Raw genomic sequence first — 72,089 nt, forward strand, 5'->3', positions numbered from 1 at the left:
ATTCAATCAATCAAACATGGACTCTTTCTTTCACACTCGCTGTGTAACCTCAATCAATCACTACTGACCCTTCAGCCAGCTTTTGTTCTGATTCATGATCTTTAACTATGGATACTGAACCTGCCTGCCCTCCCCTCTCTCCTCTCCCCTTTACAGTCTCGCCGCTTCGCTACGAGTCGAGCTGCTTGCTTTGTTTGCTTGGCCCCTTTCCCTTTCTTTTACTCTTCCTGCCTATAAGAAAGATGTATTCTCTATTGCCTGCCTTCTTTGACTGTTCATTCTCCCTATGTATTCTTTCTAATGGACTTGACTCGACTCTCCTCTCTCTCTTGTAAACTCATTAACCTTTTCCTTCAAAGAAAGACTCTTTGCTTGCCTTGCCTTGTTCTCGCATATTCTATTCATTCTTCTGAACTAACTCCGTAACCTTTCTTTAGAAAAGAGAGAGAGAGCAGCATTCTCCTTGCACTTCGTACGTAACCTAACCTATCCTAATAGTCCCTTTTACTTACTGTTGGAAAGCCTAAAGCCAGAATGAAACTGAACGAACTTCACTCTTGCTCCTGACCTACTTTACTCCTTTATCTTTCTTCTCTTTTACTGTTCTAGAAGGTAGAGGAAAGCCAAAACTCAGGATTCCTGAACTACTGAACGATTGACTATCCTATTCAAGTTTACAGTCTTTGTTTGTTTGAGGGGAGACTCTCTCTCAAGCTCCTACTGATTGAACTCCGTAAACTCAATCACCTATTTATTCTTTCTCCTTTCGCTACTTACTTACTTTGACTGATTGAATGAGGTAAAGCAATTCAATTGTCTTTTCTTTTCCTCTATGCTATGACCTTCCCTTATTGAAAATTGGGTAAATGGGGTTCTTACCATCCGTCCTGTCCTGGCCTGTCATTGCTGCGCTCCTCTTTCTTTATTCTTGAATGAGACTAAACTACTGAACGTATTGATTCTATTGCCTGCTAAACCTTAACTTAACCTCTATGCTATTATTTATTTATTACTTGATTACCTGACCTTGCCGAGCTAGCTTTGTTTTTCTTTGTTTTATTCCCTGATTGACCTGTAAAAGATCAATACTCAATTCATTCTCTTCCCTTTCAAAGATCACTACTCAAGATGGATTCGAGTTCACTTAAAGTAAATCCAAACATGAATGAGAGTGAACTTGAAGTAAATCCTCAAGAAGAATCAATTCGAGTTCACTGTCAGTCAATTGGAAAGATGAATGAGACTTAACTTAAAGTAAATCCTCACAATTCTTTCATTCTTTCTTTCTCTTTCTCTTCTTTTAACTCTTGAACAAGGTAATTGTAAGTTAATTCTCAACTGCTTATTCGTTCGACTGAACCTCTCCAACTAGGCTTGGCTGATCTTACCTCCGGAACTTATTGATTCAAAGACTAGGTAGTAAAGCATATTCAATTAATTCGTTCTTTTCTCGAGTTCGTTATTCAATCCTGAACTGTAAACAAAGCAAAGGCCGAAGATTGATTCTCCTTCTTTCCCAAGGTAAAAGCCAAAGAGAAAGCCGAAAACCTGAAACCCTTATTCCTTCTTTCACTCGGTAGTAAAGCAATTCAATTGTCTTTTCCTTCTTTAACTCTCTTTGACTCTCTTCCTCAGTACTTACTCATTCAACTTTTCCGATCGATATTACCTTCCCTTTACCTATTTATTCACTGTAACCAAAGACTGTTGATGAATGATAGTTTGTTTACGAACTGAACTCCTCTTCTTGAACGGTAACTAAGCCGAAAGATTAATGATCTTGATTGTGAACTCGGTAAAGCTATTCCATTTCCTTCACTGAACTTCTCCCGGATTGAACTGTAAAAAAAGAAGAAGAAAGATTAGAACAAGACATGTGGTCGGCCGGTCTCTCTCTCATCTCTTCTTTCCTGAGCTTTCTTTAACTCCTTCCCCTTCAAAGACTCTTTCAAAAGGTCAAGCGCTATTTGATGAGAACCTTTTCTGATATTCCCTTTCAAAGACTGTAAACAAAGTCGAACCTCAACAAGATTAAAATTATCCTTCACCTTCCGATTCATTCGACTGAAGTAAGTAAGTCCTCAACCTCAACCCTGGAGGATTCTTATTGAAGAAGGTAAAGAAGCTGGGTGATAGGAACCTTCCCTTTTGACTCTATTTCGGAAGTTATTAACTGTAAACAGAAAGAGAAGAAAACTTAACCCTTTGCTTTGACTGAACCTTCCTTCACCTGACGGGAATGGAAGAAGATATTCCTTGTCTAGTCGAGTCAATGAATTCAATCCTAAACCTATGCTTTTATTGTGTTTGAAAGAACTATGAATTAGCAGCTTTGAAATAACCCGGAACTGGAACCTCTATGACCTGACCTTAACCTATTAAGGAATTTAGTAGCCCTTTCATATGACCTCCGGCTAATTCATATAAATACCTTAGAAAGTTCAGCAATTGATCTGGTATATCGTAAAAGAGGTTCATATCTATGAGGAAACCAATAGATATTGGCACCTGATGAGTATTATGTAATAGATTGTAACAATAGGGCCTGATATCTCAATACATTGTGGCTGATTTGCTATTCATTGAATATATTGGACCACGGGGCATATCTGTAAAGGATTGAGTAGCGAATGCATCTATCATCATTAATACATAAATCAAGATACCAATTAGTAGTGATTGAATTCCTTCTATGGTTCCACATGAGAAACCAGTACGAATATAACCTACATGTCCAATTGAACTATGAGCTAGAGGTCTTTTGACTTTCGTTTGGGACATGGCGGCCAGTGCTCCTAAGATCATAGAAGCAATGCTGCAGAAAAAGAAGATTTGTTGCAATGTAGCTCCATAGGAACCATAAATAGAAAGACGTGAAATATTAGGAAAAATAGAGATTTTAGGCGCAATAGAAAGGAATGTTGTACCCGGGGTGGGTGAACCCTCATAGATATCAGATGCCCACATATATAGAGTCAAAAGAGATATGGAGTCCGAAGGGCAGGGGGTTTTTCTTCGGGGCTTGAGAGATGGAATAGATAGGGCCCCACAAGTTGAGAATTCGCCTCTATGGAATTCACACGAAAGGGAACGAGGAATGATCAACGAAAAAAGTGTTCTCTGAACCGAACGTGAAATTTGTTTTCCATTAGATGGCTCTTTTCGTAACTCCACTCTCGACTTGGATTATATATCCAAAAAGGTCCGGTCTCGGCTATTTCACATTCTGCCACCTAGCAGAGGCATGGTTATCTGAAGTGGATTCTCTCTTTTCTAGTGGATGTCGAACCTGCTGCCCCATTAACTAAGAAGGGGGCAGGCGCAGCAGCTACATGGACCCCTTCCTTTTGTTGCCAGCGCTTTCCAGGGCCAAGCCAGAATTCTTGATGAGAAAGGGCAGGCAAAGCCCGAAGACTGCTATCCTACCTAATAGGCCAGCGGGCAGAACGAGGAGAGGGCCCGACAATCATACCACCACTTTCGAAAAAGAGTGTTCCCTTTAGATAAGACGCACTGTAGGCCATCCTCTGCCTTCTTCGTTTTTTATGAAAAAGAAATCCAATATCGATCTCTGAAAGCGTTTTCCTTCCCCTCCCTTCGTCGAGCCTTTAATGGTTGGGGGAAGCATTTCCTTATCTGAACTTGGCGGGCATTCTTTTACAAGCCTGATTCAAAGAAAGAGCGATGTGAACATAGGCGATGATTTTCAGGTCCTAGGCCATGCGTTCAATACAAAGGAAAACGGTAGGGATGACAAAAGGAGGTTTCAAAAGAAACAAAGAGGAATAGAATAGACATCCCTTTTTCTATCTATGTATTCTTTATCATCTCCCTATTTCTTTGTTTTGATATCGTTATATCTCTCTCTCTAAATCAAATTGAGAAAGAATGGATCCTATCCCCTATATCGGACACTAAATCCTATCTATTGATCGAAAGATTTTCGTCAAGTACCGGACTTTGCCTTTTCTTTTTTTTAGGAATTCCTCATATCCAAAGCGGCTTACCACAAGCACCCCACCTCATATGACTAGTTGGGGGGGCTGGTTGTTCGCCTTTTGAATCAAACAAAGTCAAAAGTCAGTAGTAGGGGGCTGAATAGCTACTTTCTTTCATTCTTAAGGAAAGCGAAGAATCCACTTTTAGTCAATAGGAAGGAGCCCTACTTCATGAGTTGCCGGGCGTAGCGCACCGCAGGTTAATCTCTCATTTTTTTAGCTGAACTTTACTAAACTAATAAGGGCTCGCTGCTTGATAGTGACTTCTTTAGTTTGGTAGGATGACGAAAGACTACTTCAATGACGTAAACTGCCGGAAACTCGAGAGGGTCACCTTTGGAAGCGTTCGTCGGTAACCTGTCACAACATAATAAAAAGGAATGAGTTTAGCTTACTGAATCCAATCCATAAACCCGAAAACGAAACTTTGTTCCCTTTGGTCAAGTAGGTCAAAAAAGAGGTATACGAATGACTTTTGCTTTGCCTTAGACTCGATTGGAACAAAGCTCAGAAAGAAGGGGAGGCGGAATGGAGAAAGGAAAGGGACAAGGGCGGTCTTGCTTGGCGTGAAGGTGGTTTGGGGGTAGGGTACTAAAGGTCTTCGGACTTCCAGGCGGTTTTTCTTTTGGGCAACTGTTCACCGTTGGATCTCGCCAATACAGCCCCCCATAATTTTCGTTACCGAGATATCTTTTTTTTCATTGTTCCCAGGGATTTTTTTGGGTAATCTGCTCCCATGCTGCAAACAGTCAAATTTGAACTCAACCCTGTCGCTCTTCTTTCTTTCCTCACGGGCAGGAAGCACACCAGCTAGGTGCCTTGAGTGATTCTACTGTGTTTTTTGCACTTGACTGGGTGGACAGTTGACCGGAAGAGAACTTAGATTCGCCAATCCATCAGGCGGGCTAGTGCTTATCTTATGTGACAACACTACAGAGCGAGTTGCTCTTCTAGGCGGGCTGCTGTGTGACAAGACTACAGAGAAAGTGGCGCTTTCGTGTAACATGCTATGGTCTCAACACCCTTACGAGGTAGTGATGAGTTTCACGCGCTCTAAGCCCGGCCCGTGCGCGGTTAGGAAGATTGGCCACAATCTGAGCGGTACCACCCACCCTACCCTACCACCTATAGGCGGCCGTCCGTCCTACTGCCACCCGAAAAGGAACTACAGTGATCTTGAATAGGAATCCTACAGCGATAGATAGAATCCCCATAAAAATACCACTAAACCGAGCACCAGTGATTTCGTATCCGGTCAAAATCTTGGCTAATTGATCGAAGTGGGTAGCTCCAATAGACCCATAGATCATGGAACAAATAGGGTGGGTAGGCCCAAACACCACACTACACGTATAGACACGAACCCCTCTCGTTACATTATGTGCGACTCTCACCGCATATGTCTCGCACAAAAACTCATAAATCCATACCGATTTCTTCCACCTCTCCAATCCTCGATCAAACTTGCGTTCCCCAGGCGCTATGAAATGGGGGTCTTGACTTCACCTATTGTATGTATTGGCTTGGCTTCGTGCAGAACCAAGGAGGCATTCTGGCGGGCGCGTGCGTGTAGGAAGGGAAGGCCGACCATTACATAAGCTAAAGACAATGACTACAAACAAAACCGAAAGCCACTTGCTTCTATTCTGGTTGGGATTGTCTATCGATGGAAATTTATAGATCGTAGTAATTTTCCAACCTCTCTAAACTAAAATACGATACAATTTCACTTCACGCCATGAAAAAAAGAAAAAGCGAAGCTCGCTGGGCCTTCCTACGATGACGAATGCCTCTTTTCTCTTCTCTTCAGTCTACAACAAACAAGTGGGAGAGGCAGGATTCGAACCTACGTAGAAAAACTTCAACAGATTTACAGTTTGTTGTCTTTTGACTGCTCGGCCACTCTCCCCTTCTCGGGCCCCCTCAATGGGTTCTAAGAAGGAAGACCGCGCTCTGAATCAATACATAAGCTTTTTGATTTGAGGGACTAATTACTATTTATTAGCTTTGTTTGCATTCCGGGAGAATCGAGTCATTTAGTCAGTTCATAACAATCTCTGTAAAGCAAGGGGCAAAGCTTCGACAGTTCCCTCTTCCTCGCTTCTGGCTAAGCTGCGAGTGAATGAGCAAGTAAATGTTATCTTGTTTAAATCAATCTTAGTAAACAGACTACATCCATGCAATTCATCAAGCATATCATCTAATCTGGGAATTGGATGCCTATACTTTATAGTTATCTTGTTTATAGCCCTACAATCAACACACATACACCAAGAACCATCTTTCTTAGGTACAAGAATAACTGGAACAGAACAAGGACTCAAACTTTCACGTACATACCCTTTAGCAATGAGTTCACTTACTTGCCTTTGTATCTCTTCAGCCTCTTTTGGATTAGTCCTATAAGCTGGTCGGTTTGGAATGGGCGCGCCAGGAATGAAGTCAATCTTGTGTTCAATCCCTCTAAGTGGTGGCAAACTACTAGGCTTCTCCTTGGAAAATAAATCTTCAAACTCTTGGAAAAGCATAACAAAATCACTAGGCAAAGAAGGGTTAAGCATGTTAGTAAAGTAACAAGATCCCTTGCACATAAGTACAAGAATAGTCTGGTTAGAGAGCAAAACATTCCTAGCCTCACTTGATCTAACATACAAGCTTACTGATTTGACTTTTCTCTCTTTTTTTTCTCTAGGCTGAGTGTTACTCTCTTGCTTTTCCCACAAGCTCTTTTTTTTCACTTGATTCTTTTTCAATCTCTGCTTTTGCATCAGCCTCTTGTCTTTTCTTTTCAAGTTTGCAATGATCAATAAATACATCTTTTGGAGACAATGGAATAAGAGTAGTTTTTCTACCGTTGTGAGTAAAAGAGTATCGATTTGCATACCCATCATACATTACCCGACGATCAAATTGCCAAGGCCTCCCCAGTAGTAAATCTCCAACGTGCATGGATACAACATCACATAAAACATCATCAACATATTTTCCAATAGTAAAAGAAACAAGAGTTTGTTGAGTTACCCGTACTTCCCAACAATCATTCAACCATTGAAGCTTGTAGGGTCTTGGATGTGGTTGTGTCTTTAAATTAAGTCTTTTGACCAGAATGGAACTCACAACATTGGTGCAACTACCGCTAATTACAACACTACAAGGTACAGATTGAACAAGACACCGAGTTTGAAACAAGTTCTCCCTTTGGTCTAGGCCGTCCTCCTTAATGTGGGTGTTTACAGCTCGTCAAGTAACCAAAGATATATGTGTAGGGTCCTCTTCACTAAACTCATCACTCTCATCAGTTTCCTCATTTATGTCTTCATGTGCCTCGTCATCCGTAACAATTTCTCCCTCCTTGATGGTCATAATTCTTGCATTTGGGCAATCTCTACTATAGTGTCCTACCCCTTGACATCTCCAACACTTTAAATCTCTATTTCGAACATTAGACTTTTCTACTTTTTCTTTCCCTGTTCTAGAACTCTCCCCTTTCTCAAATTTAGCTTGAGGCTTGTCATTAATCTCTTGATTTCTATGCTTATAATCAATGTTCTTACTATCCCTTTTCCATGTAGAAGTAGAATTGGGAAAAGTTTTAGAAGAATACTGTTGAGACCTTCGTTGGAGTTGCCTCTCGATCTTAATTGCAATGTGCAACAACTCCTCAATATTTGAATAAGGCTGTAAATCAGTCTTGTCCACAATCTCTGTGTTTAACCCATTAAGAAACCGCGCCATGAGAGCCTCCATGTCCTCATCGAGTTCAAGTCGATCCATCAATGTATCCATCTCCTTGTAATAATCCTCCACAGATTTGCATCTTTGTTTCAATGCTTGAAGCTTTTGCGTCATGTCCCGGTGAAAATATTGTGGAACAAAACGCTTCCTCATGGACTCTTTGAACTCGACCCATGAATCAATTGGTGCTTCAAAATTTCTTCTCCTACTTGACATCAATTTATCCCACAAAATTTGAGCATATTGTTTGAATTGAGCAATGCATAACAGTACCTTCTTTTCATCACTAAAATTATGACAGTTGAACACCGACTCCACCGTTTTCTCCCATTGAAGGTACTCCTCTGGATCGGTTTTGCCATAAAACTTGGGAAGTTTTAATTTGATGCTCCCCACGTTACGATCAATTCTATCATCATAAGGAACTCATTGTTGTAAATTATGATACCTTCTTCCATGGTCTCTCCCTCGCATCAAGCCATGACCAACCACATGTGGATTATCCTCGTGGTGATCAGAATTGTCGCCCTCATATGTATCGGTTGAGGGCGTAGGTAGTGGAATCCTCTGTCGAGCTTGATTTTGAATCTCCAATCTGCCTATTCGATCAGTCAACTATTCTATTCCTCGAATTAGTCTTTCCATGGTTCGTTGTTGGGCTTCTCTCAATCGTGCATCAGTAATGTCAGTATTGTTGTCTAGATTTTCCATTCTACAAAAGAAAGGTAAAAGAAAAAAAAAGGACCTCACAAGCGCTCCCTCACGTGTATTCACTCGTAAATGTAGTTCACTCGTGTTTACACTCGACACTCGAATCAATGTGTCACTCCCTTACAAACTCACCCTCACAATTGAGCACACACAAATCACACTCCAAAAAACAAATTGGGATGTGAGACAAGCTATGTTATAGAGCTAAGTGTAATTCAAAGTGAATAGACAGCACACTCAACACATACACAAGGGTATTGAAGGGGCAATCCGAATAATGACAAAGAAACAAATTAAAGAAAGAAAATGATTAAGGACTAATTTAGACGTAGTAACATATGAGAGTTACATATAATAATCAAGAGGAAAAAAAGAAAGACATTTAACATCAATATGCTTTCTTTCTTTCAATGGTTTTTTTTTTCCTTCTGATTGGCAAAATCTAATCAATTTACCAACAAGAAAATTGATTTAGAAGATCTTAAAGAAGAACAAAGTGTTGATAAGATCCAGATCTAACACTTTATAAAGAACATAAGTTTTTTTTTATTTTGTTATATATTTTTGTGATAGAACATGAACATTCTACACAAACTGAGAAAAAATATTATTAAGAGAATGAAAAGAGATAAGCGCAATGAAACATATATCCGATCTTGAGCCTGAAGCTTTGATACCAAATGATATGGAAAATCAACCCAAGGGAAAGTATCAAGATCAAGAGTAAAGAAAACTCGTTTCTAAACTCGTGATTCGAATCACTCCACAAGAGGTTTGATCAATACCACTTGAATGACTCTACATGCACGTTCTAAACACAAGAATTTGCAAAGAAAGTTTAGCTCTCAACAAAGCTAAAATAGAAATTCTATTCTTAATTCCAAAAATCTGATGTCTAATCAAAGAAAAGAAGGCTTTATATAGCCCTTACAATCTTAACCTATGTGATATATAACTCCCAAAATAAATGGGCTAGTAAATGAAAAATACCCATAACTTCCATATTAAAATGGCTAGTTAATGGTGGAATATAGTAACCTATGTGAGTTACAATATAGCCTTAACTCCTATATTTAAAACTAGCTTAAATATGACAAACAAATATTTAAACTATAATTAAATAATGCAATTAATAAAATGTGGTTATTGACTCATCCTTGGACTAGTTTCATACATTCAGCGGAGTTCATGAAATGCAACTTCAAGTACATTTAATTCATCTCTTTCTTTAAACTCAACTTTGCACAACATATAAGAGAGGTCTCCAGCGTCTTCTAGAATTTCCTTTAATAAGCTCACCATAGCTTGAATATAACTGTATAAGGTTTGTTGTAGCTTCTTAGCTCACGTCCTTGTAATAGAACCTTGAGGTATGGAAATTCCTTGGTCGTGGATCATATCAATAGACCTCACAACACTCTCTCACGAGCACACACTCAAGGAATTTTGGGCCACTCTTTTTACACTCAGTTACACAAATGAAGCTCTCATTCTCACCTCTCAAAATTTGAAATAGAGCAAAGATTGAATTTTGAATTCTGGGTCGATTAAAAAACTAAAAAGATAAAAATAAATAAAAATCAAATTGAGAAAACAAAATGCAAAGGAAACACATATCCGATCTTGAGCCTAAAGCTCTAATACCAAATGATAAGATAAGGAACCACTACAAGGGGAGTAAGATTCGGATTACCTTGTTGATCGAATATCTCATGGCAAGAACATTGTTTGAGATTCGAATCACTCCACAAGCAAGATCGATCATGTCTAGCTTTAATGATTCTTGTTGATCAAATATCTCAAACACTTGTTTGAGATTTCAAACACTCCACAAGCAAGATTCATCATGTCGGGCTTGAATGATTCTACATGCAACCTAAACTACATTGAATTGCAAATAAACTTAGCCATTTGCTACAGAAAGCACAAATGCTTCCTTAACTGTATATTGTCCAAGTCGCTTACAAATACAACATGCATGGCTTTAAATAGCCTCGAGATGAAACTACTAGGCATTCCAAGAGTTGCAACATTCATACTTAATGGTCATAATTAACCATTATGTAATTGTAACCTAAAGTAAATAAAAAGTTCTAAATACTCTAAATTGTAACCCACGCAAAATTTATAACTATCAAACTTCACTCTTCTTCAATGTGGCATGAATTGAAACATCTTTTGATAATTTTGACAACCTTTCCTTCACATCTTCATTGAAGTATATTGTATGATTGATGTTTTTTGTTTCATATCATTCTCCACTACTTCAAGAGGATTCGTCCTCGAATCTATTTGTGAAACTTTGCTGCAAAAAATAAGTTGTGGAAATACGATGGACCTCACAACACTCTCTCACGAGTACACACTCAAGGAATTTTGGGCCACTTTTTTTACACTCAGTTACACAAAAGAACCTCTCATTATCACCTCTCAAAATTTGAAATAGAGCAAAGATTGAATTTTGAATTCATGGTCGATTAAAAAACTAAAAAGATAAAAATAAATAAAAATCAAATTGAGAAAAAAAAATGCAAAGGAAACATATATCCGATCTTGAGCCTGAAGCTCTGATACCAAATGATAAGATAAGGAACCACTACAAGGGGAGTAAGATTCGGATTACCTTGTTGATCGAATATCTCAAGGCAAGAACATTGTTTGAGATTCGAATCATTCCACAAGCAAGATCGATCATGTCTAGCTTCAATGATTCTTGTTGATCAAATATCTCAAACACTTGTTTGAGATTTCAAACACTCCACAAGCAAGATTCATCATGTCGGGCTTGAATGATTCTACATGCAACCTAAACTACATTGAATTGCAAATAAACTTAGCCATTTGCTACAGAAAGCACAAATGCTTCCTTAACTGTATATTGTCCAAGTCGCTTACAAATACAACATGCATGGCTTTAAATAGCCTCGAGATGAAACTACTAGGCATTCCAAGAGTTGCAACATTCATACTTAATGGTCATAATTAACCATTATGTAATTGTAACCTAAAGTAAATAAAAAGTTCTAAATACTCTAAATTGTAACCCACGCAAAATTTATAACTATCAAACTTCACTCTTCTTCAATGTGGCATGAATTGAAACATCTTTTGATAATTTTGACAACCTTTCCTTCACATCTTCATTGAAGTATATTGTATGATTGATGTTTTTTGTTTCATATCATTCTCCACTACTTCAAGAGGATTCGTCCTCGAATCTATTTGTGAAACTTTGCTGCAAAAAATAAGTTGTGGAAATACGATGGACCTCACAACACTCTCTCACGAGTACACACTCAAGGAATTTTGGGCCACTTTTTTTACACTCAGTTACACAAAAGAACCTCTCATTATCACCTCTCAAAATTTGAAATAGAGCAAAGATTGAATTTTGAATTCATGGTCGATTAAAAAACTAAAAAGATAAAAATAAATAAAAATCAAATTGAGAAAAAAAAATGCAAAGGAAACATATATCCGATCTTGAGCCTGAAGCTCTGATACCAAATGATAAGATAAGGAACCACTACAAGGGGAGTAAGATTCGGATTACCTTGTTGATCGAATATCTCAAGGCAAGAACATTGTTTGAGATTCGAATCATTCCACAAGCAAGATCGATCATGTCTAGCTTCAATGATTCTTGTTGATCAAATATCTCAAACACTTGTTTGAGATTTCAAACACTCCACAAGCAAGATTCATCATGTCGGGCTTGAATGATTCTACATGCAACCTAAACTACATTGAATTGCAAATAAACTTAGCCATTTGCTACAGAAAGCACAAATGTTTCCTTAACTGTATATTGTCCAAGTCGCTTACAAATACAACATGCATGGCTTTAAATAGCCTCGAGATGAAACTACTAGGCATTCCAAGAGTTGCAACATTCATACTTAATGGTCATAATTAACCATTATGTAATTGTAACCTAAAGTAAATAAAAAGTTCTAAATACTCTAAATTGTAACCCACGCAAAATTTATAACTATCAAACTTCACTCTTCTTCAATGTGGCATGAATTGAAACATCTTTTGATAATTTTGACAACCTTTCCTTCACATCTTCATTGAAGTATATTGTATGATTGATGTTTTTTGTTTCATATCATTCTCCACTACTTCAAGAGGATTCGTCCTCGAATCTATTTGTGAAACTTTGCTGCAAAAAATAAGTTGTGGAAATACGATGGACCTCACAACACTCTCTCACGAGTACACACTCAAGGAATTTTGGGCCACTTTTTTTACACTCAGTTACACAAAAGAACCTCTCATTATCACCTCTCAAAATTTGAAATAGAGCAAAGATTGAATTTTGAATTCATGGTCGATTAAAAAACTAAAAAGATAAAAATAAATAAAAATCAAATTGAGAAAAAAAAATGCAAAGGAAACATATATCCGATCTTGAGCCTGAAGCTCTGATACCAAATGATAAGATAAGGAACCACTACAAGGGGAGTAAGATTCGGATTACCTTGTTGATCGAATATCTCAAGGCAAGAACATTGTTTGAGATTCGAATCATTCCACAAGCAAGATCGATCATGTCTAGCTTCAATGATTCTTGTTGATCAAATATCTCAAACACTTGTTTGAGATTTCAAACACTCCACAAGCAAGATTCATCATGTCGGGCTTGAATGATTCTACATGCAACCTAAACTACATTGAATTGCAAATAAACTTAGCCATTTGCTACAGAAAGCACAAATGTTTCCTTAACTGTATATTGTCCAAGTCGCTTACAAATACAACATGCATGGCTTTAAATAGCCTCGAGATGAAACTACTAGGCATTCCAAGAGTTGCAACATTCATACTTAATGGTCATAATTAACCATTATGTAATTGTAACCTAAAGTAAATAAAGAGTCCTAAAAACTCTAAATTGTAACTCACGCAAAATTTATAACAATCAAACTTCACTCTTCTTCAATGTGGCATGAATTGAAACATCTTTTGATAATTTTGACAACCTTTCCTTCACATCTTCATTGAATTATATTGTATGATTGATGTTTTTTGTTTCATATCCTTCTCCACTCCTTCAAGAGTATTCGTCCTCGAATCTATTTGTGAAACTTTGCTGCAAAAAATAAGTTATGAAAATACGATGGACCACACAACACTCTCTCACGAGTACACACTCAAGGAGTTTGGGGCCACTCTTTTTACACTCAGTTACACAAATGAAGCTCTCATTCTCACCTCTCAAAATTTGAAATAGAGCAAAGATTGAATTTTGAATTCTAAGTCGATTAAAAAACTAAAAGGATAAAAATAAATAAAAATCAAATTGAGAAAATAAAATGCAAAGGAAACACATATCCGATCTTGAGCCTGAAGCTCTGATACCAAATGATAAGATAAGGTACCACTACAAGGGGAGTAAGATTCGGATTACGTTGTTGATCGAATATCTCAAGACAAGAACATTTGATATGAATCAAAAAACATCAATCATACAATATACATCAATGACGATGTGAAGAAAAAGTTGTCAAAATTATCAAAAGATGTTTCAATGCATGCCACATTGAAGAAGAGTGAAGTTTGATTGTTCTAAATTTTGGGTGGGTTACAATTTAGAGTTTTTAGGATTTTTTATTTACTTTAGGTTACAATTACATAATGGTTAATTATGACCATTAAGTATGAATGTTACAATTCTTGGAATGCCTAGTAGTTTCATTTTGAGGCTATATAAAGCCATGTATGTTGTATTTGTCAGGGACTTGAAAAATATAGTAAAAGAAGCATTTGTGCTCTTCTTTAGCCACTGGCTAAGTTTCTTTGCAATTCTATGTAGTTTAGGTTGCATGTAGAATCATTCAAGCTCGACATGATCAATCTTGCTTGTGGGGTGATTCGAATCTCAAGCAAGTGTTCTTGCCTTGAGATATTTGATCAACAAGAATCATTCAAGCTAGACATGATCAATCTTGCTTGTGGAGTGATTCGAATCTCAAACAATGTTCTTGCCTTGAGATATTCGATCAACAAGGTAATCCGAATCTTACTCCTCTTGTAGTGGTTCCATATCTTATCGACATTGTTTGAGATTCGAATCACTCCACAAGCAAGATCGATCATGTCTAGCTTGAATGATTCTTGTTGATCAAATATCCAAACACTTGTTTGAGATTCGAATCACTCCACAAGCAAGATTGATCATGTCGAGCTTGAATGATTCTACATGCAACCTAAACTACATAGAATTGCAAATAAACTTAGCCATTGACTAAAGCAAGCACAAATGCTTCTTTAACTTTATATTTTCCAAATCTACTTACAAATACAACATACATGGCTTTATATAGTATTAATATGAAACTATTAAAGATATTTCAAGTGTTGTAACATTCATACTTAATGGCAATAATTAACCATATTGTAATTGTAACCTAAAGTAAATAAAAAGTCTTAAAATAGATTAATGAAATATAACAACTTGAAATTACTCTAAAATGTAATCCACCCAAAATTTAGAACATGAAACTTCATCCTTCTTTAATGTGCCATGAATTGAAATATCTTTTGATAATTTCAACAATATTTTCTTCATATCTTCGTTGAAGCATATTGTATGATTGATGTCTCCATGTTCATATCACCTCTCTTTGCAATCGAGTTAATTAATCAGGGGGATGAATTAGACTTCTTGAACTCGATAAATAGAATATAGAATAGGTGTTTGATTGATTGAATTCTTTCTCTTTGCTTTACTTCACTAGATAGATGGAACTGTTAAAGTAGTGGCTTCCTTCGCTCCGTCACCTTCAAAGACTTTAAACTGCTGAACCCTTATTACCTGACCTGAACCTATTTCTGATCTTTCTCGTTATTCTGTATTCTCTTCCTATTCACTCATTCACCTTCTTTCACTGTAAAGTTGCTTCGCTCTGGAACCTGAACCTGAACTACTGAACCAGGAACAGTAAGAAAAGAAGAAGAAACCTGAACCTCTGCTTCGCGCCTTCCTGAACTATACTATTCTTTCACAAGGTAAAGCTCAATTACCTATTGATTCTTGAACGAGGTCTCTTCTCTTTGCTCAATCACCTTCAAACACTATGTCTTCGTCTGCGCTCCTCTCCCTTCAAACACTGGACTTTACACTTTACGGTCTCTTTTCTTTCTTTTCTTGATCTTCTCCTTCACTGTAACCTAAGATAAGAAACCCCCTTGTCTCACTCTCTTACCTCCTGAACTTATGGGTCTCATTCTCCTCTTCTTTCTTTCTCTCTTGTATGAAGGATGAATGATCCTGAACATTCTTTCACGAGGTAAACTCCTCTCCCTACTTACTCATTCCGCTGAACCGTATTACCTTCCCTACTTCACCTATTTATTCTTTTTCTTCTCTTTCTCCCGAACCTAAACTGGATTGAACAGTAAAGTTGCTTCGCTCCTCAAGCCTAAACCTTTTCCTTCTTTCACTCAGTCTTCGTCTTGGCTCCTAAACTGGAACCTTTCTGATATGGAAAATCAACCCAAGGGAAAGTATGGAACGGATTACCTTGATGATCAAGATCAAGAGTAAAGAAAACTCATTTCTAAACTCATGATTCGAATCACTCCACAAGAGGTTTGATCAATACTACTTGAATGACTCTACATGCAAGTTCTAAACACAAGAATTTGCAAAGAAAGTTTAGCTCTCAACAAAGCTAAAATAGAAATTCTATTCTTAATTCCAAAATCTGATGTCTAATCAAAGAAAAGAAGGCTTTATATAGCCCTTACAACCTTAACCTATGGATATATAACTCCCAAATTAAATGGGCTAGTAAATGAAAAATACCCATAACCTCCATATTAAAATGGCTAGTTAATGGTGGAATATAGTAACCTATGTGGGTTACAATATAACCTTAACTCCTATATTTAAAACTAGCTTAAATATGACAAACAAATATTTAAACTATAATAAAATGTGCTTATTGACTCATCCTTGGACTAGTTTCATAAATTCAGTGGAGTTCATTAAATGCAACTTAAAGTGCATTTAATTCATCTCTTTCTTGAAGCTCAACTTTGCACAACATATAAGGTTGGTCTCCAGCATCTTCTAGAATTTTCTTTGATGAGCTCACCATAGTTTGAATATAACTGTATAAGGTTTGTTGTAGCTTCTTAGCTCTCGTCCTTGTAATAGAACCTTCAGGTATGGAAATTCCTTGGTCGTGGTTCATATCACTTTCTTTCATTCACGAGGTAAAGTAAACTCCTTCACTATCGTACCTCTCCCTTGAACGAAGAGTAAACAAAGACTCCTTATTAATTCGACAGATTGAACTCAAACACTAGGTAAATAGGCTGAGGATTGAATTGCCTCTCCCTGAACTATCAAAGATGAATACTCAAGATGAATGAGACTGATTTCTTTCACAAGGGAAATGGATAGGCTGGATGAAAATTCAAGCTCTGGAACACCTATTTCTTTCTTCTTTCTCACCTCGTAAACTATCAGCTTCTTTCCTTCACCTTCACTTTACAATATCGTAAATTCATTCAATGTTTCACCTTTACAGAATGAATGGATTGAAGAAGCAAAAGAAAGTAAGACTCAACCGAAAACCTGAACCTTGTTTTCACTCCTCTTTATTCTTTCACTAATCTTGATCCTGAACCTCGGCTTCTCTCAAGATTAATTCTTTCTTTTCCCCTGCCTGAAAGTGTTGAAAGTCTCGACTCAAGATTCATTAGACAGAACTGTCAGTCAAGACTCGACATTCCATGATCTATAGGTCCATTAGATCCCTCTGCTAGCTCATATCGGACTAAACCATAAAACAATGTGATGAGTGAGTTCGAAGTGTTCAAATTTAAATTAGGGAATATGTGCTACAACATATATACGATATATTTAACTGCATTTTTTTTTATTTACAAATTAAACAAAAAGAGAGAATTTGAGATATTTAAATAAGATTTAAATATCTTAATCAATTATGTGTCGGAATTGATTGGGATTGACTTTTGATTTAATATTAAATATTAATTAAATAGTTTAATTAATCATTTAATGTTACTTTAAGTTGAAATTAATTATTCAAATTAATTGTTGAATTAAAATGAAGAAAGTCAAAATGTTGACTTCATTTAAAGGAAAAATCCATGTTAGTGGAATTTTGAGGTGTCAAAATTTGGTTTAACCAAATTTGCATGCTTGCCAAATAAACCCCACAAGTTTGAGTGGAGTTTTGAGTGTCAAAATTTGGTTAACTCAAACATGCATGCTTGCCACATAATCCCAAACATTTGAGTGAAATTTTGAGTGTCAAAATTTGGTGATCTCAAATTTTCATGAACATGCAAACATGACTCTTTAAATAAAGCGATCATGGTACATGAAAGGTCTTCTTCCTTGAAAAAGACCTTGAGAAAATTCTCACAAGCTCTCTCTTCATATATACTAAATCCCTCTCAAGTTTAGTCACTGACCGGATTCCACAATCCCGTTCTAAGGCCGGAGGATAGTGGAGAAGACACTAGTGGTGGTTCAAAACCGGTTCGTGAGGAAAAAGGAATTGAACTACAAAAGGTTAGTATTTTAATTCATTAAGTTTTAATACTTATGAACATGCGAATTATTTACTATAATTGATGTTCTAAAACTGCCAAAGATCCAAATTGCTTCTGCATGTGTTATATTAACACCATCACACCTTTATTCCCTCTTTCTTCTTTCACTCTGTAAATAGGATAGTATTCTTTCTTTCTTTCTTTCTCCTTCACTCAAGAACTTGTCCCTGAATTCCTTATTCTCCTCTTTGACTCTCTATTCCCTTCGCTCTTTCTCTTTTCTTTACAGGTGGAGTTTTGTTTGTATTCTTGCCAGTCTTTACTTAGATTGCCTCAGCGGAAAGATTCTAATTATAAGAAAATCTGATTGGTTTTGACTTTTCTATTACTATGTTCTTGGAATGAGTTCTAGTCTTTCTTTCACTAGAGCCGCTACCCCCTTGACTTAACCAAAGATAGAATTATTGACTGAGGGTAAGAGATTTAGACTCTGTTACTGGGCTTCCTTCGTCTCAGTAGTATAAACTTCTTCGATTGTATGATTTATGGCCTAAACTTATACATCAAAGGAAAATCTTTCTTCATCAATGTCCCTGTCCGGAAGTGGAGTCTTTTGTTCCGAAAACAATAAATTAAGAGCTCTATTTTGGTACATTCATTCTGAACTTAGAACTTAGAAGTAAAAAGGCTTTGTGTGTACGCCTTTCTAAATGAGTTGCAGTCCAGGCAGAAATGGAACTAGGGTTAGCTTCAAGCTACTTCTGACTAAATCCCATAGAATCTCTTCCCATGCTCTAATAATCAAATCTTAGAAAATCAGCCTGTAATTAAATTAATCTTCCCCTCCTTAATCTGATCTGGCAGCAAATCAGTCTAAAGCCACAGATTCTCACTTTTGAGTTATAAGCTAAGCTAGCATCAAAATTCTTATCTCATCAAATTCCTTCATCTATTAAATGTTAAAGGAGCCAAGGAAGTTGATATGAACCAAAAGGCATCAATCATACAATATACTTCAATGAAGATGTGAAGAAAAGGTTGTCAAAATTATCCAAAGGTGTTCAATTCATGCCACATTGAAGAAGAAAGAAGTTTGATTGTTATAAATTTTGGGTGGGTTACAATTTAGAGTTTTTAGGATTTTTTATTTACTTTAGGTTACAATTACATAATGGTTAATTATGACCATTAAGTATGAATGTTACAATTCTTGGAATGCCTAGTAGTTTCATTTTGAGACTATATAAAGCCATGTATGTTGTATTTATAAGGGACTTGAAAAATATAGTAAAAAGAAGCATTTGTGCTCTTCTTTAGCCAATGGCTAAGTTTCTTTGCAATTCTATGTAGTTTAGGTTGCATATAGAATCATTCAAGCTCGACATGATCAATCTTGCTTGTGGAGTGATTCGAATCTCATGGAAGTGTTCTTGCCTTGAGATATTTGATCAACAAGAATCATTCAAGCTAGACATGATCGATCTTGCTTGTGAAGTGATTCGAATCTCAAACAATGTTCTTGCCTTGAGATATTCAATCAACAAGGTAATCCGAATCTTACTCCCCTTGAAGTGGTTCCATATCTTATCATTTGGTATCAGAGCTTAAGGCTCAAGATCGGATATATGTTTCCTTTGCATTTCTTTTCAATTTGTTTTTATCTTTTTAGTTTTTAATCGACCCAAAATAAAGAAAATCAAATCTGGGCTCTACTAGAAAATTTGAGAGGTGAGGATGAGAGATTCATTTGTGTAAATGAGTGCAAACAGAGTGGCCTAAAATTCCTTGAGTGTATACACGTGAGAGAGTGTTATGAGGTCCTTTGTATTTCCATAACTTATTTTTTGCAGCAAAGTTTCACAAATAGATTCGAGGACGAATCCTCTTGAAGAAGTGGAGAATGATATGAACCAAAAGACATCAATCATACAATATACTTCAATGAAGATGTGAAGAAAAGGTTGTCAAAATTATCAAAAGATGTTTCAATTCATGCCACATTGAAGAAGAATGAAGTTTGATTGTTATAAATTTTGGGTGGGTTACAATTTAGAGTTATTGTATTTCATTTATGTATTTTAAGACTTTATTTACTATAGGTTACAATTACATAATGGTTAATTATGGCCATTAAGTATGAATGTTACAACTCTTGGAATGACTTTAGTAGTTTCATTTTGAGGCTATATAAAGCCATGTATGTTGTATTTATAAGGGACTTGAAAAATATAGTAAAAAGAAGCATTTGTGCTCTTCTTTAGCCAATGGCTAAGTTTCTTTGCAATTCTATGTAGTTTAGGTTGCATATAGAATCATTCAAGCTCGACATGATCAATCTTGCTTGTGGAGTGATTCGAATCTCATGGAAGTGTTCTTGCCTTGAGATATTTGATCAACAAGAATCATTCAAGCTAGACATGATCGATCTTGCTTGTGAAGTGATTCGAATCTCAAACAATGTTCTTGCCTTGAGATATTCAATCAACAAGGTAATCCGAATCTTACTCCCCTTGTAGTGGTTCTTTTTCTTATCAGAAGTCTTATACAACAAGTAGTTATAAAAGAAGGTGAACCAGAAATCACCACGACGGGAGAAAGAGCAGCAAGGGAGACATAGGTTTAAGTTAGACCTTGAGGCTAAGTCAATAGGGTAGTCATTAGGTATGTATCTAACCAACCACTATGGTATATGGTCTATCAAGTCATCTAGGGTGCAGTTAAAGAGCAACTACAAAGCTAGAATTCTTAAGCATCTAACTGGAATAAGTTAGAATCTTGCTATTCTTGTACAAGAGCCCGTGCTTAAAATTAGAAGGCATTAGTCAGACTTCAGGGACTAGCTTATTTTTGTTTTAAAGAGATTCCCAGGGAAGATACAACAGAATCTTATCCTTCGGACTAAGTTGTAATTGAGTTGTAGTCCTTAACTAAATTAATTCACACTAATGAAGATGCAATTTGGGCTGTCTGTATTATCCAATTTCTCTTCCTTCATCATCAAAAGTAGGTTAAGAACAGAATTTCAAATGATACTGATGACGAAATAACAGTCTTTCAGGCAGTTACGAGAGATTCCTCTTAAATCAATCAGGAAGCAAAGACTACCAATGGCCGCTGAGCTCATTAGCCCTTAATGCATCTGATTGGGGAGAACTACGAGGGGAGAAGTCTAATTTTGCTTGAACTTCCCGTCCTATGAAAGCGAGCTAGTAGTATGATTTAGTTACACGTCCGTACTGTGATGGAGAAGCAGACAGAGATCCCCTTTTCATAGTTAGTTTTATTTTTCTTACACGTCCCCCGACCTGAGATGATTGAGAAGAGGCTTAAAGTCGAGGATAAGTATTGATCTTTCTCCCCGATTCCTTCTTCGAGATTGAGTTAGGCGTCTGACCTGATATAGAGAATAAAGCCACTTTTTCTACTAGTATTAATGAGTAAGTAGCTATTGGATGATCTACATTCTGACCTCTAATAAAGGCCTGACGCTTAGTTCGCTAAGATCAAATGTGTGAGCTGGAGAAGCTACAAACTCAAACTATTGAGATTTAGTAGTAGCTGAGGATCTATAGATTCGAAGAACCATAACCTAAAAGATCTAAAATATCAAGGAGTTGACCTTCGGCCGAAAGCCTTATCTTTAATATCTATTTCCAATCCCTTAATAGTTGACTTTTTCTTCACCAGGAGGTAGTAAGACTGAGTACCGCTTCAGGAGAGATAGAGATGTGGATTAGGTCCTTACCTGATAATGTCTTCCAACAGGGAATAAGCCGAAACCGAAGAAGACAGACTGAGTTCACTCATTCGCACGTGTCACACGTCCGGAGTGATGTATTGACTTTAACTCAATCTATTTCGTGATTGGATGAGTATTCTATGGGGGTGCTTAGGCAGGCCTTATTGAGAAGTCAGAGTGGAGCGCTATTCCTTAGTTTCAAACCGACCTTGATTCAGGGCTAGGTAGTAAGTCAGGAATAAAGCAACTCTAAAAGCTAAGGTAGGCGTGAAAGCATCCTACTATATCTATTTTCTTGCCATCCGAAAACGAAGAGCCGGAGATTAAGACCTATGAATGTAACTTGAGTTGCCGGAAGTCATAAAAAGGCCTAATTAGTGATTATGTCGACCTTTTCTCACTCTTAGCCAATCCCTAACTTTAAGGAAGAAAGGATGTCAGATTGACAGTTAGTAGTTGCCTTTGAGTTAGCGAGAATGCTGCATTACAAAGATTAAGAAAGAAGTCTTTTCACACCAGGGACTTAGTGAGGAAAGAATCGGCCTTTTCAGGCTCTATAGGCTCCAATCTCACTCTCTTTTGCTCAGCCCCTATCTTCCTCGTAGGAACATTAGGAGCATAGTGAGAAAATAGAGTAGGCTATTAGCCAAATGATGATCTTCTCAATCCCATTGGCATAAAGCCCTTTGAAGGTAGTCTGATTTTGACTTTCAGTAATAGGGAAAATGGCTTTGAAAGGAAAGGCCAATTCCCTGCCTATTCCGATCAGATTCATTCTTTAAATGAACCGATCCGTGGGATGAATGATTACCTTAACTGGTAGTTCAAGAAGTAAAGATTAGAAAGTCTATTTAGACGTATAATACATAGAAGACTTAGTGGCTTCAGGATGCTTTTAGGTTCGACCTTCCGGCAAGCAAGTCAGAAAGGGAAGAGAGTTTTTCATTTCCACTTCTTCAACAGATTGAAAAGGCGGGGAGTAAGAAAGAATCAGTCTTACAACTTTCGGAGAATAAGTTCAGATTGAGATTCCAATACCATATGCTCTTATCTTCTCGGAAGAAGATTTCAAGTCAAGTCAGAAAGAAAGTCCTGCTTGCAAAAAGATTCAGTCTAATACATTGGCATAATGCACGGGAAATGCTACTACGAAAGTTTCGATCGTACTAATTCTCTCTCTTCCCCCACCGTCCGGTGCAATGAGTAATTGTCACTGACGAAATATATAGAATATGTGCAGTTGTATCAGCAGTCTACTCATAAGTTGCAGTTGAGAAGGAAGTTCAACTTAGGGGGCCTAAAAAAGATCATATCAAGGACTTCCTTTCAGTATTGACTTTAGCTTTAATGGAGCCTTTTTCAGATATGGTTTGCTTTTTAGTCTTATACAGAATAAGTCAGAGATTTCTCTTTCTATTGCTCTTGCAAGAAAATCCTTAGATGGAGAATCAAGCATGAGCTCATTTGTCGTTCGGGTCTTCACCTACAACAATAGAGAAGGCGGCATCCTCTGCTTCAAGAAAGAAGGAAGAAGTATGAATCTTGATCTTTTTGTACCAGCTCTTCTTTCTGAATGATCAGAACCGTATATCTGTAGATGTGCAGATACCAAGAGAGGTAGAGGCTAAGGAAAATGCCGACCTAATCCAAGGCTATTGTTGACCAATTTATTTGGTGTAGAAACTTCTAGACTTTGTGTCGTTCATTCCTTTCAGTTTGATACCTAAGTAAGTCGGTCGGAAATGCAACTAAGAAAACCTAAAATAATGTTGAGGGGGCCGAAAGAAAGTCATAGATTCCCTTCCGGCTGATCTTCCTAAGCCCTTAGGAAGTTTGACTGATGCTAGTTCATGGGAAGTTATTAGGTTTGAAAGTCAGTCTGACTGAAGAAATGTCTTGGAAGAGATTCTTATCCTTGATCAGAACTAAGTTGTGAGTTCAGGCGCGAGATCTAATCATTTATTTATTGACTTAAGTGAGATCTAATTCATTTATTTATTGACTTAAGTCGAGCCGAAGTCAAGGATTTCATTCAAAATCTCAGGAAATGGGAGATTGACTTTCTTCCGAAGAAGGAGAAAGAGCGCTAGTAAAGGTTCTTTGTGTTTTTCGAGTTTTCTTTACTCTTTTGGTTCAAGCCGCACTGATTACTCGATCTCTTTAGTTAGGAAAGCCTGACTGGTTGAATTTGCTTTCTTTTTTATTCTGGAAATCTGTCTTTCGATTTAGATTTGAGTTACAGGTCTATATTGAGTGAGATGGAATTACTCTTTCTCTTTCTCTTGCCAAAAAGTCCTTTGAAGGAGAAGGAAGTCACAAGTAAGGAATTTCTTGCATTGGAAGTATGAACTTCAAGCTAATAGTCAAGCATCAAGTCATGATTTTGAGTTATCCGTCCTTAATGTGATGATTGAGAAGCCATAGAAGGGCTTCAAACACACAACAGAAGCAAAGATAGCCAGAGATTCACTTATTCTTGTTACAATCCTGTCCTTTCCGATTCATTCAAAAAACCTCAAGTTAGAAAGAAAGAATCATAAAGTCAATAAAAAAGAAATAGTTTAAGATTAGATAATGATTTGAATTTGAAAATAGAAAAGTGCTACAATATTGCATTCTTAGTAAAAAACTAATTTTGTGAAGGGCTTGCTCTTTTTTAGACCTTTGAAAATCAAGATACGAATGAAGAGAGTTCAGTTTTTTAAGTATAATTTTTGTATGGTTATAAGATAAGTTACAGGGTCAAAAGTCAAGAAGTTGTCAATTGAAAGCAAAGAGTCTGAATTCGTTCATGTCTCACTGTCTCAATTGGATGGTTCAGTCCTCTTTCCCTACTGCTTCTTCTTGGAGAATAAAGAACCGTAACTAAGAGGTTGCGAAAACCTTGTCCAACAAATTCTCTTCCATATTTCATTTATTCAAAATATGGGAAATATCTTCAAAAGCTAGGGAATCAATGCCAGACGGTCAGCTTATCTTGAATCGAGAGATGCCTCAGTGTATTACTGAGTTACAGGAGAGTGAAGTCAGTTTAAAGAATTAAAGAACTACGAAGTCAGCAGCCAGAGGTAACTCATTCTAATACAAGTCATGCCCTTCTTACATTTTATGCTTTCTATCTATTTTGCATTCAATTCCGGAGAAAAAGTGGAAAAGTAGTTATCTTTCTACTTAGAAGTGACAGGCGATAACGAAAAGCTAGAACTCTTAGTTCCCGCTCACTTCCATCTTATATAAGACAGATCAACCCGTAACTCATAATCATTCTAAGACTTATGGGGCTCGAATCTCTTTTTTCCAGTGAATCAATTCCTGCATCCTTATCTTCTATTCCTGCACCCTGGGATTCAATGCCAATAGCCTAAGATTCTGATTCTTTTCCTACTCCCCTTCTAGAACTCTTTTACTCGGGGTAAATGGGTGTTTGCATCTTCTCTTCTGTCCTTTCTTTACATTACGGTCTCACAACTTCTCTCCTCTCTGTAAGATCGCTTCATTGCAAATCAAATTGTGAACTTACCGTAACCTGATAAGGATGGGTAAGCAAACTGCATTAAGAGATCCATTGTTGTAAGCCAAGGTCAATATCGTTGAGGGTAAGGTTCGCAGAAGTGATGGGATGCTATGATTAACCCTGAATGGGTGTCCTGATGTTTCGTTTGTTCAATCTTTTGATACAAGGGATTCAAAGTTCTGTTTTCTTGCTGTCATTTTCCTTGTATTTGTTTGTCAGAATCTAACTCATCATTCTTAATAGTGTCCACAATAATGTAATCCAGACCCATCATCTTTTTTTCGAATTTGGCGCTGGCAGTTAATTCCACTTTTTCACATGAGCTTCCCCACGAACTAAAGAAATGTTATAATCAACGGTATTCAACATCATAGATGGAACATGAACTATTAATGCCTCAATCGTATATTGCCCAAAAGTAATGAAATCTCATTAATGTGAGTGAAACATAACTTAAGAGAATCCTTTGCATTTATAGCATCTAGTCTGATGAATAGCTTGATTCTATTTGGAACTGACGGAAGGATTGATCATCAAATGTCATTGTCAGGTCCTCAATCTCTGTTTGGATTTTCTATGATTCATATCATTATTTAAACTTAATGGGAATCCTTCTTTCTTTTCCATTATTCAGTCAAATACTTGATCCTTATACGGATATGATTGACTCATCACATAATCCCCATATATCTGACTAGATTCATAGCTCTTGTAGAAAGAGGTCCAAACCCTTATAAATTCTAATTTGGACTCCTCCTTTCTTTTGACCTAAATTCTGAATGAGTTGTTACCCAAGACTTGTTGGTAAATCGTGATTGTAGGTTGAATAATTTCTAGGGAGAATTTCTAGGGAGAATGTCGTTGCTGAGATAAGTTACACATAATCAAACTATACAATGAGATTTTGGTTATATTGAAACTACCAGAAGTTGTATAATAGAAAGAAGAAAGATTAGATAATATAGACTGAATTGGATATACCAAAAAGTGAAGAGTCTCTGAAAAGATAATAAGACATAATCAAAGATCAAAGAGTGGGATCTTATGTCTAAAGAGGATCCAAAAGAGGGAGAATGAGAATTACTAGATCAAATACATTGTAAACATTGTCAAATAGGCTTTTCTCTTGGTATACCTTACCTTATCTAGCTAGTACAGCACAAAACAAAAGTAGTCCATCCATCCATCGTCTTCTCTTTCCTTGCTAATGGGAATCCTTCCCTAACTAAACCTTTGAGTTTGATAGCCATTCTTCCCCACAGATGCAAGTATCGTACCGAATCACCAACTACTAAGTAAAGAGTCTGAGTCTTTCTTTCTTTTTGTCAGTCAGGAAGAGTCCGGCGTAGCCCTATTATAGTATAGGCCATGTTTAGAGTGAACAATTGTTGACAGACAGATATCTCACATTGCTTAACCTGTTTTCCTACCTGCTTAAAGCAAAGCTTAAAGTTCAGGGACCAGAGCGAGTGAAATTCTCACAATCAGTCTGGTGAATGCACCAAGGTAGAGTAGATTTATAGCAACAAAGCGGGGCAGGCAAAAAGAGGAGTGGGCGAGGGGCTATTGCAAGCAAGCGGGAGCACCTTGGAGAGTCGGTCCCTCTCAATGTTGGTTTTCCTTTTTCTTACTTTTTGTTTTGAGATTGCTTTCAAATTCTAATGGCTTTAGACTCGAAGAAGGGGAGCATAGGACACGGTGGTGAATGGATTCAGGGAGGAGGAGATGAAGAAGGAGAAGAAGGCATTATTCACAATCTACCAAGGAAAGAGTAGAGCCACGTTTGAGTGGATCGCCCCTGCAAAGTCTTCTCAGGAAGCTTGGGAGGTATTGAAGAAAGCCTTTGTTTGAGGGCGGGGATAGAGTGAAGAAGATTCGCTTGCAGTCTTTACGAGTATATTTGAGGCCCTACAACAAGAAGGTTCGGAATCAATTTGTGATTACTTCTATCGTGTAAACTCTATTATGCAAGAAATGGGGAGACACAGTCGGTGAGACAATAGAAAGAAGAAGTATGAGTTGTGGAGAAGATCCTGAGATCTTTACACTCAAGATTTGACTACATTTCCTTGACAATTGAAGAATCCAATGATCTTGAAGAGATGTCAGGGGAGGAGCGGCTTTCTACAAGTCTATGAAGAAAGAAGCTTGAGAAAGAAGAAAGAAGAAGGAAAGAGTATGGAGCAAGCACGACAAGCCAACTATTCCCACAAGAAGGATGGCTCTTCAAGAGGAGGCTACCATCGAGGAAGAGGTAGACGTGGTGGTCGCGATAACCACTCAGATGAACAAAGCAGCAACCACGCTGATGATAGTGAAGGGAATGGTCGTAGAAGCAATGAGGCTCGTGGCCGAGGTTGTGGACATGGTCGACAAGAAAGATATGACAAATCACAAATTTCGTGCTATCTTTGTCAGAGATTTTTGCATGACTCTTATGATTCTTGGTATAATACAAACAATGATGGAGGTGAGAAGACTAATCTTGTTGATGATGAGAAGCTGAGTGACGGACCAACCAGTCTTCTTAATGTCCTACAACGAAACTGAGCCACCTCAATCGGTCACGTGGTTCCTTGACTCGGGAGCCTCAAACCCCATGTGCGGAAGAAAGGAGTTCTTCGCAAGGCTCGATGAAGGTCAACAAGGAAAGATAACATTTGGTGATCTATCAAAATGTCCACCAATTAAAGGAAAAGGTGATGTCGTCTTCAAAGAAGGGAACTTCGTATTTCGGAAGTCTATTATATTATGCTATGTCCCTGATATAAAAGCAATTTCTTGAGTATTGGGCAACTGTTGGAGAGAAGATATGACATCAAGATGAGTGATTTATTTGGCTCTCAGCTTATTGGATAAAAAGAGCAAGCGGATTACTCACGTGAAGATAACGAAGAACAGGATGTTCCCGTTGAAACTTTCCATTACGGAGTCGAGGTGATGAAGGCAACAACTCTAGATCATAACACTCTGTGGCATCTTCACTACGGACTTTGAGGAATTGAAGCTGATGGAGAAGAAGAGGTGATGGGACTGCCAAGGATTGATTGAAGCTCCCAACAACCTTTGTGATGTGTGCATTGTGGGAAAGAAACAAAGGAAGTCATTTAAGAAGTATGGTGCAAGGAGAGCATCCACACGACTAGAGTTGGTGCATTCTGACGTATGTGGACCCATCAAGCCAGAATCAATTGGTGGTAACAAGTATTTCTTAACCTGATGATTTTAGTGGTAAGACTTGGGTGTACATGCTACTGGAAAAAAAGCACTTTTCTCAACAAGATTTAAAGAATGAAAAAGTCTTAAAAGCAAAGGGGCGCTCAAATGTCTATGGATTGATCGTGCAAGCGAGTATATGTCGCAAGAATTTGAGAATTGATGCAAGGAGCAGGCAAGGCAGGGCATCCAACATCAACTCACGATGCCTCAAACGCCACAACCAACAGGCACCTCGGAGAACCATTCTTAATATAGTTCGCTGCATGCTCTGAAAGAGAAGAATATGTTGAAGGAATTCTAGGGAGATGCTGTCTGTAGCATGTTATGTTTATTTGTTAAACTGGTTCCCAACAAAGAGGATTGAAGATATGACCCCCGGAGGAAGACTTCCCGGAAGCTGAAAGTTGATCATCTCCGAATCTTTGGAAGTGTTGCCTATGCAAAGGTAAAGGAGGAGAAGCGCACGAAGCTTGAAGATCAAAGTCAAAGGTGCATATTCTTGGGCTATGGTAAGAACTGTAGTGGATACAAGATGTATAATCCTGTAACTCGCAAACTGTGATGTCGAGAGATGGCAAGTTCGATGAAAATAGAAGTTGGTGGAAGAAAACTGACGAAGGGATGACGATTCCTCTTGATGGTGAGCAGGAGAAGAGAGTACCACCGTACACTACTCTTGATGATTACTCAGACCATGATGAGTTTAGCAGTCCAGTACGCAAGACAAGGAATATCCAGGAGATCTATACTCTACTCAACCAGTTAATTCAATTGATTGGGAGTACGAGGAGGAGTTTGATAAGAATCACAGTGTTCCAAATGTACATATTACCAAGAAGATTCAAAAAATGTCATGAAGATTCAAAAAAATGTCAACAACAGAATTCGAACCTACAAGAGTTCAAATGATTTCAAGTCTGTCGCATTAACCACTCAAGCACATAAACATTTATTAGAAAAAACTATGTTTAATTTTATAAATTATGTCAAAGTCAAATGACTTATTCTTCGTGGAGATTAAAGGAGATCGAGAATAAATCACGTCCACAAACATATCGGATTGAATTCCGGCCACAAACGTCTTTTGTCGGGAGACTATAAATACCCACAATATGTTATGTAAAAAATAGATTCGTGGATGAATGTAATTCAGATCTCAAATTAAGACGTTTCCCTTAGACATCCGAACATCATATTTGCCATTTCTAAGTTTCAAGCAATTCTTGTGGTAGAATTGCACCCGAGCCATTCAATCAAGCCTTGATCAAGTTAGATTGTGGAGTGACTCAATTTAGAACAAGGTTTCCAAATCTTGCTTCTAGATCTTGGATCGTAAGATGTAATCTAATTCTGGCCTTATCTCTTGGTTGATCCAAATTTCGTATAAGGAGGTGTTAATTACTTCTGATTCAAGGGTTCTTGCTTCAACAAAAGTTTGGATCGTTGGGCTGAGGATTAGGGTTTCCTTATTAGTTTGGTATCAAAGCGTAGGTTGCATCTTTGTGTCCGACTCTAGAATTGATTTTATCTTTAATTTTCGCTATTGTTTATCGTCTCTTTAAATCTGTCCTTTATTTTCTTACTGTCATTTCCAATGTTCTTCATTATCCATCTACTTTGTTCTTAGTGTCCTGTTAAAGATCATATTTAGATCTTGAAAGAAAAAAAAAATCCTTATCATATTGTCCTTAATATATCCTTATCATTAGACCATTTGCACGTTTATTTGAAGATCAAATAAATTTTTATTCTCATTTTTCCCTAAAGCATATAAATCTGGAATTGTTGTGTTCGATCTTCACGACCATTCTCTTCGGAATCCAAAAATATCTTTGTCCCTTATTTATTTGTTCATTTCTTTGTTTTATTTTGTTGTTACTACATAATTACCTTGTCTTGATTGTCTTGAATAGCTCGCTACTATCAAAATTGCTTTATCCATATTATCTACCTTGATAAGAAATTAGTCATTTTTCCAAATAGCCTACCTTTGTGTGTTAAACACGAGTGTTCCTGAGTGTAAAATCAGTGAGTTGAGTGTGTGAGGTCCTAAGCATATAAAACTACTGTTTGTATAATCATAAACCAAGATGAGAAAAATGGAGGGGAGATCAATGATCTAGTTGAAGAAATCCAGAAGAATGAGAAGAAACTAGAAGATGGTATTTATTTGGCACTTATTACAAGAAGACTTCTTAAAACTCAAGTTATGGAGAATAATGTTGATGATCAAAGAGACAACCTATTTCACATGCGCTGTTTAGTCAAGGGGATTGCTTGTAGTCTTATCATTGACAGTGGAAGTTGCACAAATGTAGTAAGTACTATGTTGATCAAAAAGTTGCATATTCCAACTCAAGATCATCCTAAACCTTACAAGCTCCAATGGTTCAATGATAGTGGAACAATGAAGGTAATTTCCCAAGCTTTAATATCTTTTACTCTGAGAAAATATAAAGATGAAGTTGTTTGTGATGTGTTGCCAATGCATGCTGGAGACATATTGCTTGGCCAACCATGGCAATTTGACAGGAGGGTTATGTATGATGGCTATTTGAATAGGTATTCTTTTATAAAAGATGGTAGAAAAACCATTCTTGTACCTTTGAGTTCTGTAGATGTATTTGCTGATCAATTAAAGTTGGAGGAAAGAAAGAAAGAGTTTGAGGAAAAAGAGTTAAAAGAAAAACAAGAGTTAAGTGAAAAATTAGAGAAAAACCAAAGAGAAAAAAAGAAGAATGAAAAAAGCAATGAAATTGAAGAAAAAATGAAGAGAGAGAGTTATTTGGCTACAGTTAGAGAGGTGGGAAGGCTTTCACAAAAATCGATCTTTGTACTTATGTATAATGGAGGATATTTGGTCTCTGACTATAACAACTTGGCTTTGCCTAGTGTTTTTCAATCTCTTTTACAGGAATTTAAAAACATGTTTCAAAATAAAGAAATACCTCCCATTAGAGGTACTGAACATAAAATAGATTTCATTCCAAGGACTGTCATTCCTTATAAGCCAGCTTATAGAGTCAATCTAACCGAGACAAAAGAAATTCAAAGGCAAGTGGAGGAGCTCATGGAGAAGGGCTATGTACGAGAAAGGTTTAGTCCATGTTCTATACGAGACTTATTGGTGCCAAAGAAAGATGAAACTTGGCACATATGCATGGATAGTAGAGTCATCAACAAAAATCACGGTAAAGTGTCGACATCCTATTCTTGGGTTAGACGATATGCTTGATTTATTGCATGATTCGTGTCTATTTATAAAAATTATTTTGAAATCTAGATATCATCAAATTAGAATGCACGTAGGAGATGAATGAAAAATAACTTTCAATATTAAGTTTGGATTGTATGAATGGCTTGTTATGCCTTTTAGGTTAACTAATGCTCCTAGTACACCTATGCGCTTAATATATAATGTTTTGAGAAAATATATGAGAAAACATGTTGTTTATATCTATGATATTATAATTTATTTGAAGATTTTGCTTAAGCATGTGAAGCATGTTAAATTAGTTTTGATTACACATAGAAAAGAGAAATTTAATTTTAGTAAGGGTAGTTTTTGCATGAAAAAGTTTACTCTATTGGCTTCATAGTTGGTAGAGACAAAGTTAAATTCATTATGGATTTGCCAACACCAAAAAGTGCATGTAAATTTCGGAGTTCTCATGAGTTAGCTAATCTCTATAAGAGATTTATAAATGATTTTAGAACCATAACTGAACTATTGAATGACTTAGTGAAAAAGAATGTTGTTTTAAAATGGGGAGGAATGCAAGAGTGCATTCAATTTGCTTAGGAACAAATTAAGCAATGCATCATTATTTTTTTTGCTTAGCTTTTATAAAACTTTTGAAATTGAATGTGATGCAGGTGGTTTGGTCATAATAAGTGTTGTTTTAATTCAAGATGAAAAGTCGTTAGTGTATTTTAGTGAAAAACTAAATGGGGCAACATTGAAATACCCTACCTATGATAAAGAATTGTTTGTAGTTCATATATTGCATGTGCCGCAACACTACTTATGGTCTAGAGAAGTTGTGATCCACTTTGATCATGAAAACTTGAAGTATGTGAAGGGTCAAAGCAAACTAAACCGTAGACATGCAAAGTGGGTTGAATTTATTGAAACATTTTCGTATGTCATCAAGTATAAGCAAGGTAAGGATAATACAGTAGCTCATGTGTTATCTAAAAGTATGATCTCTTTACTTCTCTTAGTGCAAAAATTCTTGGAGTTGAGCATATTATTGAACTATATAGAGATGACCAAGACTTTAGAACTATTTATGCATCTTGTCTTGGAAAAAATGTGGTGGATGATTATTATGTGTTTCATAATTTTTTTAATTACTAAGAGTATGCTTTGTATTCCTAAATGCTCTATAAAAGATTTGTTTTTTAGAGAAGCATATGGTGGTGCCTTAATGGGACATCTTAGGATCAATAAAGTTTGTTGGCCGAAGATGAAGCATGTGGCAGATAGACTTATGGATGCTACACTTCATCCAAATGTACATATTACCAAGAAGATTCAAAAAATGTCATGAAGAACAACAGAATTCGAACCTACGTGCGAAGAGTTCAAATGATTTCAAGTCTATCACATTAACCACTCAAGCACATCAACATTTATTAGAAAAAACTATGTTTATTATGTAAAAGTCAAATGGTCAATTTGACTTATTCTTTGTGGAGATTAAAGGGGATCGGGAATAAATCCCGGCCACAAATGTCTTTTGTTGGGAGACTATAAATACCCACAATATGTTATGTAAAAAATAGATTCGTGGATGAATGTAATTCAGATCTCAAATTGAGACGTTTCCCTTAAAAATTCAAGCATCATATTTGCCATTTCTAAGTTTCAAGCAATTCTTGTGATAGAATTGCACCCGAGCCATTCAATCAAGCCTTGATCAAGTTAGATTGTGGAGTGACTCAATTTAGAACAAGGTTTCCAAATCTTGCTTCCAGATCTTGGATCGTAAGAGGTAATCTAATTCTAGCCTTATCTCTTGGTAAATTTCGTATAAGGAGGTGTTAATTACTTCTGATTCAAGGGTTCTTGCTTCAACAAAAGTTTGGATCGTTGGGCTGAGGATTAGGGTTGCCTTATCAGAGTTCAACTCAGGTTTTCATCCCTTGACCTTTGAGGAGGCAAATAAGGAGCCAAAGTGGAGGAAAGCTATGGAGGAGGAGATTCAACCCATAAAGAAGAATAAAACGTGGGAACTCACATCACTTACACAAGGCTCAAAACAAAACCATCGGTCTTAAATGAGTATGACGAAGAGAGATGCAAAAGGTGCAGCGCTATAAAACAAGGTTGGTCGTGAAGGGCTATAAGAAAAGGCATGGGATTGACTATGAGGAGGTCTTTGCGCCAGTAGCGAGACTAGAAAGAGTGAGAGAAACAAAAAATCTCACTCGTGGCCCAACGAAGGTGGAAGATGCATCAAATGGGCGTTCACATTCTTGAATGGGAAACTTGAAGAAGAAATTTATCTCGAACAACCACCAGGGAAAGACAAGAAAGGTATACAAATTGAAGAAGGCTCTTTACGGACTGAAGCAAGCCCCGAGAGCATGGAATGAAAGAATTGTTGATGCATACTTTTCATCCAAGAAGGATTTGTGAAATGCCCTTATGAACCTTATATGCAAAGGGGAACTCACGTGGAGAAGTGTTGTTTGTCTTTTTGTATGTTGATGACCTGATGTTTACCGGAAGCAGCAACTCTATGATCCAAGAATGAAAATGCTCAATGGAGAAGGAGTTCGAGATGACAGACTTAGGTCTGATTAAGTACTTCCTAGGCATTGAGATGCAACAAGATTCAGATGGGATTTGTCTTTCCCAGTAGAAGTATGCTAAGGAGATCTTAGAGAAATTAGCTGTTGAAGACTGCCAGCCGAAAGACACACTTGTTGAGTGCGGTCTCAGATTAACAAAAGAAGGTGAATAGAAGGAACCTCACCCACTTATTTCAAAAGTCTAATGGGTTGGCTAAGGTACTTGACTTGCACTCATCCTGACATTCTATTTGGAGTAGGACTTGTAAGCAGGTTTATGGAGACACGAGAACCTCACATTTGAAGGAAGGAAGCAAAGAGGATTCTCTCAGTTACATAAAGGGGCAGAGTGTTCTACTATAGAAATTGCAATCTTAAGTTGGTTGGGCGATAGTGATTGGGCCAGAAGTCATGAAGATCGGAAGAGTACAACTGGGTTCGTATTTGATCTTGGCGACACCCACCCCGCATTTACTTGGTCATCGAAGAAGCAATCTATAGTAGCTTTATCCACCTGTGAGGCTGAATATATAGCAGCATTCGCTTGTGTTTGTCATGCTATACTATATGGTTGAGGAGGAGATTCTTGGAGAAAATGGAGCTAAAACAAGAAGAAGCAAGCAAGCAAGCAAGATCTACATTGATAACAAGTCAGCAATAGCTCTAGCCAAGAACCCAGTTCATTATGAGGAAGAAGACACTCTCTTTCACTTCATAAGAGAACATGTGAAGACAAAAGAAGTGGAATTGCACCATGTAAGTTCGAGTGATCAAATTCCCGACATATTTACAAAAGCATTAAAGTCAAATGCCTTTCAACATCTGAGGAAGAAACTTGGCGTCCAAGTTCATGGAGAAAGAAGTTTCAAGGGGGAGAATCTTAGATATTCAAGTTTCATGCACTTATATAGATAAATGAATTTGTAGGATACATGTACATGAAAGATCCATTTACTTGTTTAATATTTGAAGAGCCATAAGAGTTAGATACATTGAGTAGATACATGTATTAGGTAGATTCACTATTTAATGGTAAATGTATGGCCATGAATAAGGATGTTCCAAAAGGCCTATATAAGGACTATCCATGTAGAGTTTTTCTCATCAACTTGAAATAGAAAGATCTCTTCCTTCACATAGCAAAATCTTTGTCAACATATCTTTCATAAAAAAGGAGTTTGTTGCTGTTATTGAATTTCTCCAAGGTCAACGGGGATTACCTCTTTCTGTAGGTCTGTTTGCTCCGGAACCTGAACCGAGAGCTATTGAACCTGAACCTTCTTTCACTCTTTAACTCGGTAATTGACTCTATTCCCTAAGCTACTGAACCTTTACAGTTACAGCCGGTAAAAGATCAATACTCAAGATTAATTAGACTAATTTCACTCTTGAACTCGACTGTAAGAAAGAAGAATGATCCTGAACCTCATAAACAGGATATTCCACTGCTGTCTCGGTAACCCCATTTCTAGTTCTTTTAAAACAAGGAAAGACGGACGAAACAAGAATGAGACAGAACTACTAAACCTGAACCTCGTAAACAAAGAAAGACTTAAGATGAAGGAGACTTGACAGTCTTTGTTTGAATCAATGAATTAGCTGACGGGAGAGCTACTTACTCCTGAACCTCTATTCCTTTCAGTTATGGTGAGTTATTTAATCACTTGTCCATATTTATTCTTTCAATTCATTCTCCTTTACAGTGAAAGAAGAAATTCATTAGCAACTTTGAAAGACGAAACCGAAAAAGAGCTAGCTACTGAACCTGAACCTATCCTTTCTTTACCTTAGCTGCTTTGAAAGACGAAACAAACAAATGAAAGAAAGATTTGCTCATTCACCTGCCCCTGAACCTGAAAGTGTTTCAAGGAAAGACGAAAGAGTAAACCTGAACCTGCTTCTGAAAGTGTTGAAAGTCAAAACTCAAGATTCATTCTTTAACTGATCTTGATCTTGAACCTGCCCCTGAAAGTGTTGAAAGTCTTCACTCTCGATTCATTATAGTTCAGACTCAACTCTCGATAAATTATCCTATAAACACTCCTTCCTTATTCATTCGACTAAACTCCTGAACCTGCCTGCCCCTTCTATCTATTACCTTCCCTGATTGAACTCAGTAAACTCCTTTTCCTTTTTTCACTCTGTGATATGGAAAATCAACCCAAGGGAAAGTATGGAACGGATTACCTTGATGATCAAGATCAAGAGTAAAGAAAACTCGTTTCTAAACTCGTGATTCGAATCACTCCACAAGAGGTTTGATCAATACCACTTGAATGACTCTACATGCAAGTTCTAAACTACATAGAATTGCAAAGAAACTTGGCCATTGGCTAAAGAAGAGCACAAATGCTTCTTTTACTATATTTTCCAAGCAGGCTTACAAATACAATATACATGGCTTTATATAGCTTCAAAATGAAACTACTAAAAACATTCCAAGAGTTGTTACATTCATACTTAATGGCCACAATTAACCATTATGTAATTGTAAACTAAAGTGAATAAAAACTCTTAAAATACATTAATGAAATACAATAACTCTAAATTGTAACCCACCCAAAATTTATCACATTAAACTTCATTCTTCTTCAATGTGGCATGAATTGAAATATCTTTTGATAATTTTAATAATATTTTCTTCACATCTTCATTGAAGTGTATTGTATGACTGATGTCTCTTGGTTCATATCACTTTGTCTTCGTCTTCTCTCCTTCTTTTCATTCTTGATGCGAAAAACCCAAAATCAATATGAATGAAAGATGCCTCTTTCACTTCTTTTTCTCGGTCGAGCTCTATCAGACCCCATCTATGAAATCATGGTCGGCTACTCCCAGGTATCTTCCCTGGAGAACTTAGTCTGATATGAGCAGCAAAAAGAAAGGCACAGAACCGATCAATGGTTCAAGTTGCCGAAGGAGTCAACAAGCTTTGTGACAGAATCATGGAATTCAATGAAAGCATTGAAGCCGGGGGAACAAAAATGGGATGGTCTAAGAAGGTCGAAGAAGAATAGCTTGATGGTTAGAAAGAATTCTTGCTAACCATGAGATTGTAACACTCTTCTTTCTCTGAAGCTACAGTTCTGACTGGGACTCTCGTATTACTACCTAAAGGATGATAGGCAGATAGGATTGATGTCAGCATTAACGTCCGGGTGAAAAGGTATGACTAAAATCTGACCGACTTGGCCCTAGCTTACTACTCCTACTAGGATAGTCACAAAGTATGGCTAAGATAGCTAATAGCTGCTCACCTCATATGGGTCTGGCCTTATTCAACTACCAGCTCAGGAAAATAGAAGCACTAGGATAGAGAGGAACAACAGACGATAAGAACCGTATCGGACCTTACATCTATCTATAGTCCTCTGAGCGAGAGTTTGAGAAGCTAAAATGAAAAGAATGAATTAGCTCTATCAAGCCCCGTTTCTAGAATAGGAAAAGCCAGGGGGGGAGAGGATAATAGTGGATGTAATAGTAGTGGTGGCATTCTCACCATCCTTCGTAGCTCTATTGTCCAAGTCTCACTAGGAGCCTATTCGCATTCTGGAAGAGTTGAAACAAGTCCAAGGAACGGTATCAATAGTTAGTATGATAAGATAAGGAACCACTACAAGGGGAGTAAGATTCGAATTACCTTGTTGATCGAATATCTCAAGGCAAGAACATTGTTTGAGATTCGAATCACTCCACAAACAAGATCGATCATGTCTAGCTTGAATGATTCTTGTTCATCAAATATCTCAAGGCAAGAACACTTGCTTGAGATTCGAATCACTCCACAAGCAATGCTTCTTTTACTATATATTTTTCAAGTCTACTTACAAATACAACATACATGACTTTATATAGCCTCAAAATGAAACTATTAAAGGTATTCCAAGAGTTGTAACATTCATACTTAATGACTATAATTAACCATGATGTAATTGTAACCTAAAGTAAATAAAAAGTCTTAAAATACATTAATGAAATATAACAACTCTAAATTATTCTAAAATGTAATCCACCCAAAATTTAGAACATGAAACTTCATTCTTCTTCAATGTGCCATGAATTGAAATATCTTTTGATAATTTCAACAATATATTTTTCATATCTTCATTGAAGCATATTGTATGATTGATGTCTCTTGGTTCATATCAAAGTAAAGGTCATACTATGTGATCTTTGTCTTTCTTTGTTTTCTCAGATATTTCCTATTTTTCAAGCGAGCTAGTGAAGTACCTCTTAGCTTAGGAAAGCGGGTTTTAGCAAGCCAGTTAAAAAGCGGGGGCTCTAGGACAGTTTGAAAATTTCCCAAGGAATATTGATATTGAAAAGAGCAGGTCCAGCAAGTTTGTTTGAAAGCCTTTAAGCATTCCCCGGTGCTTATGCACTAAAAGTCTATGTCCCTGTATCGTCTATTAAGGTTACTTCTTTAATAAGTAGCTTATTTTCTTTCAATTGTATAATAGCTAACCCTTGAAAGTACTTTTGATCTTCACCCCACCGCGTAATATCTCATGTTCTTAGATCAATGGGAATGGTAGAGAATTCACTCCCCAATGGCATGAATAATCAGGCTTAGAGATTGACTAGTCTTCCACTAAGTTTACACCGTTCAACAACTATGTACTATAATTTTGACTTCCATGTAGCTACAACTGCGGAGCTAAAAGCTACAACCGCTTCTTAATTATACGAGAACCTAGGTTTTGTTTTGCTTTATACTAGTTACAGAGAACGTAAGAACCTTAGCCTCTTTGTTCCCCTGCTTTAGTCGATAAAATGGAATCAATTTCCACTCCCTTTGTCATCTCGAACTATTGTACAATATCAAATCTTTCCATGTGAAGCTTCTATTCGAGGGAAATGACTCTCAGTCCATGTGCTGTAGTATCAACTCGCATAGGACCTTAACTAGACTCATATTCCAGCAGTATTCTCTTCTAGTCTAGCTTCGCCCTTCCCTGTTCAGCTCAATCTGATTAACTGTCTTCTTCATTCAGCTCTTGTCTAAGTTAGATATTGGATTTCATTTCTTTCAGTCTATGTTTCATATTTGAGTTCAAATTGAACTTCTTTCTTGGATTCTCATTTCAAATGCGGAGTGCAGCACCTATCTTTCTTTCCTATCCCTTTTCTTTGCATAAGCTTAGATTGACCTTACGTAATTCGGTCCTTTCTTTGCAACCAAGTTAACATATAGAAGGTTTAACTGCTAGCAGAAAGTTTGGGTTATAAAGATCTCGACTTAAAGGGTAGGAAGCAACTGACCTGATAAGGCAATCCTAATCCTCAGCCCAACGATCCAAGCTTTTGTTTTAGGAAGAACCCTTGAATCAGAAGTAATTAACACCTTCTTATACGAAATTTGGATCAACCAAGAGATAAGGCTAGAATTAGATTATCTCTTACGATCGAAGATCTAGAAGCAAGATTTGGAACCTTGTTTTAAATTGAGTCACTCCACAATCTAACTTGATCAAGACTTAATTGAATGGCTCGGGTGCAATTCTACCACAAGAATTGCTTGAAACTTAGAAATGGCAAATATGATGCTTGGATTTCTAAGGGAAATGTCTCAATTTGAGATCTGAATTACATTCATCAACGAATCTATTTTTTTATATGACATATTGTGGGTATTTATAGTCTCCCGATAAAAGACGTTTGTGGCCGGGATTCAATCTCGATATGTTTGTGGACGGGATTTATTCCTGATCCCCTTTAATCTTCACAAAGAATAAGTCAAATTGACCATTTGACTTTTACATAATTTATGAAATTAAACATAGTTTTTTCTCACAAATGTTGATGTGCTTGAGTGGTTAATGCGATAGACTTGAAATCAATTGAGCTCTTCGCGCCTAAGTTTGAATTCTGTTGTTGACATATTTTTTTGAATCTTCTTGGCAATAGGTCAATTTGGAACACCGTGATTCTTATCAAGCTGGGCCTAAGGTCCAGTCATAAGTAGGGAGAATACACTGATAAGCGGGCTTGTGTCCGCATTTCGATTCATTTCCTTCTCCACAACACACTGAGTGAGATAGGGCGAAGTGCCTGTCTTTCTTGTCGATCTGCTAACTGATCGTAGGTTCTTTAATTGGTACTCTGTGGCAGTTCTTCCCCTTTCTTTTGGAAGCTGCTCAATGGGCATGTTCACTTTACGGAAATGTCAGTGTCTCATCGCAAAGCTCATTTATAGTTGTCATACACATACTGATAAGGCAACCCTAATCCTCAGCCCAACGATCCAAGCTTTTATTTTAGCAAGAACCCTTGAATCAAAGTAATTAACATCTTCTTATGCGAAATTTGGATCAACCAAGAGATAAGGCTAGAATTAGATTACCTCTTACGATCCAAGATCTAGAAGCAAGATTTGGAACCTTGTTCTAAATTGAGCCACTCCACAATCTAACTTGATCAAGGCTTGATTGAATGGCTCGGGTGCAATTCTACCACAAGAATTGCTTGAAACTTAGAAATGGCAAATATGATGCTCGGATTTCAAAGGGAAACGTCTCAATTTGAGATCTGAATTACATTCATCAACGAATCTGATTTTTACATAACATATTATGGGTATTTATAGTCTCATGACAAAAGACGTTTGTGGTCGGGATTCAATCCCGATCCCCATTAATCTCCACAAATGACAAAGTCAATTTTGACCAATTGACCATTGCAAAATGAAAATAAAAAAACAATAAGATTGATCATGTCGAGCTTGAATGATTTTACATGCAACCTAAACTACATAGAATTGCAAATCAACTTAGTCATTGGCCAAAAAAGAGCACAAATGCTTCTTTTACTATATTTTCCAAGTCTACTTACAAATACAACATACATGGCTTTATATAGCCTCAAAATGAAACTATTAAAGGTATTCCAAGAGTTGTAACATTCATACTTAATGACTATAATTAACCATGATGTAATTGTAACCTAAAGTAAATAAAAAGTCTTAAATTACATTAATAAAATATAACAACTCTAAATTACTCTAAAATGTAATCCACCCAAAATTTAGAACATGAAATTTCATCCTTCTTCAATGTGCCATGAATTGAAATATCTTTTGATAATTTCAACAATATTTTCTTCATATCTTCATTGAAGCATATTGTATGATTGATGTCTCTTGGTTCATATCATCTTTCTTTGCAGTCGAGTTAATTAATCAGGGGGATGAATTGGACTTCTTGAACTCGGTAAATATAATATAGAATAGGTGTTTGATTGATTGAACTCTTTCTCTTTGCTTTACTTCACCAGATGGAACTGTTAAAGTAGTGGCTTCCTTCGCTCCGTCACCTTCAAAGACTTTAAACTGCTGAACCCTTATTACCTGACCTGAACCTATTTCTGATCTTTCTCGTTATTCTGTATTCTCTTTCTATTCACTCATTCACTTTCTTTCACTGTAAAGTTGCTTCGCTCTAGAACCTGAACCTGAACTACTGAACCAGGAACAGTAAGAAAAGAAAAAGAAACCTGAACCTCTGCTTCGCGCCTTCCTGAACTATACTATTCTTTCACAAGGTAAAGCTCAATTACCTATTGATTCTTGAACGAGGTCTCTTCTCTTTGCTCAATCACCTTCAAACACTATGTCTTCGTCTGCGCTCATCTCCCTTAAAACACTGAACTTTACACTTTACGGTCTCTTTTCTTTCTTTTCTTGATCTTCTCCTTCACTGTAACCTAAGATAAGAAACCCCCTTGTCTCACTCTCTTACCTCCTGAACTTATGGGTCTCATTCTCCTCTTCTTTCTTTCTCTCCTGTACGAAGGATGAATGATCCTGAATCTTCTTTCACGAGGTAAACTCCTCTCCCTACTTACTCATTCCGCTGAACCGTATTACCTTCCCTGCTTCACCTATTTATTCTTTTTCTTCTCTTTCTCCCGAACCTAAACCGGATTGAACAGTAAAGTTGCTTCGCTCCTCAAGCCTAAACTTTTTCCTTCTTTCACTCCGTCTTCGTCTTGGCTCCTTAACTGGAACCTTTCTTTCATTCACGAGGTAAAGTAAACTCCTTCACTATCGAACCTCTCTCTTGAACGAAGAGTAAACAAAGACTCCTTATTAACTCGACAGATTGAACTCAAACACTAGGTAAATAGGCAGAGAATTGAATTGCCTCTCCTTGAACTGTCAAAGATGAATACTCAAGATGAATAAGACTGATTTCTTTTACAAGGGAAATGGATAGGCTAGATGAAAGGTCAAGCTCCGGAACACCTATTTCTTTCTTCTTTCTCACCTCGTAAACTATCAGCTTCTCTCCTTCACCTTCACTTTACAGTATCGTAAATTGATTCAATGTTTCACCTTTACAGAATGAATGGATTGAAGAAGAAAAAGAAAGTAAGACTCAATCGAAAACCTGAACCTTGTTTTCGCTCCTCTTTATTCTTTCACTAATCTTGATCCTGAACCTCGACTTCTCTCTTGAACAGGACATATGATATGGCGCCAGTCTCTCATCTATTCTTTCCTTCAATAGATTGAACAAGGTAAAAGAAAAAGGAGAAAGGAAAGATGAATTAGAGTTAGAGTTTACGAACTGAACTCCTCCTTCACTCAATCACCTCGGCTACTCTCCTTCGGTCTTAGTTCTAGCTTTGTTTTATTCCCTTCCTTCTTTCACTCTTGAACTCGGGTTGAACTATTCTTTCTCTGATCCTTTCAAACACTCTTTTACTCTCCTGTAAGAAAGTCAAGATAAAACGAAAGAAGAATGAGAGAGAACTAGAACTGGTTGGCTTGGTTTCACTCCTTTTATTCATGAGACAGAACAAGAAGATTCATTCTTGATCTGATCCTGACCCTGAACCTGAAAGTGTTTCAAGTCTGAACTTCTTATTCATCATGATCCTTTTATTCATCATTCTCCTTTTCCTATTTATTCTTAAACTGTAAAAGAGAAATACTCAAGATTAATTCTTTCTTTTCCCCTGCCTGAAAGTGTTGAAAGTCTCGACTCAAGATTCATTAGACAGAACTGTCAGTCAAGACTCAACATTTCATTAATTAACCTGAACAGGAAGGAAAGACTCCTACCTTATTAATGAGACTGAACCTCAAACCTTTGACTGATTGAACTCGGCGAGGTAAAGCAGCTTAGCTTCTTTCCTTCTTATTCTTTCACCTATCCAACACAAGGTAAAGCATATATATTCAGTAGCTCTTTGATTGAACTCACTCTTTTTCTCATTCTCCCTGAACAGTAAATAAACTCGGGAAAGAAGAATTTGTTTATGAACCTTCCTGCCCCTTCCACTCTGCTTACTTCATTATCCTAAACCTCTTCCCTTCCCTTTTTCTGATATTCTCTGACCTAATGGAACTCCTGAACTGATATTCCCCTCAAGCTCCTCTCCTACTGATTGAACTCGGTAAATAGGCTTAGGCTTTACCTTGTTGGGTTTTATGGCCAAAAACTCACAGTTTGTAAACAAAGATATATTCTATTTTCAATAAAGTTATTATTGAGGTTTATTCAGTAAAGATTGTTATTGAATAAAGTGCACTTTACTAAATTGTACATGTGGAGACATGTGAGTGGGGGCGTCCTATGCAATGAGTATTGCATAAGATCGGACCATGAAGAAAATCATCCTTAGATTATCCTTAGATTTGCATGGGTGAGTGTGGCTCGAGTTCGCCGACTCAATAGGCCTTCCATTTCAGGGGTAAGACTGGGTGAATAGCTGGAAACGTGGGGTGCAAGATGGAATTCGCTCCTACTCACTTTTAGGGATAGAAGAGAGGTAGTTCCCTTAAGTACTGACTCCAGGTCTTGAACAAGGGGCCCCACCCACTCATTGGCTTCAGAGAGATTTGGTTTACTGGTTGGACCACAAACCAATTGTTCATAAGAGGATCAGTGGGACATAAGGAACAAGAAGTAACTTCAGGGGTAAAACGGCTAATTGACCCAGCTCTAGTTACGAACAACCTGTGAAGGATCGACTTACTAATCATGGTTATATCAAATGGACAGAAATATATCTATAGTGAAGGGAGTGAAACTACTAGGCTATAGTGGAGTGTTCTAGTAGTTAACGAATGTTGGTTAACAAGGTTAATGAGTTTAACCAGTTAATCTTGGATGGTTGGAGCCCATGATCTATAGGTCCATTAGGTCCCTCTGCTACCTCATATCGGACTAAACCATAGAACAGTGTGACGAGTGAGTTCGAAGTGTTCGAATTCAAATTAGGGAATATGCGTTACATATATACGATATATTTAACTGCATTTTTATTTTATTTACGAATTAAACAAAAAGAGAGAATTTGAGATATTTAAACAAGATTTAAATATATTAACCAATTATGTGTCGGAAGTGATGGGATTGACATTTGAATTAATATTAAATATTAATTAAATAGTTTAATTAATCATTTAATGTTACTTTAATTTGAAATTAATTATTCAAATTAATTGTTGAATTAAAATGAAGAAAGTCAAAATGTTGACTTCATTTAATGGAAAAATTGTGTTAGTGGAATTTTGAGGTGTCAAAATTTGGTTTAACCAAACTTGCATGCTTGCCAAATAAACCCCACAAGTTTGAGTGGAATTTTGAGTGTCAAAATTTGTTTAACTCAAACATGCATGCTTGCCAAATACATAATCCCAAACATTTGAGTGGAATTTTGAGTGTCAAAATTTGGTGATCTCAAATTTGCATGAACATGCAAACATGACTCTTTAAATAGAGTGATCATGGTACATGGAAGGTCTTCTTCCTTGAAAAAGACCTTGAGAAAATTCTCACAAGCTCTCTCTTCATATATACTAAATCCCTCCCAAGTTTAGTCACTCACCGAATTTCACAATCTCGTTCTAAGGCTGGAGGATAGTGGAGAAGACACTAGTGGTGGTTCGAAATCGGTTCGTGAGGAAAAAGGAATTTGAACTACAAAAGGTTAGTATTCAAACTTATTAAGTTTTAATACTTATGAACATGCTAGTTATTTACTATAATTGATGTTCTAAAAGTGCCTAAGATTCAAATTGCTTCTGCATGTGTTATATTAACACATTCAATTGGTATCAGAGCAAGTTTTAGGCACTTTATTTACATTAATTTGATCATGGTGGGTACCATTTCATGAATGAAATTTTGTGGTTGCTAAAGTGGATGGTTTTGGTTTTGACATTTTTTTTTTATGCTTCCATTTGATACAATTATTGTAATAAGCCTAATGTGTATGAGTTTTAATGAATGAAGAAAGGTCGGGAATTTTTATGGAGTCATTAGAGTCCATTTTAGGTTGTAATTGATCAAAAATGGAAGAGATAGCAAGCTGAACCGAAGAAGAAGATGGAAGAGGCAGTTCGGGTGTTTTTTCGGCCTTTGGAGTCCGGTTCAACGGTTTTAAGGGTTGGTTCGCCCAGTTCGTGATCCTCGGGAGCGGTTCAAGTTATTTTTAATTATTAATGTAATAATTTAGTTAATTTCTTGCTTTAAAATGCCAAAACCAACCCACTTTAGTGTGTTTAATTAATTATGCATTATGAATGTTTGTTTTAATTAAATAGAAAATGTATATGCATAAATTATGTCATATAGATTTAAAATCCCACCATAGGCTAAGCATGTTTCATGCATTCCAAGTATGTTATAAGTGTTATAATGTATAGTATGCATGTTTAGGGTTCCATGAGTGATAGATATAAATTGTTATATTATTACATGGAATAGATGATTATATAATTGTTATATAAAGCATGTTAGATGCATGTTATAGGTTATTTTCAACGTCATAAAACGACATGACGTTAAAATCTATAATGAAGATAAGTGCATGCTCACTTAAGGTTAAGAACCAAGCACGATCAATTTTAATAGTTAAAATAGGTCGATGTCTTGTAAAATTGTGCTTACAAGAAAGCTCACCTGGCACGATCTTGTCTAAGGCTGGAGATACTTAAGTTGACGGTTTACAGAACACCTACTACCTAGAGATCGGACTAGTACTTGAGCTTAGTTAGCCCAGTTTTATGAGCATGCTTGAGTGATGATAGTTTTGGAAAAATCACCTAGACTTAGGTTATATTTAATTAGCCGAAATATACCTAAGTAATGAGTATACCCAACCGTCTAAAATACTTAGTGGGAGGAAAAAGTGATAAGATATGGAACCACTACAAGGGGAGTAAGATTCAGATTACCTTGTTGATCGAATATCTCAAGGCAAGAACATTGTTTGAGATTCGAATCACTTCACAAGCAAGATCGATCATGTCTAGCTTGAATGATTCTTGTTGATCAAATATCTCAAGGCAAGAACACTTGCTTGAGATTCGAATCACTCCACAAGCAAGATTGATCATGTCGAGCTTGAATGATTCTACATGCAACCTAAACTACATAGAATTGCAAACAAACTTAGCCATTGGCTAAAGAAGAGCACAAATGCTTCTTTTACTATATTTTTCAAGTCTACTTACAAATACAACATACATGACTTTATATAGCCTCAAAAATGAAACTATTAAAGGCATTACAAGAGTTGTAACCTTCATACTTTATGCCCATAATTAGCCATTATGTAAATGTAACCTAAGGTAAATAAAATGTCTTAAAATATAATAACTCCAAATTACTCTAAATTATAACCCACCCAAAATTTATAACAATCAAACTTCATTCTTCTTCAATGTGGCATGAATTGAACACCTTTGGATAATTTTGACAACCTTTTCTTCACATCTTCATTGAAGTATATTGTATGATTGATGTCTTTTGGTTCATATCAAAAAGGTATATGAGATACATCATTTTCCTTTTCACGCTTTCTGAAAAATTCACACCGTGAGATTCATGCTTGGCCTCGTGTCGCCCTGAGAGCGTCCTCCATTCGGAAGGTATTTGCATGAGTCAATAACAAGGTGAATAGAGAAAGTATTTATAGTAAGTGGAAGAAGGAAGTATATCAACACGTCCTATGGTCTCCACCACTAGGTTGCACCGTGAGATTCCCCTGTTCTGCCTGCATGTTTCCCTAGAGAAACTACCCATTTGGAGGGTCGTAACATGGGAGTCGAAACAATGCAAACTCAAGAAATGGATAGGATTTCTTAGATCCATTCCCAACTTTGGATTTTTCATTCGATAGTGTTGTTGGAACCGATCTATTAAGTCTGAAATTTATGGGTCACACTTGCGAAGAATTACTAAGAGTTACTTGACCAAAATAACGATAACTAAAACACTATAGGAACAAGAGTTATTCTAGGATTAGTGTTTAAGTCAAGAATGTCTTGGTTTAGTGAATGAGTGATTGACTGCCCCTCGGTAGCAGTTGCTCTAACTCACTAAAGTATCACTACAAATTAATAATTTTTTGGGTACATTATTACATTTGCTAAAACTGATTGGATTAAACAGGATTAAGTCAAATCACTAATAGAATTTTCTGTATGTCACAGCATGAAAAACTCAATAGTACAATTACTCGCTTCTGAGAAATTAAACGGCGACAATTACGCAACTTGGAAATCAAACCTAGACACAATACTGGTAATTGATGATTTAAGGTTTGTTTTAACTAAGGAATGTCCTCCAAACCCCAACTCAAATGCAAACCGAACAGTTCGAGATGAGTATAACAGATGGATAAAGACAAATGACAAAGCCCGAGTGTACATTCTAGCCAGCATATCTGATGTTTTGGCTAAGACACACGATGTTATGGGTACTGTTAAAGAGATTATGGAATCTCTAAAAGGGATGTTTGGACAACCGTCCTTTTCCCTTCGACATGAAGCCATAAAATATATTTACAACTTCCGTATGAAAGAAGGGACCTCAGTTAGAGAACATGTCCTGGACATGATGGTTCATTTCAATGTGGCAGAAGAAAATGAAGCTGTCATTGATGAGAATAGTCAAGTCAGGTTTATCATGGAGTCTCTTCCGAAGAGCTTCTTCCAGTACCGCACAAATGTGGTGATGAACAAAATAGAATATAACTTGACTGCTCTTCTCAATGAGCTACAGACTTATCATTCCCTCTTAACGAACAATGGACGTACAGGAGAAGCAAATGTTGCTATCTCCAAGAAATTACAACGAGGATCGTCCTCCAAAAATAAGTCTGAACCTTCAACTTCTGAAAGTGTTTTGATGAAGAAGAAGGGTAAAGGAAAAAATAAGATTCCTACTAACCGCAAACACAAGGCTCAAAAGGGAGATAAAGAAAAATGTTTCCATTGCAACGAAAATGGGCACTGGAAGAGAAACTGCCCAAAATACCTTGCAGAGAAGAAAGCTGAAAAGACACAACAAGATAAATATGATTTACTCGTTGTAGAAATATGTTTAGTAGAGTATGATAACTCAACTTGGATACTAGATTCAGGGGCCACTAATCATATTTGTTATTTTTACTAGGAAACTAGCTCTTGGAGAAAGCTTGCAGACGGCGAGATAACACTCAGGGTTGGAACAGGAGAGGTTGTCTTAGAAGGATCAGTATGAAATTTAAAGTTGTTTTTTGGAGATAGATTTATTATATTAGATAATGTACTTTTTGTTCCAGGAATGAAAAGAAATCTAATATCTATCTCTTGTTTATTAGAACAATTGTATAAAGTATCTTTTGAAATCAATGAAGTGTTCATTTGCAAAAGAGGTTGATATGAACCAAAAAACATCAATCATACAATATACTTCAATGACGATGTGAAGAAAAAGTTGTCAAAATTATCAAAAGATGTTTCAATGCATGCCACATTGAAGAAGAGTAAAGTTTGATTGTTATATATTTTGGGTGGGTTACAATTCAGAGTTTTTAGGATTTTTTATTTACTTTAGGTTACAATTACATAATGGTTAATTATGACCATTAAGTATGAATGTTACAATTCTTGGAATGCCTAGTAGTTTCATTTTGAGGCTATATAAAGCCATGTATGTTGTATGTGTAAGGGACTTGAAAAATATAGTAAAAAAGAAGCAATTGTGCTCTTCTTTAGCCAATGGCTAAGTTTCTTTGCAATTCTATGTAGTTTAGGTTGTATGTAGAATCATTCCAGCTCGACATGATCAATCTTGCTTGTGGAGTGATTCGAATCTCAAGCAAGTGTTCTTGCCTTGAGATATTTGATCAACAAGAATCATTCAAGCTAGACATGATCGATCTTGCTTGTGGAGTGATTCGAATCTCAAACAATGTTCTTGCCTTGAGATATTCGATCAACAAGGTAATCCGAATCTTACTCCCCTTGTAGTGGTTCCTTATCTTATCATTTGGTATCAGAGCTTCAGGCTCAAGATCGAATATATGTTTCCTTTGCATTTCTTTTCAATTTGTTTTTATCTTTTTAGTTTTTAATCGACCCAAAATAAAAAAAATCAAATCTGGGCTCTACTAGAAAATTTGAGAGGTGAGGATGAGAGATTCATTTGTGTAAATGAGTGCAAACAGAGTGGCCTAAAATTCCTTGAGTGTATACACGTGAGAGAGTGTTGTGAGGTCCTTTGTATTTCCATAACTTATTTTTTGCAGCAAAGTTTCACAAATAGATTCGAGGACGAATCCTCTTGAAGAAGTGGAGAATGATATGAACCAAAAAACATCAATCATACAATATACTTCAATGACGATGTGAAGAAAAAGTTGTCAAAATTATCAAAAGATGTTTCAATGCATGCCACATTGAAGAAGAGTAAAGTTTGATTGTTATATATTTTGGGTGGGTTACAATTCAGAGTTTTTAGGACTTTTTATTTACTTTAGGTTACAATTACATAATGGTTAATTATGACCATTAAGTATGAATGTTACAATTCTTGGAATGCCTAGTAGTTTCATTTTGAGGCTATATAAAGCCATGTATGTTGTATGTGTAAGGGACTTGAAAAATATAGTAAAAAGAAGCAATTGTGCTCTTCTTTAGCCAATGGCTAAGTTTCTTTGCAATTCTATGTAGTTTAGGTTGTATGTAGAATCATTCCAGCTCGACATGATCAATCTTGCTTGTGGAGTGATTCGAATCTCAAGCAAGTGTTCTTGCCTTGAGATATTTGATCAACAAGAATCATTCAAGCTAGACATGATCGATCTTGCTTGTGGAGTGATTCGAATCTCAAACAATGTTCTTGCCTTGAGATATTCGATCAACAAGGTAATCCGAATCTTACTCCCCTTGTAGTGGTTCCTTATCTTATCATTTGGTATCAGAGCTTCAGGCTCAAGATCGAATATATGTTTCCTTTGCATTTTTTTTTTCTCAATTTTATTTTTATTTATTTTTATCTTTTTAGTTTTTAATCGACCCAGAATTCAAAATTCAATCTTTGCTCTATTTCAAATTTTGAGAGGTGAGAATGAGAGCTTCATTTGTGTAACTGAGTTTAAAAAGAGTGGCCCAAAATTCCTTCAGTGTATACTCGTGAGAGTGTTGTGAGGTCCATCGTATTTCCATAACTTATTTTTTGCAGCAAAGTTTCACAAATAGATTCGAGGACGAATCCTCTTGAAGAAGTGGAGAATGATATGAACAAAAAAACATCAATCATACAATATACTTCAATGACGATGTGAAGAAAAAGTTGTCAAAATTATCAAAAGATGTTTCAATGCATGCCACATTGAAGAAGAGTAAAGTTTGATTGTTATAAATTTTGGGTGGGTTACAATTTAGAGTTATTGTATTTCATTTATGTATTTTAAGACTTTATTTACTATAGGTTACAATTACATAATGGTTAATTATGGCCATTAAGTATGAATGTTACAACTCTTGGAATGACTTTAGTAGTTTCATTTTGAGGCTATATAAAGCCATGTATGTTGTATTTGTAAGAGACTTGAAAAATATAGTAAAAGAAGCATTTGTGCTCTTCTTTAGCCAATGGCTAAGTTTCTTTGCAATTCTATGTAGTTTAGGTTGCATGTAGAATCATTCAAGCTCGACATGATCAATCTTGCTTGTGGAGTGATTCGAATCTCAAGCAAGTGTTCTTGCCTTGAGATATTTGATCAACAAGAATCATTCAAGCTAGACATGATCGATCTTGCTTGTGGAGTGATTCGAATCTCAAACAATGTTCTTGGCTTGAGATATTCGATCAACAAGGTAATCCGAATCTTACTCTCCTTGTAGTGGTTCCATATCTTATCATTTGGTATCAGAGCTTCAGGCTCAAGATCGGATATCTGTTTCCTTTGCATTTTTTTTTTCTCAATTTGATTTTTATTTATTTTTATCTTTTTAGTTTTTAATCGACTCAAAATTCAAAATTCAATCTTTGCTCTATTTCAAATTTTGAGAGGTGAGAATGAGAGCTTCATTTGTGTAGCTGAGTTTAAAAAGAGTGGCCCAAAATTCCTTCAGTGTATACTCGTGAGAGAGTGTTGTGAGGTCCATCGTATTTCCGTAACTTATTTTTTGCAGCAAAGTTTCACAAATCGATTCGAGGACGAATCCTCTTGAAGAAGTGGAGAATGATATGAACCAAAAAACATCAATCATACAATATACTTCAATGACGATGTGAAGAAAAAGTTGTCAAAATTATCAAAAGATGTTTCAATGCATGCCACATTGAAGAAGAGTAAAGTTTGATTGTTATAAATTTTGGGTGGGTTACAATTCAGAGTTTTTAGGACTTTTTATTTACTTTAGGTTACAATTACATAATGGTTAATTATGACCATTAAGTATGAATGTTACAATTCTTGGAATGCCTAGTAGTTTCATTTTGAGGCTATATAAAGCCATGTATGTTGTATGTGTAAGAGACTTGAAAAATATAGTAAAAGAAGCATTTGTGCTCTTCTTTAGCCAATGGCTAAGTTTCTTTGCAATTCTATGTAGTTTAGGTTGCATGTAGAATCATTCAAGCTCGACATGATCAATCTTGCTTGTGGAGTGATTCGAATCTCAAGCAAGTGTTCTTGCCTTGAGATATTTGATCAACAAGAATCATTCAAGCTAGACATGATCGATCTTGCTTGTGGAGTGATTCGAATCTCAAACAATGTTCTTGCCTTGAGATATTCGATCAACAAGGTAATCCGAATCTTACTCCCCTTGAAGTGGTTCCATATCTTATCATTTGGTATCAGAGCTTAAGGCTCAAGATCGGATATATGTTTCCTTTGCATTTCTTTTCAATTTGTTTTTATCTTTTTAGTTTTTAATCGACCCAAAATAAAAAAAATCAAATCTGGGCTCTACTAGAAAATTTGAGAGGTGAGGATGAGAGATTCATTTGTGTAAATGAGTGCAAACAGAGTGGCCTAAAATTCCTTGAGTGTATACACGTGAGAGAGTGTTGTGAGGTCCTTTGTATTTCCATAACTTATTTTTTGCAGCAAAGTTTCACAAATAGATTCGAGGACGAATCCTCTTGAAGAAGTGGAGAATGATATGAACAAAAAAACATCAATCATACAATATACTTCAATGACGATGTGAAGAAAAAGTTGTCAAAATTATCAAAAGATGTTTCAATGCATGCCACATTGAAGAAGAGTAAAGTTTGATTGTTATAAATTTTGGGTGGGTTACAATTCAGAGTTTTTAGGACTTTTTATTTACTTTAGGTTACAATTACATAATGGTTAATTATGACCATTAAGTATGAATGTTACAATTCTTGGAATGCCTAGTAGTTTCATTTTGAGGCTATATAAAGCCATGTATGTTGTATGTGTAAGAGACTTGAAAAATATAGTAAAAAGAAGCAATTGTGCTCTTCTTTAGCCAATGACTAAGTTTCTTTGCAATTCTATGTAGTTAAGGATGCATGTAGAATCATTCAAGCCCGACATGATCAATCTTGCTTGTGGAGTGATTCGAATCTCAAGCAAGTGTTCTTGCCTGAGATATTTGATCAACAAGAATCATTCAAGCTAGACATGATCGATCTTGCTTGTGGAGTGATTCGAATCTCAAACAATGTTCTTGCCTTGAGATATTCGATCAACAAGGTAATCCGAATCTTACTCCCCTTGTAGTGGTTCCTTATCTTATCATTTGGTATCAGAGCTTCAGGCTCAAGATCGGATATATGTTTCCTTTGCATTTTTTTTTCTCAATTTGATTTTTATTTATTTTTATCCTTTTAGTTTTTAATCGACCCAGAATTCAAAATTCAATCTTTGCTCTATTTCAAATTTTGAGAGGTGAGAATGAGAGCTTCATTTGTGTAACTGAGTTTAAAAAGAGTGGCCTAAAATTCCTTGAGTGTATACACGTGAGAGAGTGTTGTGAGGTCCTTTGTATTTCCATAACTTATTTTTTGCAGCAAAGTTTCACAAATAGATTCGAGGACGAATCCTCTTGAAGAAGTGGAGAATGATATGAACCAAAAGACATCAATCATACAATATACTTCAATGAAGATGTGAAGAAAAGGTTGTCAAAATTATCAAAAGATGTTTCAATTCATGCCACATTGAAGAAGAATGAAGTTTGATTGTTATAAATTTTGGGTGGGTTACAATTTAGAGTTATTGTATTTCATTTATGTATTTTAAGACTTTATTTACTATAGGTTACAATTACATAATGGTTAATTATGGCCATTAAGTATGAATGTTACAACTCTTGGAATGACTTTAGTAGTTTCATTTTGAGGCTATATAAAGCCATGTATGTTGTATGTGTAAGAGACTTGAAAAATATAGTAAAAAGAAGCATTTGTGCTCTTCTTTAGCCAATGGCTAAGTTTCTTTGCAATTCTATGTAGTTTAGGTTGCATGTAGAATCATTCAAGCTCGACATGATCAATCTTGCTTGTGGAGTGATTCGAATCTCAAGCAAGTGTTCTTGCCTGAGATATTTGATCAACAAGAATCATTCAAGCTAGACATGATCGATCTTGCTTGTGGAGTGATTCGAATCTCAAACAATGTTCTTGCCTTGAGATATTCGATCAACAAGGTAATCCGAATCTTACTCCCCTTGTAGTGGTTCCTTATCTTATCAGAGGTATTCATATTTATTCTGCAAAACTAGAAAACAACTTATATATGTTAAAACCAAGCAAAACAAAAGTTATTTTAAATACCGAGATGTTTAAAACAGTTGAAACTCAAAATAAACGACAAAAGATTTCTCCTAATACCTACCTTTGGCACTTAAGACTAGGCCACATTAATCTCAATAAGATTGAGAGATTGGTTAAAAGAGGACTTCTAAATAAGTTAGAGGACAACTCTTTACCTCCATGTGAGTCTTGTCTTGAGGGTAAAATAACTAAACGATCGTTTTCCGAAAAAGGTTATAGAGCCAAAGAAACCTTAGAACTCGTGCATACAGATCTCTGTGGTCCAATGAATGTCAAAGCACGAGGAGGGTATGAATATTTCATCAGTTTTATTGATGATTATACAAGGTATGACTATCTTTACCTAATGCATCACAAGTTCGAAGCTCTTGAAAAATTCAGAGAGTATAAGACTGAGGTTGAGAATCTATTAGATAAAACTATTAAAACACTTCGATCAGATCGAGGAGGAGAGTACATGGACTTAAGATTTCAGGACTATATGATAGAACATGGAATAAGGTCCCAACTCTCAGCCCCTAGTATGCCTCAACAAAATGGTGTATCAGAAAGGAGAAATAGAACTCTGTTAGACATGGTTCGGTCTATGATGAGTTTCGCTCAATTACTCGATCCGTTTTGGGGATATGCTGTGGAGACTGGCACATACATTTTGAACATGGTTCCTACTAAGAGTGTTTCAGAAACACCTTATGAGTTATGGAAAGAGCGTAAAGGTAGTTTACGTCACTTCAGAATTTGGGGATGTCCAGCACATGTGTTGTTGCAAAACCCCAAGAAATTAGAACGTCGTTCAAAATTATGTCTATTCGTAGGATAACCCAAAGAGACGAAAGGTGGTTTGTTTTATGACCCTCAAGAAGATAGAGTGTTTGTATCAACAAACGCTACATTCTTAGAGGAAGACCACGTAAGAAATCATCAACCTCGCAGCAAACTAGTATTAAGTGAGATTTCTAAAGAAGCTACTGATAATACAATAAGAGTTGTTGATCAAGTTGGTCCTTCAACAAGAGTTGTTGATCAAGTTGGTCCTTCAACAAGAGTTGTTGATGGAGCTGACACTTCGGTCAATCCCATCCTTCTCAAGAGTTGAGAATGCCTCGACGTAGTGGGAGGGTTATAACTCAACCCGATCGTTACTTGGATTTCGCAGAAACTCAAGTCATCATATTGATGATGACGTTGAGGATCCATTGACCTATAAACAGTCAATGAATGATGAAGATAAAGATCAGTGGATCAAAGCCATGAATCTTGAAATGGAGTCAATGTACTTCAATTCAGTCTGGGAACTTGTAGATCAACAAGATGGGGTAAAACCTATTGGTTGCAAATGAATCTATAAGAGGAAACGAGACCAAACCGGTAACGTACAAACCTTTAAAGCTCGACTTGTAGCAAAGGGTTATACCCAGAGAGGGGGTGGACTATGAAGAAACCTTCTCTACTGTTGCTATGCTTAAATCGATTAGAATACTGAGATGGAAAATCAACCCAAGGGAAAGTATGGAATGGATTACCTTGATGATCAAGATCAAGAATAAAGAAAACTCGTTTCTAAACTCGTGATTCGAATCACTCCACAAGAGGTTTGAACAATACCACTTGAATGACTCTACATGCAAGTTCTAAACACAAGAATTTGCAAAGAAAGTTTAGCTCTCAACAAAGCTAAAATAGAAATTCTATTCTTAATTCCAAAATTTGATGTCTAATCAAAGAAAAGAATGCTTTATATAGCCCTTACAACCTTAAACCTATGTGATATATAACTCCCAAATTAAATGGGCTAGTAAATCAAAAATACTCATAACCTCCATATTAAAATGGCTAGTTAATGGTGGAATATAGTAACCTATGTGGGTTACAATATAACCTTAACTCCTATATTTAAAACTAGATTAAATATGTCAAACAAATAGTTAAACTATAATTAAATTATGCAATTAATAAAATGTGCTTATTGACTCATCCTTAGACTAGTTTTGATATGAACCAAAAGACATCAATCATACAATATACTTCAATGAAGATGTGAAGAAAAAGTTGTCAAAATTATCAAAAGATGTTTCAATTCATGCCACATTGAAGAAGAATGAAGTTTGATTGTTATAAATTTTGGGTGGGTTACAATTTAGAGTTATTGTATTTCATTTATGTATTTTAAGACTTTATTTACTATAGGTTACAATTACATAATGGTTAATTATGGCCATTAGGTATGAATGTTACAACTCTTGGAATGACTTTAGTAGTTTCATTTTGAGGCTATATAAAGCCATGTATGTTGTATGTGTAAGAGACTTGAAAAATATAGTAAAAAGAAGCATTTGTGCTCTTCTTTAGCCAATGGCTAAGTTTCTTTGCAATTCTATGTAGTTTAGGTTGCATGTAGAATCATTCAAGCTCGACATGATCAATCTTGCTTGTGGAGTGATTCGAATCTCATCGAAGTGTTCTTGCCTTGAGATATTTGATCAACAAGAATCATTCAAGCTAGACATGATCGATCTTGCTTGTGGAGTGATTCAAATCTCAAACAATGTTCTTGCCTTGAGATATTCGATCAACAAGGTAATCCGAATCTTACTCCCCTTGTAGTGGTTCCTTATCTTATAAGTTTCATAAATTTAGCGGAGTTCATTAAATGCAACTTAAAGTGCATTTAATTCATCTCTTTCTTGAAGTTCAACTTTGCACAACATATAAGGAAGGTCTCCAGCGTCTTCTAGAATTTCCTTTGATGAGCTCATCATAGCTTGAATATAACTGTAAAAGGTTTGTTGTAGCTTCTTAGCTCTTATGCTTGTAATTGGACCTTGAGTTATGGAAATTCCTTGGTCGTGGTTCATATCAAATACTCTTGTCTATTGCCACATTTTATGATTATGAAATTTGGCAAATGGATGTTAAGACAACCTTTCTAAATGGCAATCTTGAAGAGAGTATCTATATGTCTCAACCAGAGGGGTTCATTGAACAGGATCACAAGCATAGGGTTTGCAAGCTTAAAAGATTCATTTATGAGTTGAAGTAAGCATCTCGATCCTGGAATATAAAGTTTGATACCGCAATCAAATCTTATGGCTTTAAATAGAATGTTAACAAACCTTGTGTTTATAAAAGGATAGTCAACTCTACAGTAGCTTTCCTAGTGTTGTACGTTGACGATATTCTACTCATTGGAAATGATGTGGGATTTCTGACTGATATTAAGCATTGGCTATCGACACAATTCCAAATGAAAGATTTGAGAGAGGCTCAGTTTCTTCTCAGAATCCAAATTGTTCGGAATCGAAAGAACAAAACACTAGCATTGTCTCAGGCATCGTATATCGACAAAATGTTGATTCGATATAAGATGCAGGACTCCAAGAAAGGATTATTACCTTTCAGGCATGGAGTTCATTTGTCGAAGGAACAAAGTCCTAAGACACCTCAAGAAAGTGAGATTATGAGACACATTCCCTATGCATCAGCAGTCGGTAGTCTCATGTATGCCTTGCTATGTACCCGACCTAACATGCTATGCTGTGGAAATTGTCAGCAGATATCAGTCAAATCCGGGACGTGCTCATTGAACTGCCGTTAAGAATATCCTCAAGTATCTTAGGAGAACGAGGGACTATATGCTAATGTACGGTGCTAAGGATATGATCCTTACATGGTACACTAACTCAGATTTTCAGACTGATGTAGATTCGAGGAAATCGACATCAGGATCTGTCTTCACTCTGAACAGAGGAGAAATAATATGGAGAAGCATAAAGCAAGGTTGCATTGTTGATTCCACCATGGAGGCTGAGTATGTTGCTGCTTGTGAAGCAGCGAAAGAATCTGTATGGCTTAGGAAGTTCTTAACTGATTTGGAAGTCGTTCCAAATATGCATCTTCCCATCACTTTTTATTGTGATAACAGTAGAGTAGTTGCAAATTCGAAAGAACCAAGAAGCCATAAGTGAGGAAAACATATTGAGCGCAAATATCATCTCATAAGGGAGATTGTGCAACGAGGAGATGTGATCGTCACACAGATAGCTTTGGAGCACAACATTGCTGATCCATTTACAAAGCCCCTCAAGACTAAAGTGTTTGAAGGGCACCTAGTGAATCTAGGACTACGAGTTATGTAATCTAGGGCAAGTGGGAGAAAAGGCATGAGTATGTGATGCCCTAGTTTATTGTATTTATGTCTCTCTCTACTTAACGTTATAAAACCCCACTAGAGTTTTAGTCAAAGTGGGAGTTTGTTGGGTTTTATGTCCTAAAACTCATAGTTTGTAAACAAAGATATATTCTATTTTCAATAAAGTTATTATTGATGTTTATTCAGTAAAGATTGTTATTGAATAAAGTGAACTTTACGATCATTCATCTAAATCCAATAAACTAAGAACACTCTGGCTATAGTACGATTACTTGAACTATATGTAGAGACATAAAACTGGATCAAGTTCAAGTATATAGTCAAAATGATCTATAGTATAAGGATAAGGCTGAGTACCTTATTCTGGGGACACTATGAATGTGGCCCACTTTTGTATATGATATAAACAATGTGATCACTAAATTGACATGTGGAGACATATGAGTGGGGGCGTCCTATGCAATGAGTATTGCATAAGATCGGATCATGAAGAAAATCACTCTCTCTTTATAATGTCGTTTACTGTTGAGACTGATTTTCTTTTCATTCGATGACCTAGGTAACTCGATCTTAATCCTGAGCTAACCATGAACTCCTGTTCATTCGGATTTATACTTAGATTTATGGGTGAGAGTGGCTTGAGTTCGCCGACTCAATAGGCCTCCCATATCAGGGATAAGACTGGGTGAATAGCTGGGGACGTGGGGTGCAAGATGGAATTCGCTCCTACCCACTTTTAGGGATAGAAGAGAAGTAGTTCCCTTAAGTACTGACTCCAGGTCTTGAACAAGGGGCCCCACCTACTCATTGGCCTGAGAGACATTTGGTTTACTGGTTGGACCACAAACCAATTGTTCATAAGAGGATCAGTGGGACATAAGGAACAAGAAGTAACTTCAGGGGTAAAACGACTAATTGACCCAGCTCTAGTTACGAATAATCTATGAAGGATCGACTTACTAATCATGGTTATATCAAATGGACAGAAATATATCTATAGTGAAGGGAGTGAAACTACTAGGCTATAGTGGAGTGTCCTAGTAGTTAACGAATGTTGGTTAACAAGGTTAATGAGTTTAACCAGTTAATCTTGGATGATTGGAGCCCATAATCTATAGGTCCATTAGATCCCTCTGCTACCTCATATCAGACTAAACCATAGAATAGTGTGACGAGTGAGTTCGAAGTGTTCGAATTCAAATTAGGGAATATGCGCTACATATATACGATATATTTAACTGCATTTTTGTTTTATTTACGAATTAAACAAAAAGAGAGAATTTGAGATATTTAAACAAGATTTAAATATTTTAATCAATTATGTGTCGGAAGTGATGGGATTGACATTTGAATTAATATTAAATATTAATTAAATAGTTTAATTAATCATTTAATGTTACTTTAATTTGAAATTAATTATTCAAATTAATTGTTGAATTAAAATGAAGAAAGTTAAAATGTTGACTTCATTTAATGGAAAAATTCATGTTAGTGGAATTTTGAGGTGTCAAAATTTGGTTTAACCAAACTTGCATGCTTGCCAAATAAACCCCACAAGTTTGAGTGGAATTTTGAGTGTCAAAATTTGTTTAACTCAAACATGCATGCTTGCCACATAATCCCAAACATTTGAATGAAATTTTGAGTGTCAAAATTTGGGGATCTCAAATTTGCATGAACATGCAAACTTGACTCTTTAAATAGAGTGATCATGGTACATGGAAGGTCTTCTTCCTTGAAAAATATCTTGAGAAAATTCTCACAAGCTCTTCATCATATATACTAAATCCCTCCCAAGTTTAGTCACTCATCGGATTTCACAATCCCGTTCTAAGGTCGGAGGATAGTAGAGAAGACACTAGGGGTGGTTCGAAACCGGTTCGTGAGGAAAAAGGAATTTGAACTACAAAAGATTAGTATTTAAATTCATTAAGTTTTAATACTTATGAACATGCTAGTTATTTACTATAATTGATGTTCTAAAAGTGCCTAAGATCCAAATTGCTTCCGCATGTGTTATATTAACACTATCACACCTCTATTCCCTCTTTCTTCTTTCACTATGTAAATAGGATAGTATTCTTTCTTTCTTTCTTCATCCTTCACTCAAGAACTTGTCCCTGAACTCCTTATTCTCCTCTTTGACTCTCTATTCCCTTCGCTCTTTCTCTTTTCTTTACAGGTGGAGTTTTGTTTGTATTCTTGCCTGTCTTTACTTAGATTGCCTCAGCAGAAAGATTCTAATTATAAGAAAATCTGATTGGTTTAGACTTTTCTATTACTATGTTCCTGGAGTGAGTTCTAGTCTTGCTTTCACTAGAGCCGTTACCCCCTTGACTTAACCAAAGATAGAATTATTGACTGAGGGTAGGAGATTTAGACTCTGTTACTGGGCTTCCTTCGTCTCAGCACTATAAACTTCTTCGATTGTATGATTTATGGCCTAAACTTATACATCAAAGGAAAATCTTTCTTCATCAATGTCCTTGTCCGGAAGTGGAGTCTTTTGTTCCGAAAACAGTAAATTAAGAGCTCTATTTTGGTGCATTCATTTTGTACTTAGAACTTAGAAGTAGAAAGGCTTTGTGTGTACGCCTTTCTGAATGAGTTGCAATCCAGGGGAAAATGGAACTAGGGTTAGCTTCAAGCTACTTCTGACTAAATCCCATAGAATCTCTTCCCATGCTCTAATAATCAAATCTAAGAAAATCAGCTTGTAATTAACTTAATCTTCCCCTCCTTAATCTGATCTGGCAGCAAATCAGTCTAAAGCCACGGATTCTCACTTTTGAGTTATAAGCTAAGCTAGCATCAAAATTCTTATCTCATCAAATTCCTTCATCTATTAAATGTTAAAGGAGCCAAGGAAGTCTTATACAACAAGTAGTTATAAGAGAAGGCGAACCAGAAATCACCACGACGGGAGAAAAAGCAGTGAGGGAGACATAGGCTTAAGTTAGACCTTGAGGCTAAGTCAATAGGGTAGTCATTAGGTATGTATCTAACCAACCACTATGGTATATGGTCTATCAAGTCGTCTAGGGTGCAATTAAAGAGCAACTACAAAGCTAGAATTCTTAAGCATCTAACTGGAATAAGTTAGAATCTTGCTATTCTTGTACAAGAGCCCGTGCTTAAAATTAGAAGGCATTAGTCAGACTTCAGGGACTAGCTTATTTTTTTTAAAAGAGATTCACAGTGAAGATACTACAAAATCTTATCCTTCAGACTAAGTTGTAATTGAGTTGTAGTCCTTAACTAAATTAATTCACACTAATGAAGATGCAATTTGGGATGTCTGTATTATCCAATTTCTCTTCCTTCAACATCAAAAGTAGGCCAAGAACCGAATTTCAGATTATACTGATGACGAAATAACAGTCTTTGAGGCAGTTATGAGAGATTCCTCTTAAATCAATCAGGAAGCAAAGACTACCAATGGCCGCTGAGCTCATTAGCCCTTAATGCATCTGATTGGGGAGCACTACGAGGGGAGAAGTCTAATTTTGCTCGAACTTACCATCGTATGAAAGCGAGCTAGTAGTATGATTTAGTTACCCGTCCGTACTGTGATGGAGAAGCAGACAGAGATCCCCTTTTCATAGTTAGTTCTATTTTTCTTACACGTCCCCCGATCTGTGATGATTGAGAAGAGGCTTAAAGTCGGGGAGTTAGACGTCTGACCTGATATAGAGAATAAAGCCACTTTTTTTATTGGTATTAATGAGTAAGTAGCTGTTGGATGATCTACATTCTGACCTCTAATAAAGGCCTGACGCTTAGTTCGCTAAGATCGAATGTGTGAGCAGGAGAAGCTGCAAACTCAAACTATTGAGATTTAGTAGTAGCTGAGGATCTATAGATTCAAAGAATCGTAACCTAAAAGATCTAAAATATCAAGGAGTTGACCTTCGCCTGAAAGCCTTATCTTCAATATTTATTCCCAATCCCTCAATAGTTGATTTTTTCTTCACCAGGAGGCAGTAAGACTGAGTACCACTTCAGGAGAGATAGAGATGTGGATTAGGACCTTACCTGATAATGTCTTCCAACAGGGAATAAGCCAAAACCAAAGAAGACAGACTGAGTTCACTCATTCGCATGTGTCACACGTTCGGAGTGATGTATTGACTTTAACTCGATCTATTTCGTGATTGGATGAGTGTTCTATGGGGGTGCTTAGGCAGGCCTTATTGAGAAGTCAGAGTGGAGAGCTATTCCTTAGTTTCAAACCGACCTTGATTCAGGGCTAGGCAGTAAGTCAGGAATAAAGTAACTCTAAAAGCTAAGGCACGCGTGAAACCATCCTACTATATCTATTTTCTTGCCATCCGAAAACGAAGAGCCAGAGATTCAGACCTATGGATGTAACTTGAGTTGCCGGAAGTCATAAAAAAGCCTAATTAGTGATTATGTCGACCTTTTCTCACTCTTAGCCAATCCCTAACTTTATGGAAGAAAGGATGTCAGATAGACAGTTAGTAGTTGCCTTTGAGTTAGCGAGGATGCTACATTACAGAGATTAAGAAAAAAGTCTTTTCACACCAGGGACTTAGTGAGGAAAGAATCGGCCTTTTCAGGATCTATAGGCTCCAATCTCACTCTCTTTTGCTCAGCCCCTATCTTCCCCATAGGAACATTAGGAGCATAGTGAGCAAATAGAGTAGGCTATTAGCTAAATGATGATCTTCTCAATCCCATTGGCATAAAGCCCTTTGAAGGTAGTCTGATTTTGACTTTTAGTAATAGGGAAAATGGCTTTGAAAGGAAAGGCCAATTCCCTGCCTATTCCGATCAGATTCATTCTCTAAATGAACCGATCCGTGGGATGAATGATTACCTTAACTGGTAGTTCAAGAAGTCAAGATTAGAAAGTCTATTTAGACGTATAATAACATAGAAGACTTAGTGGCGTCAGGATGCTTTCAGGTTCGATTTTCAGGCTAAGCACTACGATCTCGACCTTCCGGCAAGCAAGTCAGAAAGAGAAGAGAGTTTTTCATTTCCACTTCTTCAACAGATTGAAAAGGCGGGGAGTAAGAAAGAATCAGTCTTACAGCTTTTGGAGAATAAGTTCAGATTGAGATTCCAATACCATATGCCCTTATCTTCTCTCGGAAGAAGATTTCAAGTCAAGTAAAAAAGAAAGTCCTGCTTGCAGAAAGATTCAGTCTAATACATTGGCATAATGCACGGGAAATGCTACTACGAAAGTTCCGATCGGACTAGTCCTCTCTCTTCCCCCACCATCCGGTGCAATGAGTAATTGTCAGTGACGAAATATATAGAATATGTGCAGTTGTATCAGCAGTCTACTCATAAGTTGCAGTTGAGAAGGAAGTTCAACTTAGGGGGCCTAAAAAAGATCATATCTAGGACTTCCTTTCAGTATTGACTTTAGCTTTAATGGAGCCTTTTTCAGATATGGTAGGCTTTTCAGTCTTATACAGAATAAGTCAGAGATTTCTCTTTCTATTGCTCTTGCAAGAAAATCCTTAGATGGAGAATCAAGCATGAGCTCATTTGTCGTTCGGGTCTTCACCTATAGCAACAGAGAAGGCGGCATCCTCTGCTTCAATAAAGAAGGAAGAAGTATGAATCTTGATCTTTTTGTACCAGCTATTCTTTCTCAATGATCAGAACCGTATATCTATAGATGTGCAGATACCAAGATAGGTAGAGGCTAAGGAAAATGCTGACCTAATCCAAGGTTATTGTTGACCTATTCATTTGGTGTAGAAACTTCTAGACTTTGTGCCGTTCATTCCTTTCTGTTTGATACCTAAGTAAGTCGGTCAGAAATGCAACTAAGAAAACCTAAAATAGTGTTGAGGGGGCCGAAAGAAAGTCATAGATTCCCTTTCGGCTGATCTTCCTAAGCCCTTAGGAAGTTTGACTGATGCTAGTCCATGGGAAGGTATTAGGTTTGAAAGTCAGTCTGACTGAAGAAATGCCTTGGAAGAGATTCTTATCCTTGATCAGAATTAAGTTGTGAGTTCAGGCGCGGGATCTAATTCATTTATTTATTGACTTAAGTCGAGCCGAAGTCAAGGATTTCATTCAAAATCTCAAGAAATGGGAGATTGTCTTTCTTCTAGAGAAGGAGAAAGAGCGCTAGTAAAGGTTCTTTGTGTTTTTCGAGTTTTCTTTAATCTTTTGGTTCAAGCCGCACTGATAACTCGATCTCTTTAGTTAGGAAAGCCTGACTGGTTGAATTTTCTTTCTTTTGATTCTAGAAATCTATCTTTCGATTTATATTTGAGTTACAGGTCTATACTGAGTGAGATGGAATTACTCTTTCTCTTTCTGATATGAACCAAAAGGAATCAATCATACAATATACTTCAATAAAGATGTGAAGAAAATGTTGTCAAAATTATCCAAAGGTGTTCAATTCATGCCACATTGAAGAAGAATGAAGTTTGATTGTTATAAATTTTGGGTGGGTTATAATTTAGAGTAATTTGGAGTTATTATATTTTAAGACATTTTATTTACCTTAGGTTACATTTACATAATGGCTAATTATGGGCATAAAGTATGAAGGTTACAACTCTTGTAATGCCTTTAATAGTTTCATTTTTTAGGCTATATAAAGTCATGTATGTTGTATTTGTAAGTAGACTTGAAAAATATAGTAAAAGAAGCATTTGTGCTCTTCTTTAGCCAATGGCTAAGTTTCTTTGCAATTCTATGTAGTTTAGGTTGCATGTAGAATCATTCAAGCTCGACATGATCAATCTTGCTTGTGGAGTGATTCGAATCTCAAGCAAGTGTTCTTGCCTTGAGATATTTGATCAACAAGAATCATTCAAGCTAGACATGATCGATCTTGCTTGTGGAGTGATTCGAATCTCAAACAATGTTCTAGCCTTGAGATATTCGATCAACAAGCTAATCCGAATCTTACTCCCCTTGTAGTGGTTCCTTATCTTATCATTTGGTATCAGAGCTTCAGGCTCAAGATCGGATATATGTTTCCTTTGCATTTTTTTTTCTCAATTTGATTTTTATTTATTTTTATCCTTTTAGTTTTTAATCGACCCAGAATTCAAAATTCAATCTTTGCTCTATTTCAAATTTTGAGAGGTGAGAATGAGAGCTTCATTTGTGTAGCTGAGTTTAAAAAGAGTGGCCTAAAATTCCTTGAGTGTATACATGTGAGAGAGTGTTGTGAGGTCCTTTGTATTTCCATAACTTATTTTTTGCAGCAAAGTTTCACAAATAGATTCGAGGACGAATCCTCTTGAAGAAGTGGAGAATGATATGAACCAAAAGGCATCAATCATACAATATACTTCAATGAAGATGTGAAGAAAAGGTTGTCAAAATTATCCAAAGGTGTTCAATTCATGCCACATTGAAGAAGAAAGAAGTTTGGTTGTTATAAATTTTGGGTGGGTTATAATTTAGAGTAATTTGGAGTTATTATATTTTAAGACATTTTATTTACCTTAGGTTACATTTACATAATGGCTAATTATGGGCATAAAGTATGAAGGTTACAACTCTTGTAATGCCTTTAATAGTTTCATTTTTTAGGCTATATAAAGTCATGTATGTTGTATTTGTAAGTAGACTTGAAAAATATAGTAAAAGAAGCATTTGTGCTCTTCTTTAGCCAATGGCTAAGTTTCTTTGCAATTCTATGTAGTTTAGGTTGCATGTAGAATCATTCAAGCTCGACATGATCAATCTTGCTTGTGGAGTGATTCGAATCTCAAGCAAGTGTTCTTGCCTTGAGATATTTGATCAACAAGAATCATTCAAGCTAGACATGATCGATCTTGCTTGTGGAGTGATTCGAATCTCAAACAATGTTCTTGCCTTGAGATATTCGATCAACAAGGTAATCCGAATCTTACTCCCCTTGTAGTGGTTCCTTATCTTATCATTTGGTATCAGAGCTTAAGGCTCAAGATCGGATATATGTTTCCTTTGCATTTCTTTTCAATTTGTTTTTATCTTTTTAGTTTTTAATCGACCCAAAATAAAAAAAATCAAATCTGGGCTCTACTAGAAAATTTGAGAGGTGAGGATGAGAGATTCATTTGTGTAAATGAGTGCAAACAGAGTGGCCTAAAATTCCTTGAGTGTATACACGTGAGAGAGTGTTATGAGGTCCTTTGTATTTCCATAACTTATTTTTTGCAGCAAAGTTTCACAAATAGATTCGAGGACGAATCCTCTTGAAGAAGTGGAGAATGATATGAACCAAAAGACATCAATCATACAATATACTTCAATGAAGATGTGAAGAAAAGGTTGTCAAAATTATCAAAAGATGTTTCAATTCATGCCACATTGAAGAAGAATGAAGTTTGATTGTTATAAATTTTGGGTGGGTTACAATTTAGAGTTATTGTATTTCATTTATGTATTTTAAGACTTTATTTACTATAGGTTACAATTACATAATGGTTAATTATGGCCATTAAGTATGAATGTTACAACTCTTGGAATGACTTTAGTAGTTTCATTTTGAGGCTATATAAAGCCATGTATGTTGTATGTGTAAGAGACTTGAAAAATATAGTAAAAAGAAGCATTTGTGCTCTTCTTTAGCCAATGGCTAAGTTTCTTTGCAATTCTATGTAGTTTAGGTTGCATGTAGAATCATTCAAGCTCGACATGATCAATCTTGCTTGTGGAGTGATTCGAATCTCATGCAAGTGTTCTTGCCTTGAGATATTTGATCAACAAGAATCATTCAAGCTAGACATGATCGATCTTGCTTGTGGAGTGATTCGAATCTCAAACAATGTTCTTGCCTTGAGATATTCGATCAACAAGGTAATCCGAATCTTACTCCCCTTGTAGTGGTTCCTTATCTTATCATTTGGTATCAGAGCTTCAGGCTCAAGATCGGATATATGTTTCCTTTGCATTTTTTTTTTTCAATTTGATTTTTATTTATTTTTATCCTTTTAGTTTTTAATCGACCCAGAATTCAAAATTCAATCTTTGCTCTATTTCAAATTTTGAGAGGTGAGAATGAGAGCTTCATTTGTGTAACTGAGTTTAAAAAGAGTGGCCTAAAATTCCTTGAGTGTATACACGTGAGAGAGTGTTGTGAGGTCCTTTGTATTTCCATAACTTATTTTTTGCAGCAAAGTTTCACAAATAGATTCGAGGACGAATCCTCTTGAAGAAGTGGAGAATGATATGAACCAAAAGACATCAATCATACAATATACTTCAATGAAGATGTGAAGAAAAGGTTGTCAAAATTATCAAAAGATGTTTCAATTCATGCCACATTGAAGAAGAATGAAGTTTGATTGTTATAAATTTTGGGTGGGTTACAATTTAGAGTTATTGTATTTCATTTATGTATTTTAAGACTTTATTTACTATAGGTTACAATTACATAATGGTTAATTATGGCCATTAAGTATGAATGTTACAACTCTTGGAATGACTTTAGTAGTTTCATTTTGAGGCTATATAAAGCCATGTATGTTGTATGTGTAAGAGACTTGAAAAATATAGTAAAAAGAAGCATTTGTGCTCTTCTTTAGCCAATGGCTAAGTTTCTTTGCAATTCTATGTAGTTTAGGTTGCATGTAGAATCATTCAAGCTCGACATGATCAATCTTGCTTGTGGAGTGATTCGAATCTCAAGCAAGTGTTCTTGCCTTGAGATATTTGATCAACAAGAATCATTCAAGCTAGACATGATCGATCTTGCTTGTGGAGTGATTCGAATCTCAAACAATGTTCTTGCCTTGAGATATTCGATCAACAAGGTAATCCGAATCTTACTCCCCTTGTAGTGGTTCCTTATCTTATCATTTGGTATCAGAGCTTCAGGCTCAAGATCGGATATATGTTTCCTTTGCATTTTTTTTTTTCAATTTGATTTTTATTTATTTTTATCCTTTTAGTTTTTAATCGACCCAGAATTCAAAATTCAATCTTTGCTCTATTTCAAATTTTGAGAGGTGAGAATGAGAGCTTCATTTGTGTAACTGAGTTTAAAAAGAGTGGCCTAAAATTCCTTGAGTGTATACACGTGAGAGAGTGTTGTGAGGTCCTTTGTATTTCCATAACTTATTTTTTGCAGCAAAGTTTCACAAATAGATTCGAGGACGAATCCTCTTGAAGAAGTGGAGAATGATATGAACCAAAAGACATCAATCATACAATATACTTCAATGAAGATGTGAAGAAAAGGTTGTCAAAATTATCAAAAGATGTTTCAATTCATGCCACATTGAAGAAGAATGAAGTTTGATTGTTATAAATTTTGGGTGGGTTATAATTTAGAGTAATTTGGAGTTATTATATTTTAAGAGATTTTATTTACCTTAGGTTACATTTACATAATGGCTAATTATGGGCATAAAGTATGAAGGTTACAACTCTTGTAATGCCTTTAATAGTTTCATTTTTTAGGCTATATAAAGTCATGTATGTTGTATTTGTAAGTAGACTTGAAAAATATAGTAAAAGAAGCATTTGTGCTCTTCTTTAGCCAATGGCTAAGTTTCTTTGCAATTCTATGTAGTTTAGGTTGCATGTAGAATCATTCAAGCTCGACATGATCAATCTTGCTTGTGGAGTGATTCGAATCTCAAGCAAGTGTTCTTGCCTTGAGATATTTGATCAACAAGAATCATTCAAGCTAGACATGATCGATCTTGCTTGTGGAGTGATTCGAATCTCAAACAATGTTCTTGCCTTGAGATATTCGATCAACAAGGTAATCCGAATCTTACTCCCCTTGAAGTGGTTCCATATCTTATCATTTGGTATCAGAGCTTAAGGCTCAAGATCGGATATATGTTTCCTTTGCATTTCTTTTCAATTTGTTTTTATCTTTTTAGTTTTTAATCGACCCAAAATAAAGAAAATCAAATCTGGGCTCTACTAGAAAATTTGAGAGGTGAGGATGAGAGATTCATTTGTGTAAATGAGTGCAAACAGAGTGGCCTAAAATTCCTTGAGTGTATACACGTGAGAGAGTGTTATGAGGTCCTTTGTATTTCCATAACTTATTTTTTGCAGCAAAGTTTCACAAATAGATTCGAGGACGAATCCTCTTGAAGAAGTGGAGAATGATATGAACCAAAAGACATCAATCATACAATATACTTCAATGAAGATGTGAAGAAAAGGTTGTCAAAATTATCAAAAGATGTTTCAATTCATGCCACATTGAAGAAGAATGAAGTTTGATTGTTATAAATTTTGGGTGGGTTACAATTTAGAGTTATTGTATTTCATTTATGTATTTTAAGACTTTATTTACTATAGGTTACAATTACATAATGGTTAATTATGGCCATTAAGTATGAATGTTACAACTCTTGGAATGACTTTAGTAGTTTCATTTTGAGGCTATATAAAGCCATGTATGTTGTATGTGTAAGAGACTTGAAAAATATAGTAAAAGAAGCATTTGTGCTCTTCTTTAGCCAATGGCTAAGTTTCTTTGCAATTCTATGTAGTTTAGGTTGCATGTAGAATCATTCAAGCTCGACATGATCAATCTTGCTTGTGGAGTGATTCGAATCTCAAGCAAGTGTTCTTGCCTTGAGATATTTGATCAACAAGAATCATTCAAGCTAGACATGATCGATCTTGCTTGTGGAGTGATTCGAATCTCAAACAATGTTCTTGCCTTGAGATATTCGATCAACAAGGTAATCCGAATCTTACTCCCCTTGTAGTGGTTCCTTATCTTATCATTTGGTATCAGAGCTTAAGGCTCAAGATCGGATATATGTTTCCTTTGCATTTCTTTTCAATTTGTTTTTATCTTTTTAGTTTTTAATCGACCCAAAATAAAAAAAATCAAATCTGGGCTCTACTAGAAAATTTGAGAGGTGAGGATGAGAGATTCATTTGTGTAAATGAGTGCAAACAGAGTGGCCTAAAATTCCTTGAGTGTATACACGTGAGAGAGTGTTGTGAGGTCCTTTGTATTTCCATAACTTATTTTTTGCAGCAAAGTTTCACAAATAGATTCGAGGACGGATCCTCTTGAAGAAGTGGAGAATGATATGAACCAAAAGGCATCAATCATACAATATACTTCAATGAAGATGTGAAGAAAAGGTTGTCAAAATTATCAAAAGATGTTCAATTCATGCCACATTGAAGAAGAATGAAGTTTGATTGTTATAAATTTTGGGTGGGTTATAATTTAGAGTAATTTGGAGTTATTATATTTTAAGACATTTTATTTACCTTAGGTTACATTTACATAATGGCTAATTATGGGCATAAAGTATGAAGGTTACAACTCTTGTAATGCCTTTAATAGTTTCATTTTTGAGGCTATATAAAGTCATGTATGTTGTATTTGTAAGTAGACTTGAAAAATATAGTAAAAGAAGCATTTGTGCTCTTCTTTAGCCAATGGCTAAGTTTCTTTGCAATTCTATGTAGTTTAGGTTGCATGTAGAATCATTCAAGCTCGACATGATCAATCTTGCTTGTGGAGTGATTCGAATCTCAAGCAAGTGTTCTTGCCTTGAGATATTTGATCAACAAGAATCATTCAAGCTAGACATGATCGATCTTGCTTGTGGAGTGATTCGAATCTCAAACAATGTTCTAGCCTTGAGATATTCGATCAACAAGCTAATCCGAATCTTACTCCCCTTGTAGTGGTTCCTTATCTTATCATTTGGTATCAGAGCTTCAGGCTCAAGATCGGATATATGTTTCCTTTGCATTTTTTTTTCTCAATTTGATTTTTATTTATTTTTATCCTTTTAGTTTTTAATCGACCTAGAATTCAAAATTCAATCTTTGCTCTATTTCAAATTTTGAGAGGTGAGAATGAGAGCTTCATTTGTGTAGCTGAGTTTAAAAAGAGTGGCCTAAAATTCCTGGAGTGTATACACGTGAGAGAGTGTTGTGAGGTCCTTTGTATTTCCATAACTTATTTTTTGCAGCAAAGTTTCACAAATAGATTCGAGGACGAATCCTCTTACAGAAGTGGAGAATGATATGAACCAAAAGGCATCAATCATACAATATACTTCAATGAAGATGTGAAGAAAAGGTTGTCAAAATTATCCAAAGGTGTTCAATTCATGCCACATTGAAGAAGAATGAAGTTTGATTGTTATAAATTTTGGGTGGGTTATAATGTAGAGTAATTTGGAGTTATTATATTTTAAGACATTTTATTTACCTTAGGTTACATTTACATAATGGCTAATTATGGGCATAAAGTATGAACGTTACAACTCTTGTAATGCCTTTAATAGTTTCATTTTTTAGGCTATATAAAGTCATGTATGTTGTATTTGTAAGTAGACTTGAAAAATATAGTAAAAGAAGCATTTGTGCTCTTCTTTAGCCAATGGCTAAGTTTCTTTGCAATTCTATGTAGTTTAGGTTGCATGTAGAATCATTCAAGCTCGACATGATCAATCTTGCTTGTGGAGTGATTCGAATCTCAAGCAAGTGTTCTTGCCTTGAGATATTTGATCAACAAGAATCATTCAAGCTAGACATGATCGATCTTGCTTGTGGAGTGATTCGAATCTCAAACAATGTTCTAGCCTTGAGATATTCGATCAACAAGCTAATCCGAATCTTACTCCCCTTGTAGTGGTTCCTTATCTTATCATTTGGTATCAGAGCTTCAGGCTCAAGATCAGATATATGTTTCCTTTGCATTTTT

The sequence above is a fragment of the Cucurbita maxima genome, unplaced genomic scaffold (genome assembly GCF_002738345.1).
Source record: "Cucurbita maxima cultivar Rimu unplaced genomic scaffold, Cmax_1.0 Cma_Scf00088, whole genome shotgun sequence".
NCBI lineage: Eukaryota > Viridiplantae > Streptophyta > Magnoliopsida > Cucurbitales > Cucurbitaceae > Cucurbita > Cucurbita maxima.